The sequence below is a fragment of the Elaeis guineensis genome, chromosome 1, assembly GCF_000442705.2.
Source record: "Elaeis guineensis isolate ETL-2024a chromosome 1, EG11, whole genome shotgun sequence".
NCBI classification, from domain to species: Eukaryota; Viridiplantae; Streptophyta; class Magnoliopsida; order Arecales; family Arecaceae; genus Elaeis; species Elaeis guineensis.
Window position 1 is genome coordinate 115,524,833 of NC_025993.2, and position 60,948 is coordinate 115,585,780.

Here is a 60,948-nt window from a genome sequence, read left to right on the forward strand (position 1 = left end):
AACTTGAAGTCAATTTTATGATGAACAGTCTCAATAGGACAATAGCCGCAATCACATTTACGAAAGAAAAGTAAGTTATACTTGTCGATCTTACACATGAAGCAACAATAAATAAAAAAATAATTAAATAATTACTGAAAATAGATCTGCAAACTGCTCAGATATGATACTCAGTATGATCAAAAAATCTGAAAATATATTTCTGTACACATTGTTCTCCAACAACTTTTTTTTCCTTCATAGAGCATGAAACGTATATGTCGAGCAAAAATAAAAGCAATCGATATCTCTTACGATTGCTGGTACAAAGCATGTTACAACTGCAGATCCGCGATCAAAATATATAACGATAATTTTTGGTACAATCAATGCAACAAAAATAAGTAACCTCCTGTACCATGGTAAACAAATGAAACTTTCTTCTGGATTATTTAAAAATTTTGTAGAAAATCATATAATTTATTCTTCTTCCAAATAAATCTACTTTCCTGCTATTTAAATTTTTAAGGTACAAATTGAATGCGATAGTTGAGGATGATACTGCTGATACCAACTTCATTATATTTAGAAAATTGACACAATAATTGATTGGTATACTAGCATTTAATCTTGCCACCGACCCAAAATTGAATAAATTTATTCTTTCAAATATTATAGAAAAAATATTTGGCAGCTTCTACACCTTTCAAATTATGCCTGATCTGCAGTATGGTGAAAATGCTGATCATAATTTTTGAGTGATAAAAATTTTTTAGGATAACAATCTTCTAATTAACAGCACACATGAAGCTTTCCGTACCGAATCTTCTTCGCAGTAATTTTTGGAAGAAGTAATAATTTTTACTTCTGAAAAATGCTTATATTCGAAAATCTTTCAACAGATCACTCCTCAAAAAATATCTTCTCTTGTAATTAGATAATAAACTTTCTTGGCATTCATGGAAGAAATTTTTTTCGTATAAATTTTTTTTCTTTTACAAACAACTAGCAACACCATAACCTGAGAAAAACTCCGCATCGGGTAATATAATATCATCCGATTAATTTATTTTCTTTATATTTTTTGTTACATTTTACCATAATATAAGAAATTTTTTCAAAAATACTAATGAAGCATTTATATATTTTTGAATAGGATGGTTGAATAAAAAAATATGAAAGAACACTGATGTAATACCCTAACCCTTAATCGCACAAATCTCTAAGCAATAAAAAAGATCAAAAAAAAAGAGAAAGAAGGAAAACACGGGAAGAACCTGGAAGAGTTCCATTCTTTTTTCGATTCAAAGTCCTAAAATCACTAGGAAATAGAGTTTAAATCAAACTCAAAATCCTCTCCATTGAAACCCTATTTAAAGGCCCTAATCCCTCTGGTTTTTCTCACTGAAAAATCTTCAAAAATCATCATTTAACTCGTTGGTTCTCTTCCCTGATTTTGCCCTATTCATCGATAGAATAATCTCATTTTAGCTGCCAAAAATCAGATCAATCCTCTTTAAAGGCCAGGTACATTTCTATAATTATCTTTCCCTCAATCTTGTATAGGATTTAAGCTTGAGTTTGTATCAAATTATTTGCCAAAAAATCATTAAAATTGCTGATTTTCAGATCTCCTATTTTTCTATTTTTGTTTTGATTTTTTCCATCGTCGTGGGCCACCACTAGTCACCGGACCTGACCGACTGTCGCCATCGGGGACTATCCCTCTAGCCATGGGAGTCCTCGACTGGGAGGAGGACCTCCCAGCTTTGGGAACAAGGGAAGGAAGAGCCCCCTGTTCTGCTGAAGAAGAAAGGAGAAGGACATTAAATCCTCTGTTCCCATGAAAAAAAAAGGAAAAAGAAAAGAAAAAGGGAAAGGAAAGAAAAGAAAAAAAAATAACTAAAAAAATAAGAGAGAGTTTCTCTCTCTTCTCTCTTTCTTCAATCTGAACTCTTGCTTTCTTTTTCTAGAATGTTGGACTTTCTCTCTCTATTTTTTCTCTCTAAAATTTTCTCTCTCTTAATAGATTTTTCTTTCTCGAAGTTATCTTTCTAAGATTAGTCTAGTGAAAGGTTTTTTTTGATGATTTTAATCGAATTTAGTGAAGGATCCAATTCTAAGTAGAGTTTTGATTTGAAATTTATTTAGATTTAATTTTAAATTAAAATTAATACAAGAATATAATTTTGAATAATAGGCACTAAAGAATCTTCTAAAGGTTAATTGATCTGTTCGCTCAGTGGTCTATGAAATATAAGTAATAAATCTTTTTTTAAAATATTTTATATTTATTTTAAAAATAAATAATTATTTTTAAAATTATATATAATTTATAAAATTATATTTTGAATGAAAAGTGATTCTGAAATACTATGATTTATTGATTATGTATATGTTCAGTAAAATTATGATATGTTATGATATAAAAGTATTTTGATACAGATCAGATTTATACTCTTAGTCTAACTATATTTCAGTGGGCTCTGTTAATAAGGATTATACGTTGGTACTCAATAGACCTACCTGTGAGGATTGTGCGCTGGTATTAGTGGATCTTGTCAGTGAGGGTTGTATGCTAGTATTTAGTGGATCCCGCCAATAGGGGTTAAATGTTAGTCATAATCGAGGCTGTTGAGTTATGAGTATTTTGATTCGAATCAGATTTATGATTATATTGTATATAAATATTTAAAAAAATTAAATTTATATTGAATTAGTATGAAATATATTTTGATGTTTATTCACAGCATTGTTCTTAAATATTATATAATATCTAAAATATCTAGTTGAGATATTTGTTACTTACTGGGCTGTCTGGCTCATTATTTTTTTTTATTTTTTTCAGATTCAGATAATTAATTATGAATGTAGGTAATAATGTTGGGATAGAGCTTTTAAAGGCGAGATTTAGCATTGTCAACTTCATTGAACTTAGAACTATTATTTTATTTTTAGTAAAATTTATTGGATGTAAGATATTTGATTTAGTTATTTGAATTAAAGTTGAATAAAAATTATTTAAATTTTATTCTACTGTGATGCATTGATATCGAGATGAGATGCCTTGCATGGTTATGGAGAGGGTTCTTCGTAAGTATGCGGCGGTTGCCTTGACCCTCGCTTACGATCTTGGGTCGAGGGCATGATAATTTATATGGTATCAGAGCATAAGTGAGTAAATTATAACATCTAGAATCAGTTATGAGTGTATGTGGGTAGATGTTAGAGATAATGGGATGATAACTTATATTGATTGTGATAATTTAAAAATTTACATTTGACGCGAGTGCATTGATAAATTTGAATCAGAGTGCGTAGCGAAAGCATAATAGTTGAATTATTTTCCAACTGATCAGAATGGTAGCTTGAATTGAAAGATATTCTGATGAAAGATTTGATTTTGAAATTAAGAAATGATTATGATTTGAGGTAAAAGTAACCCTAAATTTTTGAAGACCTAAGTCAGAAAAAATTTCAAGGATGAAATTTTTCTTTAGAAGGAGAGAATGTAATACCGAACCCTTAATTGCACAAATCTCCAAGTAGTAAAAAAGATCAAAAAAGAAAAAGAAAGAAGGAAAACACAAGAAGAACCCTGGAAGCCATTCCTTCTCCGATTCAAAGTCCTAAAATCACTAGAAAATAGAGTTTAAATCAAACTCAAAATCCTCCGCATTGAAACCCTATTTAAAGGCCCTAATTCCTCTAGTTTTTCTCATCAAAAAATCTCCAAAAATCATTATTTAACTCGCTAGTTCTCTTCTCTGATTTTGCCCTGTTCACCGATGGAATAATCTCATTTTAGCCGCCAGAAGTCACATCAATTCTCTTCAAAGACTAGGTACATTTCTATAATTATCTTTCACTCAATCTTGTATAGGATTTAAGCTTGAGTTTGTGTCAAATTATTTGCCAAAAATCATTAAAATTGCTGATTTTTGGATCCCCTATTTTCTCCATTTTTGTTTTGGTTTTTTCTATTGTCGTGGGCCACCACCGGTTCCGGACCCAGCCGGCTGTTGCCGTCGGGGACTATCCTCTGGCCATGGGAGTCCTCGATTGGGAGGAGGACCTCCCAGCTTTGGGAACAAGGGGAGAAAGAGCCCCTTGTTCCGCTGAAGAAGAAAGGAGGAGGACATTAAGTCCTCTGTTCCATGAAAAAAAGAAAAAGAAAAGAAAAAGGAAAAGGAAAGAAAATAAAATAAAATAAATAACTAGAAAAATGAGAGAGAGTTTCTCTTTTTCTCTCTCTTCTTTCAGTCTAAACTGTTATTTTCTCTCTCTAGAATATTGATTTTCTCTCTCTAGATTGTTTCTCTCTCTTGATAGATTTTTCTTTCTCGAAGTTATCTTTCTAAGATTAGCCTAGTGAAAGGCTTCCTTTTGATAATTTTGATTGAGTTTAGTAAAAGATCCAATCCTAAGTAAATTTTGATTTGAGATTTGTTTAGATTTAATTTTAAATTAAAATTAATATAAAAATATAATTTTGAATAATAGCACTGAAGAATTTTTTAAAGGTTAATCGATCTATTTGCTCAGTGGTTTGTGAAAGATAAGTAATGAATCATCTTCTCGAGATATTTCATATTTATTTTGAAAGTAAATAATTATTTTTTAAAATTATGCATGATTTATGAAATTATGTTTTGAATGAAAAGTGATTCTGAAATACTATGATTTATTGATTATACATATGTTCAGTAAAATTATGATATTTATGATACAAAAATATTTTGATACAGATCGAATTTATGCTCTAGCTTAACTATGTTTCAGTAGGCCTCACCAATGGAGATTATATGTTGGTACTCAGTGGATCTTGCCAGTGGGGATTGTGCGTTGGTATTTAGTAGATCCCATCAATGAAAGTTAAATGTTGGTCATAGTCGAGGCGTTGAGTTATGAGTGTTTTGATTCAAATCAGATTTATAATTATATTGTATATAAATATTTGAAAAGATTGAATTATATTGAATTAGCATAAATATATTTTGATGTTTATTCACAGCATTGTTCTTGAATATTATATAATATCTAAAATATCTAGTTGAGATATTTTTACTTACTACGCTGTCTAGCTCATTACCTCTCTTTTTATTTTTTTTTAGATTCAAATAATTAATTGTGAGTGTGGGTAATAATGTTTAGACAGAATTTTAGAGGTAAGATTTAGCATTGTCAACTTTATTGAACTTAGAACTATTATTTTATTTTTAGTGAAACTTTATTGGATGTAAGACATTTGATTTAGTTATTTGAATTAAAGTTGGATAAAAATTATTTGAATTTTATTCTGCTGTGATGCATTGATATCGAGATGAGATGCCTTGCATGCTTATGGAGAGGGTTCTTCATAAGTATGCGGTAGTTGCCATGACCCTCGGCTCATGATCTCAGATCAGGGGTGTGACAACTGATCTCTTTATAACTTTCTTAATGAAGCTATATATTTTATCTTTTTCAATTGAGATTGTATTTTTCTGCTCTAACTAAAACTGTAATTTTTACTGAAATCCGCCATGTAGCGCGGGTCCCTTGCTAGTAGAGATTAAGGTAGGGAATATGATCTCTTGCCCGATCTTCCAACGATAGGGCCATATAATCATGGTTGTTGCGGACATTGTAAGCTGGTGCCAATGGCCACTGTTGAATCAAAACCATCCTCTCCCAATTCTCTTTATTTAACCCAACTCCCTTAATTGAATCCACCATCAAACCCCTCTCCACCTCCTCTCTCTTCGTTTCTCACCTCCGACAGCCACCGAGCCGCTGTTGCCAACCATTATACCACCCAAAACTCTCTTCTTCTTCGCCTGTACTCTGTTTTTACTCTTGATTTGTGATCTTTTTTGCCACCGGAATCCTTCACCCCTCTACTTTCCCTTCACTTCAATGAAATCTTTAGTTTAGCATAGGAAGAGAGGAAGAAAAAGAAGAAGAAAAGAAGAAAGAAATAAAAAGAAGAGAAAGAGAGAAGGAAACCTATCGAGCCATTGCCCCTGATTAAACCTAAACCAAGTGGATCAAGTCTAATTAACCTAATTAGCCTAGATCTAGTATCTTTCTCTTTTTTTTATTTCAGTTGATTGATCTGAATCAAGTTTAAATTTCTAATTTTTCTTTAATTTGTAGAATTAGATCTGACTTAAGGATTTTAATTTGATTGAGTGAAATATGCGGATTCGAATAGTGAGAAGGCGTGATCACGACCAAATCCTTTTCATATAGATAACCATGAACTCTATTTAAATACTTATATTAGATAATTATTAGATCTTAGGATTGGTCGAAATTTGTAGATATCAAACTAAATTCAATGATGTATATTAGAACATGAGATAAATCAAACTATTTACTGCTTATAAGTCTAATAGAGTATTTAATTATGTTAGATTCTTGTTAATATTCCTAGTTGATGAAGTTTCACGAAATTCTAAGACAAAATTGGTAAGTTACCTCTACCCCTAGTATATTTTATTATGCATGTGATTTGATTTAAAAATTTATCTATTGCTATGATAATTTGTTTAAATTGACTATATTATATGATCTACATGAAAATAATTTGTAAAATATTGGATCGAATATGCATGACGTACTTGGATATGAATTGTATTTTATTGCATCAAAAATGTGTTATGTATCGATGCCATTGCTCTCTAATCTAACTATGATCACATGGATTCAGGATTTAATCTCCTCCTTCCGAGCCTCTAATAGGGCGATCACTGGTGCATGACAGTAGAAATGTGTTATAGCCAAGAACTAGTACACATTGATGAAGCACTTTTTCTATATGATATCAAAACTAGTTTTCCTTTCGGGCCTCCAATGGGATGATCACTGGTACATTACTGACGGACGGCATGTTGTAGTCAAGAATGTAGGCTCTTTCAGGCTACGAGCTCATCGTGGCCATAGTCAAGGAGACTAAGAGAATGAGAGTAGATGGTTGACCCTTTTGTTTTAGAAATTTATTTTGACCAAATATATATTTTGGATCTATAATGAAAAATTATGAAAATTATTCAATCTAAAAATTTATATTTCATATATATAATATTTAATTAAATTAAAGTTCTAGTAATTTACTGGCTTATAAAGTTTATTATCTCATTTGTATTTTTTTTAAATGGAGCGAAATAATCAAAGCTTGAGTCGAGCCGTGAGGAGTCTAAGATATAGAAAAAATTAAATCAATTTTTTTAATAAATTATTTAGATATTTATATATAAAATTTTGAAATTATAAATTTTTTTAAATAATTATATTAAATCGATTATTACTCATCTACCATTATCTAATTTTGGAATGATGTAATTATATATAAATGAAAGGACAGGCTTTGCACATCTTATGAGATCAAATTCAAAGAACGAATGGCCGTCTGTCGTGCTGGGCCTTAGGATCGGAGCATGACACTTTCCCTTTGAAGCATGAATATATATCTTGATCATGTGAACATTGAATATCTATATCAGTTATTATTGAATGAAGTTGCTAAACACCTCCGTCGCATCTTATATTTCATGCTAGTACTCCTTGTGCTGTCAAGTTCTGAATCTCCTCAGCCATCCACACCTTGCTTCACCAAACTCAATCCCGTTCTGGCGACTTACCAATCGTTCAATCTTTTATTAAGAGAAAACGAGGAAGAAAATTACTAACAAAAAGAAAAACGTGTTTTTTGCGTGTCAGCTGATTCATTTTGCTTTTTTTTTTTTTTTTTCAAAAGAAATTTTTTGAATCAGAAAATTCATTCTATGTGAATACCCTCTCATCTTACATAAACTCTCCCATGTTGAAATTATTTTTCTAAAACGAAACATTTCTCCCATAGATATTTCTCTTAAGCATCCAGGTTCTATGCTACCCTGTCATATTAAATTCGAGCTTTAATACATCCACACTAGAAATACATTGTATAACTTCTCACATTACATGTTGCATGATAATGGTGGGAAAGAGGTTGATTAATTAAACCACTGAAGACTGAGGAATCCACAGTTTCCATCCAAAAAGCCAATATAGGTGGTCATGTTCTTTATCTTCATACTTCTAAATGCAGCTGAATTAGGTTAGACCCCATTCTTCCAAACAGCCCTCAAGACAGCTGGAAGGTGGAGGTTCACAACATTCTAAAGCTACGAAAACAATATTTCAGCAGGAAAAGGGAATTCTGGCCTTGCCCGTAGCTTCATCCATGCACAATTTAATCCTTCAATAGGCAAAGAACAGAGATAAGTGTGACAGCAAAATTCTAACAACCTGATCGGCCATTCTTAAGTATAGGGGGTCCATGGTGATAGCAAAGAATAAATCATCATGTGAATTAAATGCTTCCCAAATGAGGTAGATTCCAACTGCAATGATTTCTACACAGTAAAATCCAGATCATGAGACTCTTGCCATCCATCATGTACATCACAACCCACCAATTTATAGGAGATAACAGAATTTGCCAGAAGATTTTCAAAGTATTAGACAACTCTAATTACAAAGTCACTCTGGCTAGCTAAGAAGCAATTTAAAAGAACTATACCCCTATGTGGTGGCCTTCAATCTGACTGACAAGGAGTAACAACCAAAGTGGATTTCTAAACATAATATCTTTAATTATACAGAGCAAAACAAGACAGCTACAGCAAAAATGTTAGGTTGAAAACTTGATTAGCACCTGATAACATGTGAGAATCAACCAGATCCATTTGCTGGTGATGGCTTGTAAGCAAGCCTCACTGTGGTAAAGATTACGGAAGGTTCGGCCATTGCCCCATTTCCATAATCTCCACAAGCCAGCCTCTTTGTGATGGATGGAATCAAAGTTATACCAAGTTCGCTGATTGCTTCTAAATGACGCTTCGTTAAGGGGTTGTTCCACATGAAGGTGTTCATGGCAGGAGCAACATACAGAGGCTTGCTGTAATCCCAAGCTCGCACAATGCATGTTAGTAGGTTGTCACACAGTCCTCCTGCAATCTGCTTAAGGGAACAAGAATATGCATGAATGCCACATAAAACAATGTAACAAAGAATTGCTAGCAGATCAGTGTAGAAAGACATAATGAGCAACAGAAATGAATTGATAAATCCTTTTTTGCATCGTTTTACTCCATGGAATATGTGTTCAAACAATTGAAAATCCCCTTCAAGAGAGATTAATGCAGGTTGCTAGCAATTTCTTTTTTCATGGAGCCATAGGTCGAGAGCTGTAGTAGATTATACACATACCTTAGCTAGGGTATTTGCCGACAACGGGGCAATTACCATAATATCTGCCCATTTTCGTAGTTCAATGTGCAAAACTCGGTCTCCGATTTTCTTCCAACTAGACCATTCATCATCATCTGTGTAAAGAGTCACATCCCTTGGAAGTGATGCTTTATCTAAAAAATGCAAGGATGACTTTGTGGCTACTGCTCTGACTTCCGCCCACTCAGAAAAACTACGGCAAAGACTCTCAAATTTCATAGCAGCTACACTTCCACAAGCAGCCAGGAGAATCCGTGTCTTAACAGGCTCCTCGCTGTCATGCATCATATTTTCTGATGATGACTCCACCTTAGCCATCACCTCCTCTTAAGTGCAGGAAGCTGGGCTGAAGATAACCAGAAATAAGAGCAAGGCACTGCTTATTGAACAACTAATGATTCCATAGTTAATAAAAGTAAAGAGTGAGATATCATGCAGTAAGGACGATCTTTTTGAACTTTTGTGGAAAAATACATCAAACATGTGAAACTAATGCCTACTCTGCCAATCATCTCATTCAGATTTCAGAATATATGCGTAGTACCTTGCCAAATGACCTGCTTCAGTATATTTCATGGGCAGGTGACTGAAATAAAATTATTACAATCATACGTTATCATTAAAAAGCAATTATCCCAACATCTAAAGCTATCAAGATCAAGAAATTTTTCTTAATGTAAATTTTGGTCAACCTAAGTTGAATGTATAGAAGATAATATCGTTCATTTTACACCATCACAAAGAAAGAAATTCCCAAGTTAACACAATTGTCATCGAACTATTACAGAGAAGAAAATACAGAAACAATTGGACAAAGCAAGAGTATAGCATAGCTGTTATAGGAGTAAAAGTGGAAAGTGAAAGAGTACGAGAAACAATATTGCATCATGGTCTCAGAAGAATCCTATGTTGAAACAGCTATGACACATGAATTCTATTTTTACCTCTCCATGTGGACTCAATTTCCTGACCAAAAATAGTTCCCACCAGTTAAAACAGCAATCCTGCCACAGTTTATTCAAGCATGCGGATAACAAAGATTCTACTTGAAACAACAACTACAGATTATCTATGCTTATATACATAGAGGTGATGATATATGTGCAAGTGTACAGACCTCATTATTATTAAATGAAAATCCTTCACACTCAGGATCTGAACAAAGATGGAAATCGCCTTTCTTTTTCCGCCTGCAGTACTGGAGCGGGGGTGCGGGGGCGGGGGTGATGCTGCTTAAGAAAGAAACTAAAGCAATTTGGCAGACCAATTTGGAGATTTCCATAGCTGCTGACACAGGTGTAGTTTAAAAGGCACCATGATTGCAAAAAAACAGCTACACAGATGTTTCACCACCATCCCATAATTATTCTGAAGCGATCTCTAAGATAAGATATTTCCATATAAATATAAGTTACCAGTGAAACAGACAACAAATTAGCACAAGTGTGCCAGATATCCTACAGGTTCCACAACTTTATACTGTTAGCAAGTTTGTTTGCTCTTTCTTACTTGGCAAACAAGGTGAACATTTAAAAATATCTCTGCTATTACCGCATAAGCATAGTCGTCTACCAATCTAGATTAGTGGGCGCCATTTATGCAAATCATAAATGTATGTCATCTATCTTTGGTATTACCGCATAAGCATAGTAGTCTACCAATCTAGATTAGTGGCTCCATTTATGCAAATCATAAATGTATATCATCTTTATTTAAAGTTCTCTCCTAATGCTTTTTCTGGTTTTCTGCTTAACTCATCAGTTATGAAATGTAATTCTACATAGGAATCCTTTTCATCCTTCCACTTGGAACTTGGGACGCTAAAACTTAATGGCAGCAAGGTAGCAAATACAACATGGGATGAATTTGAACCAATGGGAGCTAAATTTAACAAATTACGGATTTTTAAGTGATTAGCTAATGGAGACTTTAACCGATGATATGACTGACATAAGTAAAGCATATGCAGAATAACCAGTAGAAAAGGCCAGATTCAGATGATAATTTCAGTATAAGATAATGCACCATTGCAAATTGAACATAAGGGAAAAAGAAATGAATTCATAAGCTGGAAAATTAATGTGCATCTTGGAGAAAAAAGTCACATGGTAGAGTATGTGGAGGACAAATTATCAGGGGTAATAACTGTGCCATTCCAGAATCATGCATGGCATTAAATGGCAATTCTGAGATGAACTGGCATGTAAATGTAAGGAGAACCACAAGGGAATTGAATACTCATGACTGAAGAACTGTTGTATAATAGAGGAAACTAAATTTGATAAGAAATAGTAAATAAAGGGCAAAGGCCTGGAAGTAACAATGCTACTGCAGATGTAATATTTGCATGTATATCTCTGCTGGTGTGGGGGATCAACATGCACTGAAATGGACCCATTTTGTCTGCCACAATGTCTGATAAGTGGCTAGGCAAATGACTGGAATGACATAGCACGATGCATACAATGTTAACATGTGACAGTCTCAGGCATGGAAAGTGATCCATCAATCCTTGTACAAAAGTGGATCATTAATTCACTGAAGTGGATATGAGGATAAAATCTCTTTGTATATCAAATCATATTGTTGGCAGTGTCACAATGCCCTTAGAAAAATACAACTAGATGAACATTAATCCAAACTTGGTTGATTTGTATAAACATTCAAGGTTGAAGGGAATGCTGAAAATTTCATGTTTATCATTTAATTTACTAATTTGATATAACTGGCATTTTTTGGACAATCTTAGTTGATCAACATTGTAGGTTGGCCAGTATTAAAGGCGAAAAATGCATCAGACGCAGCCTTGTTCATGTTGGCCACTGAGTCCAGGTAGCCAGATACTTTTAGGCCACATTAGTTTGCCCTTAATATGTACACAACAACACAAATCAATGACATACTTCACGGTCCCTCTTCCTCTCCTTCATTCTTTCTTGATTCATCTCTAATCTTCCAGTTTTTTCTTCTCAAATTCTTTTCTTTGTAACATTTCTATGGATGCAGTTTCTAGTGAGATAAAGATTTTATTGTTCTTTGGGTTCTATGCTATAGGTCTTGAATCTGAACTAATATACAAAGAGTTAAATTGGTGGCACATGGAAAGAATAATAAATGGGAATTAAGATAAAAAAGACAAGTATGTAGCATATTAGCAAGTATGCAGACTATTTATGGAAAGATTAGTAAGTACCAAGTGGCAATAAACCTTCAATAGAAGCTGGATCTTGGTCTTACCTTTTCATAGGTGTTACTAATGCACTAACTCTCACTGTTCAACTGAGGATCCATTCGTGTACTTACTTGTAGATGATATAGCAATAACCGATAAGACTAGAGAAGGCGTGAATGTCAACTTAGATTTACAATGGAAGTTTTACAGAACAAGGGCCAAATCAAAGATTCAGGTACCAGCGGGACATTGGGACGGGATACTATCCCATGTGTCAAGACAAGGCTGTCCAACTAGCGTACGTCCCAATCAAGACATCTTGGAACATCCTCTATCCCAAGTGTCGGGATGGGGCGGGACGGCGGTGCGTCCCATTCCATGAAAAAATCAGAACAACCTCGTCCTACGGGATTTAAAATTTTAGGCCAAATTTTAAATTGACCAAAATAGAGATCTTATTCTCATTTCAAATGATAACAAACAACACCAATGTTGTGACAGCAATTACAATTTCTCACCAAGAGGTAAAAAAATCAACTATTATTATTGACATCTTCATTCTATTATGGTAAGTAGAGATGAAAAAGACACCTGTATTAAAATAACACTGGCAATGAATTAAAATGCTGACCTTGAGCATTATATGATCACTGCATGCCCTTGAGGCCAAGTTTGATAAGGCAAAATACGAAAAACAATGTTGAATATGCCAGGAAAGTTTGATAAGGGAAAGTATGAAAACCAGTGTTGAATAAGCCAGCATTAAGCAATAAAGAACATTTGAAACATGAGAATATTAACATTAAAAAGAGTACATTGGGACAGAAATGTAGTAAACCAGCTAGGAAGAGTTAGTGATAAGAAAAATACCAGAACCTTAGTGGTTGAAAATGTGGAGGTTAAAATCAATCAAGATGGTGGGAGTATATGCAATGAAGACATAGGAAAGCCTGGTATGAAACAGATAGAAACTTGGGGCCGAGAAAGAGATTAAAAATACTTTGATATAACCTGAAAACAGGGGTTTGGAAAGTGAATATTAACAGAGGATTTGGACTTTGATGGAAACAAGTAGCAACGAGGGATTAGAAAACAAAGCTAAATATGATGGTGCTTACTGGTTATCATAGGTTATGTGATGCTGTTGTGAACAAGTTAAATGAAACTTTTAGTTCTGACTTGACAACATATGGTTAATCACTGATAAATGCGGTTCCAAGGCATCAGATTTTGTTAGCTCTTCTTGCAGATTGTTGTAAGTATAGCAAACAAAATTGTCAATGGAGCACCCTAACCTATTCCATACAGTTCTAGAGCTTAATTAGATGATTTGGTCACCAAATGGGTTATATAGATGCATGTAGGAAAAATATAGAGCAAATGCCATAGGTAACTGGAGTCGAATTGCAACAGATGAATAAAATGGCATCCCACCATTCTACAAGCAGACCTTGTCTCAGCTGAAAGGGGCAATTATATGGATTAAGGCATTATCAATCTAAGACTCGAAATGTTTCAAAATTGAAATTAAATGGTTTTGAAGTATGACAGTGGCAACACTAGACAAGAGAGGGACATGAATCTGAAACATAAAGCATAGTTAGCAGCAGGAAGACCAACCTTGTTGGTTACACAATTTAAACATGCCTCTAGAAAGCAACCATCAGAGAATCCCCCAGACTAGGAAAGAGTTTAAACAAGCAAAAGACAGGGTTTCACATAAGAAATCAAATTCATCCCGAAGGCAAGCCATAGAGATATTTCAAAACAAAATTCTCTGAAATGTCATCATCCAACATCCACTAGATCACTACTTTATATATTTCACACTAGTTGATGCAATAGAGTCTGCGTCATCTCTCTTCCCATATGTTGCTTGCTTAGTGGTTATTGCACAAAAGCAGCAAACCTGCTAGGTATCATAACCTTCCTTTCGAAACTGCATTTTACCCACCCAAGAGCAACCCTTCTCTTATTTATGCCAGACATTCCCTTTGAAACTTGGAACTAACCTGCACATGTGAACTTCTAGAAAAAGTGGCAAAATCACATATAAGGGCTGCTTGGGACCTAAGAAGCATGACTGAGGACCTAGATGCTAGAGCTGAAACGAATTAGGTAACTTATTACTGTATTTGCTCCAATTTCATACACATTTGGATTGTTTGTTGCTGTACCTGCTCCAATTTTATACACATTTGGACTGTGCAATGCTGGATCCACACTTAGCAAAGTTCAGTTTAGGTAACTATTCTTTTTCCAGAAACTAAAAAAGGAAATTCAATTTTTCAACAAATTATTATAGTCATAAATGCAGTATTTTAACAGAACAACATAAAGAAGTGTGTCTCTACACACTGGAAAACTTCAAAGGTTTCTTTTTCTTTTTTCTTTGGTGTAAGCTTAATTTTAGATATTTGCAAGTTCAAGAAGAAAACAAAAGGTGCCACCTTTTTATAATCGCTTGCCTTTCCATAAGTTAAGCAACCAGATTAATCATTTTTCCCAAGGAAAAAGTTTTTAATACACTTTTTCTCAATTTGCCCTAAAACTCAAGCATGACCCAATAAGTTTGAAGTCAGGTCTACAAACTCTTCTACAGTCAGTATTTCCCTCAAGTTTTATTCGCATTTTTTCCCACCAACCAACTCTTTCATGAGCTAAGGCAAATCAAAAGCCCCTCCCGAGCACAAGGTTGATGCTAAAGAAGAGTCCTTTGTCAAATTAATCTAATGATTAAAATTTCAAGCATGAACGGCGATAATGAACATGCACCACAAGTGCATACAATGGACTTAATGAGAATAAAACTGCTCTTACATCAAGCAAAGAGACGACGGGATGAAATAATCTCCCACTAGTACCAACATTCCTGGAGACTTGGCAAGAAAATTTATGAGATGAAGAACAGAGATTTAGGCTAAAGAATTGAAGGGGTTTGTGATGTCGTTAGGGATTGGGAAAAGTTCTTTGCGGATGATGTACAGATTGGAATAAAGGAAGGAAAAGGAAAGAATGTACCTGCTTTCGGGTCTGAAGGTCGGGGAGTGGGGGGGGAAGGCCGCGGCCCCCGCTTCTGCCGGCGGCGGCGCCGCGGTTGTTCTTTCCGATAAGGCGGAGTTGGGAAGTGAGAACAAGAGAAGGGAAGCGCCGAAGAAAGGGAGGAGCCGGCATTGGAAATTTATTTGAATTAAAAAGCGAAAATATATACATATTTTTTTGAACAACAGAGGGCCTTGTGGACGGGTAGGGGTTGTATCTTTTGCGCGAAAGAATAATTCACCTTTCTTCGCTCGAATCCACCGATGGATGCAAACGTAGCTTCGAGATCTGTGCTGGTGATGAATTAGAGAGTTTTGTGTGCTTTGATAGCCGGGAACGGTGTGATCCAACGGATGATGTCGCAAAAGAAGATCAATCATTCCTTCTCGCGAAAGATACAACCCGAACTCCTTATGGCCCCTCCATGTATGTCCACCCAATTCATGTAGTCCGGCTGGGCAAATCCGACAGGCAACCCTGACATGTTATTTTTCAGAACTTTTTTTATAAAACCACTAAAATTGTGTCTTCAAATGCTCGTTTATTAATTAAAATTAGTAGAAAAAAAAATTCTCAAAGTTATTATTATTATTGAACCTCTAACTATAGTTATAATAAGTAATCTAAATTTTTAGAACTTTTAGAGACCGTTTGGGATGAGGTGATCGTTCTAACATCAGAAATAATATGGATAAAGATAATAGAAATATTATATTGCATCATGATAATCCTACATGACAGCGATTCCAAATCTTTCATTTTCTAATTCACTGTCCAACCTAGTGATAGAAAATCCATCCATGAGATCACATATCCAAACTCACTCCAAGATTGTGATTTTGGACTAAAATTTGAAGATAAAAATATTTCTCAGTGCAGCAAAAAGTATTAGTATATCAATATATCATCAATATATTATATAATATTATATAAATTATATTATATTGATATTATATTTATTATATTATACTATATTATATTATTATTATATAATTATTTAATTATAATTTAAAATTATAATAGAGATATATTATTGTATTTTATGTTTTTATTACAAAATTATTTAATATATTACTTCTATTGCCTTATTTTTTTAATCAAAATAAATATTAGTATCAAAATAATAATATATTATAAGTATAAATGAATATATTAATTCTATAATAACAATTAATATATTTGTATAAGATTAATAAATTATTTTTATGAAATATATTAATAGATATATTATAAATTTATCATAATATATTTATATAATTAATAAATAAATTTTATGAAATATATTAGGAATATTTTTCTTATTATATGCTCTTAATCTTGGATTCTCAAGAAATGCCAAAGCTTACTTTTCGATAGCCGGGATCTTTAATCATCGAAACATAATGCACCAAACAAGGTGATCATAGACCATCGAGGATCAAATTATCCTGAAATAAAGATCACTAATAATCTAAGATTATCTTGCTGATCCCAACTGGATCAACAAATACTACTTTAGAAAATTTTGAATTGCACTATTTGTACCAAGATTGGTATTGTTGGCTAAATTTTCTAGTTTGACCTATAAATGATGAAATAAGGGTGGCAATGGATGAGATCGATCGATATCTGAATCCACTTGATAGAAAAAAAATCATACTCGTACCTGCCCCATACCTGTCTCGAGTCGGACTCCAAAGATGGATCGGATCGGATGTATCGAATCAATCTCCCCTTCTCCTTTCTCCATCTCCGCTACCACCCTACAACCACGGGCGGCCCCATTTAGCCATCCCCAAACTCCACAAAATATCATGTTTCCACCAAGATTAAGCTATCAAAACCCCAACCGAAACCTAACTTCAGGTGCTCTCCTTCCTCATATATCTCGAAAAAGAGAATTAAATGAAAAGAAAAAGAATTGAAAAGAAAAAAAAATTATCAATCTATGTGGGAAAAGGTCCTACCTATTAATTTTTTCCAGTTTTCCTGTGTTTTTCATTGATTTTTCGTATATGTCCTCTAGCTTCCATCCTCAGGAATCTCGATCGTGTAGGAGACTTGGAGCTACTAAATAGGGAGGCTTAGACGATGTCTGGAGTTCCGGTGGCCCGTATGTTTTCTTCCATTTTTTTCTGATTTGTATCCTTACAAGTCTCGATCGGGTGGGAGGCTTGGAGCAGCTGAATAAGGAAGCTTCGACGATGGCTAGGGTTCTAGCAGCTCAAATGTTTTTCTCCATTTTCTCCTGGTTTCTGTCTCACGAGTCTCAATCGAGTGGGATGATTTCTGTCTTCATGAGTCTTGATCGAGTGGGAGGCTTGGAGTGGCCGAATAGGGAAGCTTAGATGATGGCTAGGGTTCTGGCAGCCCAAATATTTTCCTCCATTTTCCTCTGGTTTCCATCTTCATGAGTCTCGATCGGGTGGGGGGCTTGGAGCGGCCGAATAGGGAAGCTTAGACAATGGCTAGGGTTCCGACAGCCCAAATGTTTTCCTCTGTTTTCCTCTGGTTTCCATCTTCACGAGTCTCGATCAGGTGGGAGTCTTGGAGCGACCGATAGGGAAGCTTAGATGATGGCTAGGGTTCCGACATCCTGCCGCCGTCGCCACCGCTAGGGGTGGGGACCCATTGGCCGTCGAGCGAGAGTGAGAGTGAGAGAGGGTGGGGGAGGGGGAGTGGGTGGGTGTGGGTTTGATGTAAATGAGATTGGGAGAGAGAGCCATGGGAGGTTTAAATTTAAATAAATCAAGAGCGGATGGAGATGGGCTATATAACCGATTCGAATCGTTTTGGATATTTTTTTTAAAATCCATATCTATCCCGTTTCTTAATCGAATAGAGTAAAATCCACCCCATTCGAGTCGGCTTGGATCGGATCAACTATCCACTGGATTGAAAAAAATTACCATTCTGTACATTAACTATAACCCTATCTTACATCTTTGGTAAATATTTGTGGCATGGATATTTTCTCTAGATAAATTTATTATACCATATTAGATATCATATCTGCTCCAGTAATCAATGAAAATAAAAATAAACAAATAATTGATCTTTTTGTATCTTGGACGTCAGTTTTTAGTTTTATTTTTTTATGATGAGAGAGGTAAATTGTTACCATAGATGCAGTGGATTACATCGTGGAGAAAAGCAAAAATCAAGATTTATGGAATGTAAAAATTTGTGGCAATACCATATTATGATTGTAATGGTTAGTGAAATAGCTATGAGGAGGAAGGATGCCATCTGGCTTTGAGTATTTTTTTCAATTTATTCAAATTTTTATATATCTATAATTTTATATAAAAATAGAAATTTAAATATTTTTTCATATAACTTGTCCTCAATATTTCTTACTTTTTATTTACTCTCATTGAAATTTTATTATTTACTTTTAAATTTAATATAGAAATATATATTACAAAAGAGATGCATACATAAAAGGATAAGAATCCAAATCGTACACAAAAATTTTCTTACAAATGAAGCACTTAACTTTGTTACATCAAAATAATGAAATTTGACAGAAGATAGTGTTGCTCTTATCATATTTCCTAAAAGAAAAACTTATGTCAATTCACTTTGTGGTGTAGCATGCAATATCTTATGTCTACAAAAGGTGCCTCCCTCTCTCTCTCCCTCCTCCTCTCTCCTCCCTCCCCTTCCCTCTCCGGCTTTCTCTGTTTCAGTGCACTCTAGAATAGTATGGTATGGACCCATACCACTCAGTGATGTAGAATTACCACTTTCCTTGAACTTCGATGGAGGGAAAGGTTTTTGGGTTTGGATGATTTAGTACGAGGGTTATAACTTCTTAAATAAGCTTTTTTAATTTTCCCTTCTTCCTTTGGTAAGTGTACCTTATTTTAAGGACACCAAATTAAACAAAAGAATGAGAATATAGGTTCATAATATAAGCATGCACATAAAATGGATTATAAAAAGACCTACCTAGGCTGTCAAAGTTACCTGGAATCTAATTGAACCACCTAGGTGTCCAACTTTTACAATGATGGGTCCTGTTTCAATTATCATTAGACATCACATGCATCCACTATTCTATTAATGCAACTACTGAAATACTAGAAACATGAACTCTGAATGCATGCCTTTAGTCAGTTCTGAATGCACAGAGAAGAAAATATTCATACCTTAAAAATGTAAAATAAAAGAAAGCCTTATTCTGTGCTTGCCCATCTCCATTTAAAGCTTGTGGCAATGTTCATTACCATATCAAGCCTTTTCAAGTACCGATTCAAAACTACGTATAACTATAAAACCATAACTAGCAAGACTAATCATTAGCTGTTTGTCCCTATCAAATTTTAATTTTTCTTACAAATTAAACCATCTCTGTTCTTTCTTCTGGCCTTCCTATCCCACCACATTTCTTAGTCCTTCCCAAAACTAGTGCCAATGGTCATTGTCCCTATGCTTGTAGGGCCGGTATTAGTTCATCCATACTTTTTAAGTCATCAGATTTGTAAAACTAAACTGCAACACAGTAATATTGATTTATCATTCCAATACTAACCTGAAAGCTGTTTGAAGTATTTATAGTGGAGATCCTGAACTTACATATGCATATATGCAGGGGCCAATTGGAAAGAACTCAATAATACCCATCTCCACTGCTGTGCATGTGAGAACAATGCGGAGGGGGTCGACCGGCCACATTGTTCTTAGCATTGATTCTGGGTCAGATTGATTAATTGCTGCCCAGGAAACTGATGACAAAGGTTTGATATTGTCAGCCTCAATCTTAAACTAGTTCTAGCTGCTCATGGAATACCAATTTGTTTCTTGGCAGGTCACATTTTCAAATCTCTGAACACATCTGGTCTCATTCCAAAGCAAGGAAAGTTGATTGCACATAGAGTTGATGGTATCTGGTAAGATATTAAATTTGGCATCGCTTTTTACTTGTTTTTAGGCTAAATCTAATGGTTCAGATAACATGATTCCCACTATGATGGGGAATGCCTTACATATAGGTGATCAGGCATCAAAACAGGCCCCTAGTTTATTGCTAAAGATAATAGCTTGTCTAAATTTAAGCAGATGAAGTCATTCTAATCTGTACTTGGTTCTTTTGCAGGGTTTCTGGAGGTCGGATATTGATGAACCGCCCAGGAGCAAGGCTAGGTCTCGTGGCATATTGGATCTTCTTGCATCTATGGCTATCAAGCACCATTTTATAACATTGCAGAGTTGCAGCTCCCATTTATAGCTGCAAATCGTACCATAAAATGTATAATTATGGTTTTTTTATTCTATATTACTTTTTTTTTTTTACATGTTGTCTTTAGGTCATTCATTCATTTTTCTCTCATCCACTTAAATCTGAGTTCAATCATTCATTTGATATCAGATTCAATATCATTCTTGAGTAGATTCGAGTTGGGAGGCAATGCTTTGGTGACATGTAATGGTGATTTACTCATGGTTCTGGCAACCACTCTATATCTGATGCTGAAGTCAAACGTCTGGACTCCGATGTTGGCTTGGAAAAATATCAGGTAGGCAACATGGGTGAGACAAGGCCTCTCAGTCATAGAGGTCCTGACCAGGTCTTTAGCTTAACCATGTCAGGCAAATGGACTGCATCTCCATGCAAACATGTATAACTCCATAAGGGTTTGAAACAGTTCTGTGGTTTGTCTACCAATCTGATTCCCCTGAGTGAATCGGATGGACTTGTCTCGTATCGCAAACCTGACAGCAAAAATAAACTAGTCCAGTCCAAACCTTCTGAAACCCTACTAAAACTAGAACTCAGTTAAAGGGACAAAGAACACCCTTAATCATTTTAAATATTGTGTACCAATCTTACGTATAACGGCTAGTTGATGATTGTCTACACGTTATAAACGACACAAAAGTAATCCAATTCAATCTACGGGTTTCCTACGGGTTTTTGTTCAAGCTATACCAGAAGGGATTTGTCTCTTTGGAATCCTCCGGAATGATTGAGCCTCCCATTGGAGAGCATCTATCTTCAAGAAGCTCTGGTTCATGGATCCAATGATATAAATACCTTCGGCCAATGTTGATATGTAAACATAATGATGTAGATTTCCATCAAACTAGAATCGATGCTTTAGTTAATGGATGCTTCGGCTTCGTAAAACATTTACAAACGCATATCTTGCTCTGGAGTTTCGACTTTGCCTATTGGTGCCAGATAAAGTTGTTGCAGTTATCAATGACCAGTTTCTGATGAACAAGATCCTTCCACTGCAAACACGACTCTTTCCAATATTATTCTGCTTTCTGTGCAAAGCATCAATGCCCTGCATTTCAATCTCACAAATTCAACCTGCCTGCTTGGCCCCACTTTTGAGAAATTGCCACTGGAAGCACAGCTCCAGAAGAACAAATCTGCTCACGGTATTGCCTTTGCTTTTTTCAATATACAACTAGAATAAAAACATCCCCACCATATGACAGAATAATGGCTCATATCATGTCAAAATAAAGATGGCAGGTAATGTAGCACATCCTACATATTAGAGGGTCTCATATCTTAGTTGGCAACTATAGATGCTGTCTTTGAAGCTGTTTGTGGGACTCCATAGCCACATCAGGAGTGTCACATTTGAATGACATATCTCAGAGTTCAGTTAGGAAAAGCAGTGTTCAGTTGTAATTAGGACACTTTAAATATTGGTAACTAAAAAAAAAAAAAATCGTACGCAATAAGCAGCATCATGCAAGTCAAATGTGACAGCAATTCCACAGAAGGAAATCTACCGCATTATAGCTCTCAAATAAGTTGTAGCTACAAAAAAGGACAAGCCTAAAGAGGCTAGTGCGGTATGTTTCGAAAGGACTGTAGTGTGATGTCCAAATGCCATGACAAATCTGGCATCCTATCTCAAATTCACCTTCTCCCGAGGAGCGTCAGCTAGCATTAGGTTCTGATGTTTCTGGTGAAAGCTCGAGTGAAACAGGGCAGTGGTCACTTCCGTAAAAACCTGCAGCAAAAAGAAGAAAAAAGAAATGCTGGCTTATATCATTAGATCAGTACATCAAATCAAATAGCTATGTAGAAAACCTGTAAAATGCATACAATATCGACCAAAAGTTTGTTATGTGGTGCAGGTCAGATAGAAAACAAATAAAAATAATTTCTGGGAAATGGATAGATAGAATGTTGCAAAAAATTAGAGGCCAAGGATATTGACAGGTGATAGATTAAATGCTTGTAAAGGAAGCAGCAGTTGTGGACATGAAACGTACATAATGAATATCAATTAACGGAAGATTTGATACAAAGCTTGCGAAGGCTCAAGTGGTAGCATGGCAAAAACATATAAAAAAAACATGATGAGCACTTGGTGACTGATCCAATGTGACTTGAGTACATATATGCATATAACTTATAGAAGAAGAAACAAGAGATGAACAAGCAAACATAAGAAAGTGATACCAACGAACATTGACCTAGTTGCTGTACTGAGCTGTACCGTCCAGTAAGGTGCATACTGTAATGTACAGGTAAGGTATCGGTACAGGATGGGGGCTCGATTTGGGACTACACCAGCACATGCTACAGCTCTTATCTCACCTCCGGCAGCATACCATAAGTCTGCACACCCCCTTGATGTATCAACCTCTACCATACCAGTAAGCTACTGGTACAATTGTCAACAAATGTCTATTATATCTAGGTGCAAGGTTCAAACATTCTTGATTTCTGTTTCGGTTTTGGCTTGATGCAACGAGTTAGTAGTTTTGGTAGCAGCACTTGCAATAGTTTTGACCAAAAGAGGGGCAAAAAGAACAAAGTAGTGGATTAAATCTTAAAAATAAATAAACAAATTAGATATCATTTAAAGTTTAAGTTTCTTTGGGACCCCTGGCCTCGAAAAAATATGGTAGTTTTGACGGTTTTAGATTGAAACAACTAAAATATTGTCTTTTGGAAGCTATTAAATGAAAGAAACATGTTTCACCATCATTTGATTGTCATATATAATTTTAAATTTACTATATACCACATGACAACCATAATAACTCAGAATTAAGTTGAATCTCTAATAAGTCATTTAAGATTGTCAGAAGAATCCGATAATTAAGATAGGATGATATGGAGAAAACATAGGGATTTAAAGTGAATCAATTACATTGAAGATGTAGAAGAATATGATTTTGGTGATCATGCACATCATAAGAGAACTAGATTGTAAAAGTTATTGTAACATTTGAAGTTCCCGATGGACATTATCTGTATCTATTCCACTGCTTATGCATAAGTCATGTAAGACGGAAATTTTGCGAAATGAAGTTATTGAAAAAGGATTTTACCAAAAAATTAAACCTGACATAAGGAGGATTTATTTGAAACATTGGTATACAGATAAATGTGATAGAGAGCATCAAAAAGTATTGGCAAGAAGAGATTGAAGGATTTACAATCAGATTAAATGTGAACAAGTGTTCCAAGAATCATAAAATTTGGTTAATTAACTATTTATAAAAATATTAAGAATTAAATAACTTCTAATGAGTGAGAAGAAAAATCATAAAATTGCATCGTTGGTCAAATAAACTTATGGGTTACCCATGATGGCAAAACTTACAAGGATCCCCAGACCAAGTTCTATTTACGTTAGCACAAACATGGGACTATTTTTTTCCCTGAAGGAACTGACATAGACAGAAGAGAAAGAATGGTCACATGGTTTCTATTAAACTCTTAGAAAATTCCCAATGAAGAAAACTATGTTAAATGGGTAAGACTAAAATTGTCATCATGTTCGAAGGGGGAGCTATGAGCGTAAGAAATAATTATGGTGAGGTTGGATGTTAAATTTGATTATGGTCAAAAGCTTTAAAGGAAACAATTTATAAGGAAGACTTGAAAGAGAAATTTGAAGTGCAAGGAGATAAGAGCAATATGACAACCAACCAAAGATGATGGTCAGGAACACCCTACCATGAATTTAAAATCCGGTAGGTTGGCATGGTCAGCATCATACAAATCCAACACAAAACAGGCACCGCTATGGGTTGAGATGCCAAAACCATCAATACTAGTATGGACCACTCCATACTGATCTATACTGGGGCGCACCCAGTATTGTACTGACTGTACCAGCTGGTATCAAGGTTTTTCATTCTTCTTGATGCCGTCGGTTCAATACATACCATTTTAAAACCTTGTACCCCACTAATGATAATTTTACGATTTCTGACACACACACACACACACACACATATATATATATATATGTCTATAAAATACATAGGCAATAAGACAAAGATGAAGACTTATGAAATAGCATTGACTATTGAGCATGGTGGATTAACCATACATACTATCAATAAGAAGGTGCTATGATGTATGCTTCTTGCAGATGATTGTGTTTTTTTTTAAAATGATGCTAAGGCTCAATGCTGGACTTAAAATACAGACAAAAATTTTGATGGATACCAATTAACAAAATAAGCAGAATTTAAGCAAATATCAGAAAAACAATTTACTGGAAACAAAAATGAGAAACCAACAAAATTGATCACCAAGCATACCCTAATATGAACATTTTCAATATTAGCTGGTCTATAATCTGTAGGCAAATGTGCGTGTGTGTGTGTGTCAGAGAGAGAGAGAGAGAGAGAGAGAGAGATCACATAGCATTAAGCAGGTCAAACAAACAAGAGGAGTGCCATCCGTGTTCTGTATTTAAAAGGGATCTTCAGATCATGTGATGCAAATGCACACATTCATATTTGGGATGTTAAATGGAGAAAGGGATCTTCAGATCATGTGTTGCAAATGTGCAAATTCATATTGGGGACGTTAAACTCTGATCATATAATACAAACATGATAGAGATGAGAATGTCATGGATGATGTGGTGAAATCAAAGAGCATATGATAAAAACAAGTCTAACATTAAGTTTAAAAATTGCATATGATAACAAAAATAGAAAACCGCCTGAGATGGTGCGTGCTTTTGCAAGAGAAGAGCTACTAGAGAGAGAGACTCAGATGAAAGGGGCAGTAATGATTTGAGAATAGCATGGACAAAAACTGCACTAAATAATAGAAAAAGTATGCATTCACAGAGGATGTATAGTTTAACAGAAGAAATCTTAGTACTGGGAGCTGCATGAGGTCTAGAATATTGTACTTTTGGACAACTTGACTCCTGGTCATTTGTTTTCACTGACATTTTACCATTCATCATTTACCACATTTCATCTGATGTGTGGTCCCAGACAGACAGTGAGGCCTGTTTCTATGCGCAGTTATGCATGTTTTTTACACAATGCACGGGATGGGAACCAGCTAAATGACCATTGAGACAGAGTCCAGGAATAAAATGCCCAGTCAACAGGGCCTAAATGTTAAATGGCACTCCAAGGGCCTAAGTTACCCGAAAATTTTGAAGTGCAGGTCCTGCAGGATATTGTTATTTTACCTTCTAGTTCAATTCCATGCCCATGCAAATCGCATGCAACAATCCTGTCCTTAAGCTGTTCTGAAACCACAAAATAATCAATCCGCATTCTCTTGCCTCGGTACCTAAAACACAAAATAACCAAATATTTTTCAAGAATATAAGGAAAAATTTGTAAGTTTAACATTTAAACAAAGAGAAAGATTGTGGACAACTTTAGACACTAGATGATATTTACTTAGTCAGCCACATTATAAAGTTGCTTCAAGGAAATGGCATAAAGACCCCTTAAAAAAAAAAACAAACAAAAGAACAAAGAAACAGTCACAATTGTCTTGTGGCATTGTCCAATGCTTGCAAAAAACTCTAATTTCTTAGATCTGAATCAGAAGTTCACTACACAAAGCCCTATGATGCAACCTCAGCACCAGAAATATGAAAACACCTGCTGCAACCAACAGACATATTGATAAATGCAATCAAAAAATGAATAAAATAGAAAGGATGCAGACCATCTTACTTGCCAATGGGGTTACCAGACCAGGAAAAGCCACGTTCCATGTCCTTTTCCTTGTGAAGAAATCTGTAAGCATCTATCAGCTTTCCTCTGTAAGGCATTTTATTGTAGCACTCAGATATCCGTAGGGGCCCAAAACTTGCAAAAGCTTAATGATACTAAACCATAAAACCTTAAAGTAAAATTACAATGCCATTTGTTGGGTAAAGTACATCAACTATGGACTTCTGCAAGCACAAAACAAGGACAAAATTAAGTTAACAACAGAAAAGGCTTTGTTTAGAATGTAAACCCATTAAGTGTGACCTATGATAGAAATGCTTTTCCACCCATAATTTTTCTGGAGAAATTCAAACCCTTAAGTTGTGCACAAATTTATGCAGAGAGCCAGTGTTCACTACGTCCAAAGAACCACAATGACCCAAGTGCCATCCACTGTGGGAAAAATTAACAATAACATTCAGTTATGTAATTTCTGTTGCTTAAAGGTTTCCCGTTTGTCCCAAATCAAGGACTATGGGATTTACAAGTAGCTTTTTTCTCTTTGGGGTGGATGATATGAATATAAATAGGTCTAGTGAGAAAACATACTTCTTTTTGGTGCTGAAGGTTCTTCAGACATGAATCAATAATTAATAAGTAAAAAGATTGATTATCCAATTCAATATAAGACATGTAAAATACTATCGGAGCACTAAAACAGATGAGCATAGTCTATCAATAATACAGGATCTGACATGAATTTTGAATTTTTAATTGAACAACAATAAAAGATTTTGTCATATTCACTCACTGGGACAGTATTTTGGAGAAACGGTCCCTCTCTGCTAAGGTAAACCCTGGCTGTCCACAGTCCTGCACCAGCATACGTACCTTTAGTTTCAAAGCTTCCATTGACTGGTTTACTGCGAAGTGGACAAGTATCAAAAAGAAAGGTAACATAAATTTAAAACCCCAAACATGTTGCTTAAATCTTAAAAAATACCAAATGGGGAGAGGAACTCATAGCTTTTGACTACCAAAACAGCCTTCAGCCAAGATTAAATAATCTTAGCCATCAAATTTATGCTATCATGAAATTTACAATTGAATCTCTTCTAAAAAAGTAAAATAAGTTTAAGACTTTAAGCAAAAAATGATTAGAGGAATAACTATTAATATCTTTATTATTTCTAAATGATGTTAGAATGTAAGTCAGTGCTATGATTTGGATACTTGTTTGTCATTACAATTTCATGATTGTAGCAGATGAAACTTTATCTAGTAGCTGTTATGGCACCTCACATCACAGAAAATACTGCGATATAAACACATGGAATGATGGCCTAAGGCATAAGTAAAAAATGTACATAAGAAAATCCAAATGGATTAAGGGAAAAGAAAAGAAGGATAATAAGAACAAATAAGTGAAAAAAAACTAAAAAATTTAAACAAGCAAATGATAAGGAAAGATAAAAAAAATAAGAGAGCAGAAAAAAAGGACCAAAAAACTACGGCAAGTCATTGAGAATAAGACAGCAGAATCAACTGATTCATACTACTGGAACTTGCAGGACTGAAAAAAGGCAAACATAAATCTTTCTTTGAGCTTAATACTTTTAATAGATGGTATATCAAGATAATATCAGACTTTTTGACCATATAAAGATACAAGATAATGTCATGTTTTTTTCGACCATATAAAGATACTTCATGGTTATTATTGATCAATAAATATAACGATCTATTTACAAACTCAATGATTCTTGTGCATTCTCACAATTTATTTATTTATTACTTGTTTGTTTATTTTTACATGCTCAAAACCATCACCCTTGGATGTAACAGGTGCAGCAATAATGCATAAAAGATGGACGTGAACTTTCCAGCTTGCATGTGAACAATAAAATTCTTACCCTTGCATCTGGAGGAGTGTACCCATTGAGCTTTGCATTGCTGAAAAAATCGGGATGGCTCACATCAATATCTTCATGGCTGCAAACAGTGACAAATATTGCAAGAAATGTGAATTTTAGAAGAGGAATGATGTCAAACTAGATGTATTGAATACCAAGTAAAAAAAAGGTAGGACAAACTTGGAAACATCAATTTTCTTTATAGATTAAGATCTACTAAAATTTTGAGCTAAAGACATACAAGCAGCTAATTCTGGTAAAAGGTAAGAGTTGTACCTTATTACCATGGCATTAAAACAATTAAGAGAAAGAACAATAAAATACTAGGTTGCAGGAGAAAAACAAAAAGCAAGTCAAACAAGAAAATGATCTAAAGCACCAACATGTAGATGTATATGAATTGCATTGAGAAAGGCCCTTGATTTGCTGGTGCTGCTCAAGGTACACACCTGTATAACAGATGAATGGGGAGTGTTCAGAGGGGAAGGCAGCAGGTCTTTGTGTAGGACTCCCACCATAAGAAGGTCAGAAACATCATGAGCCTGGTTATGGGCATGCATGTTTCTTTAATGTCCATTGATTTTGTACTTAGTGTTTATGAAAACAAATTGGGATGAGGGTGCAAAGAAACTGAAGATATAGATCAAAAGAAAAGAAAATGAGTGGGAAGATAAATGTCGATATTTTTCCATTGCAATGATGTAATCCATCTCACTGACAGTTGCTGTATCTACATTCTACCACACCATGATTAGTGATTGCAAAAGGGAAGAAGAGATGTAGAATTGCCCAAGCCAAATGAGATCATACACAGCAGACAAACCTCCCCTTCCTTGCCTCTCCCTTTAAGCACCTTCTTTAAGAGTCATGGACATGGTGATCCTCACATGTTGAGAAGAACGAAACATCATATATGTCTTGGCACCAAAATAGCAATACAACTGATAAATAAGCACGTGTACAGACTGAATATGGGTGGATATTTTATGGGTAGGGAGGTGAATGAATGAAACCCTGTTGGCAGTAAATCAGAAAATGTTTTGTAGAATGCCTTACTAGTTGTATTTTAAAACAGCTAAATGAGATCCCTACCAAAAAAAAAAAGCTATGACATTACCATAACTCTCTTTTATTTTTAAGGCAATACAATGGCACCCAAGAACGAAAGAACTCATGAATTATTTGTGATCCCACAAAGCATAACTACATGCAACTACTGCATAATGATTAAACCAAATTTCAGTTTTTTGATGATACTTATGGTTTTAAAGGCAAGTCATGTATATGGCCACCAAACCAAGTGATAAAAAAAAGAACCCAAGAAGTTTAGCCAAATGTTAGGTGTAACATAAACAGGAACACCAGAATTAAGATGCTAGGTTAAATAAGTTAGGTTCATTTCAAAAACCATGTATCATGGGCTAAAACAATAACATTGCACCTAAACATTATGTAAAACTACCATGAATAAAGATATGTTTGAAGGCTTAAAGCTCATAGAGCAAGGGTCGGGAAAATAGATGCAGGTGGAAACAGTAGGGAAAAAAATTAATAAAAAAGATGGTTCCTGTTGAGCATCCTGTTACCTAACATTGAGGTCTCCACACCAAATCAAAGGCTTCTCCAGCTGTAGAACAAAGTCAAGCATTCTTTGATCCCATTTTCTTCTTCTTTGAAATGAATTTTCATCATCCTTCCAACCATTGTTTGGTACATATGTATTTAGCAAGAAATATGACTCAAATTCAGCAATAATCACCCGACCATCTGGTTCATGCTTTGAAGCTGCCAATAAAGAAATATATATGAGTGATTTTCCCATCACACTGGGATGATAGACAAATAACTAGAAAAGGCATACATAGGAAAAGAGAACTCCATAGAATAAGAAATATTTATTTTCATGATAAGTTGATAAGATACAACAAAGAAATATTTGCTGACAAAATTCAATCTTCACATGCCGAAAATTCTTACAAGCAGCAGCACCAGGGGAACAATCCTTCTTATCATTAATCTTCTAACCAAGTTCCACTGGATACACAAAGAAATAATCAACATTTTGAATGTATAACCGCCACTATCACCCCAACTAGGAATATTTTATTACACCAAAACAAACTAGGAATATTTTTCTCCATACCACTTAGCATGGATTTTCATTTCCAGTGGTATGTCCAAACTTAGCATGGGTTTCATATTCACTGGTATGTCCAATGGAACTCGAGATATCTGTTGATTTACTTAGTGCACACCTATGTCCTAATTTATCATTTGAAAACATCAAATTGAACTGCCATATCTCCATAGAGTCTTCTAGCTTTTCAAGTAGCAACTTTGTCATATCCATATTGCAATTACCTAACTTGATATATGATAACACCCACGGCTTTAAATCCCGTGAAATGTGGGAGTCCCGGTTTCCACATCGAATGGGGCACCCCATGTCCCTCCCCATCCTGGTCGAGCATCTTGGTACTTTCTTGGGACATTGATTTTATATTCTTTTATTTTTTTTTCTTTTTCATACATATTTGAACTTCAAAAGTAACATGACTAAGATAAATTGGCCTATTTAGTATACTCTTAGGTCCAAAGCTCTGTAAATGGAAATATGATTATCTGAATATTTCCCAATAAACCATATTTCAAAATTATACAAAATGGATTCATGAGTTTAAGATGAACATATCAAACTCGCTACAAATCTCATGTGGGATGTCTAGGATGCTCATATGCATCTGGGTCCCATTCATAATTAGGTCCTTGAATATGATGTCGGCTTGAAAACTGAGCTCATCCCTGTTGCTCATCCTATGTCTCGTACTGTTCGGGATAACCCTCTTGCTAGTACATCAAGCAAGAGATTAGCCATCCCTGCTCATGGTAATGAGAGGAAGCACCATGCTGTACTTGGAATGTATCCGTATAAAGGTAGATATAGTTTGCACCTCTCAGAATATGACAATTGAAGGCATGCATTTGAATCATATGTAGAAGGGGAAGGGCCACAATATGCACTCTATCTGATATAGCAATGAATCCTGCTCTAATTGATGATGATGACAGCCTAACTTGCTCAAACTTCAGCTTGCACCTCTAAGCTTCTTGCTCCATCAATGCCATTAGCTCCAACTATTGCCGACATCAATGTTCCTCGGTCATCTATAAATCCTCAAAATGATCTAGAATATCAGCGGACTATTTGCCTCGTCCTACAACAATTCTTCCCCGCACACCCCCTGAGGGCCCCCCAACCTTTTCTCTTATAAGTTAGCAACCCTTCCTCACCTTGATATCTAGATCTCGGGTTTGGCTCCATGGTCTCAGTCCTATGTAGGATAGGTGAACTCTGCCTCCCAAGTAAATGGACTAACCCATCTGCCTTACCACCACCTCTACCCTAACCACCATGATCATCAAATCCATCATCACTCAAGCTTTCATTTCAAGGAAGTGACATTGATTATGATATACAGACTTGAGTCACTACCCTATTAGTAATGATGATGAGTAAATACTATTGAGGTGGAGAATACAACTTATTGGGTTACAAATTTAAAGATCAAGTGTATTGTAAGGTTATTATTAATTCTTTTTCTAAAATAATTATCATCAAAACACCATAAATTCTGGTAAAAATTATAATTAAAGAAAGATTTTTTTTTATCAAGCTGAAAGCAAGTTTCACAAAAGCAGAGCTGATATTAAAAACCTAAGGACATCAAATTCTCAAATGGCAGAAATTGAAAACACAAAGTCAACTCATGACTGTCTACCTGTTCGATTTAGGGAGAATGAAACCTTTTTTGGCTGAAATTGCTTTTTCACAAATAAAGCAGTCCCCCCATACTTGGAATCTGAAAGAGACCACCATACTTGATAAGTTTTGAAAGGAGGACTTGATAGAGCACGCATCAGCACCTATATAGATTTGGAAAAACAGCCATGTGTTAACAAGTTGTAGTTGGAATTATGAGAATTAGGACCCTGAATGCATGTGTGAAATAAACTAGTTTTCAATGCACCATAACAAATGCAAGATTAATTGTGTCTGAAGCAACTTTTGAAATGCTGATTGTACCACCTTATACCACATGTTGTTTCCACCTTGTATTGTGCATCATATTGACCCGTATCAAGCCATATCCAAACAAGGGCATCATCTGCGCTACCAAAGGATAAGTTGATATGGGTGCGTTCTGCACGCCATACCAGTAACCCACCAATATATTCCCAGAGCAGAAGACACTCCATCAATGCAAATGCACATCTGATAACATGACATGACAAAGATACCTACTAGTGGACCTACTCGCACACCTACACCCACACCCAAAAAACATTCATTGTATAAATTCCAAGCCCACATTTCTTTTGACCACCTATTTGCACCCATTTCCATATTCACCAATTCTTGCATCGATTCTTCCACAATATTAGATCCATGCAGACGCACATGTGCATGTAAGCATGCGCGCACACCCATCCAATACACACCTCACTCGCATCCTAACCTAGAACTGTTAGAAACCATATAGATTGCACCCACATAGATGGGATCATAAACCAACCCAACCCACCCAGCAACCCATCTTGGTAACTAACATGCCAGATTGCTTTTGGTCTCTCCTTTGCCACCCAGCACCTCTAGATATGGTGTTCTTGTGTTTGGCCCCCACATATATCATACCACCCATGCTAAAAGAAAAGCAAGATATCTTCTCATAACTACGTGATTTCTCCCTAAAAAAGAAAGCCCACATGCATTGGGTGAAAATGGTCTTTTGCATTCTGCATTGCACACCATGTCTGATTGCCCTTCATACACCAGCAATTTTACTAACATACTGCCAAAAAAGAAATAAGAGAAATCTGAAGCACCCTTCCACTATATAATCACCATAGCATATGTAAGACTCTAATCCTATCCCTTCAAACCCTATAATTCTATAGAACCACCGGTTGCCAATCCATCCTACTTCTCTCCCATTATATATAGGGCACTAGGCCCTAGCCAAAAATAAAAGAAGAAATTATGAAACTAGGGGAAGCTCTACCACTTTGGAGACCTAATACTAGCATAATAGCATTCTTCTCACCTACCTTCCAAATTCTTCATCCACCCTAGACTCAACCATTACATGAACCTTAAGTGCTTTCCAGTTTGATAAGTCATTTTTTTAACCATTTGTTATCAATAATCACTACTTTATACATCAAAACTTATTTTAAGATAATGTATATTTTCTTAGCTGCTAACATATTTCAGTCCACTAACACATGTAAAACCTATGGATTTGAGATCATTTAAAAATTTGATTTTTTTAACAACCAACCTTCCAATTATACTAATCTTACAGCAACCTAAAAAAAGAAAATGTAAAACTCCATGAATAATAGTTTTCAGGGGTTTTCAGGATTCACTAAAGTAGAAAATCATGAAAAGCTAATAAATTCTACTCAGTCCAGTGAAGTATAAAGCAACCAATTAAAGGTATTATCACCATCTAAAGGTTGAGTAATCCCATTCCCATTAATCAATCTATATGATCAAAGCCTCTCAAATACCATTATGACATCTTCTGACGATAAAAGTTGAAACAATTAGATGGATACTAGACAGACAGTCATACTTGTCTAATTCATGCACTCCAATATGCTGCTCGCCTATAGAGATAGGATGCCTGCACCCAACCATGGTCATTGACAATAATACATTAAGATTAACATTGCACACTAAATTCAGCAGGATTTTCAACTTTTTTCAATGACGTCATCTGCCCAATACTGCATGATCTAGTGCTCTTCTTGAGATTCTGAACTCAACAGACACCAACTTTGACGTTTGGTTGGACTATAACTTAAAACTAAAATGCACTAGATTGCTTTAAAAAACAAAAAAATCATGACACCAGGAAAGGATTTCTTAGATAAAAGGTTCTGTGGGCACCTTACCATTACATAAACAAAAGAACATTTGTCACTCCATATAATTGCCATTGCATTATCAAGACGACATAGGAAGAAACTTGCATGTTGTTTACCTATAGCCATTACAAAAGTAGCTAAAAATGAATAAGCCAAAGCAATGCTTACCTGTTTTTCCCCACGTGAAGAGCTTGTATCATCTTTCAATTCACCAGGATTTTTAGGTGCACCTTTGGACCCGGCAGCAGGCATTCGAACTTCCTACAAATGTCCATTTAGATGACATTAAAATCTAATCAAATCACTCGTCTAAAAATAAAGTCCGTGACCTGTGATACTGTGGCATACAACCCACCTAAGAATTGTATAGTAACAAAATGCTAGATTGACAAATAGATTGTGATGCTGTTCCAAACATCAGAAATCATCTTTCCCAGGCTTTGAAGTGTTAAAAGAATTTAACCGTGCTGATGTTTAAACCTTGCAACTTAAAAACATTCATCCATAGTTCCATAAATCTGGCAAGCATTATTAAATATATCCTCGTAAACATACCTTCTATATCTCATTTGGAAAAGAACTATTGAAAGATTCGTCCATGCAATATCCTCTTAAAGATACCTTCTATCTCACAATTGGAAAAGAACTATTTGAAAGGTTTGTCCTCACAATATGCATAGGATCTTGTGCCTTAGTTTACTTTTAATCAGCTATCATATGTCATTATAGAAACTGAATATGCAACCTACTTGGAAATGGTCATTCTCATGCTAATTTTGTTTTACAAATGCACACATGTTAAGGTTCATGTTTAATTTAAGTTCATTGCTACCAACATCAATCTTTAACAAACATGTCATGCATGACTTGTTTGGCTGATTGAAGCATGCTATTTACTGTTATAAAGGCTAAGGATCACTTGGCATGATATTCTTCTAAGAGAAGAAAGTTGTAATACCCACTCAAACAGCATTCCTTTTTCTAAAAGCATAAGATGTGGGGGTTTCTAAAAAGCAACAAAATGGGCTGAGAAGTTTGGTGGGAAAAAAGAGTCGGATGTTTCAAATTATTTTGACCTATTGGCAGGGTTGCAACTTGCAACAGTTGGAATCTTCAATTTGGTCATGTGGTGAGTGAAATTTTAGTTGGTAAAAATATTTCATCCTTCGACTTTGAAGTCAGAAATTTCAAGTGTTTTCCTTTTTCCTATTTTATGGGTAAGTCATCTATATATTTTTGGGCTAGATCTTGCCCTTCACAACTTCTTTCATGGAAGGTATACGATCTTTACCATGCCTTCTTTGAGTTAGGTCCATACTTTGTTAGGCTTTCATGTTAGGGGTAAGGTGGAAAGTCCTCCTTCAGATATAACACCTTAAACCATTTAATAGAACTGCAGTCAAAATAAGCATAGCTACATTTAGAACAAAATTAATCCATGCATCAAGACTTCATCTTCAATAAGAGGTAAGGCACAAAATCTGATTTTCACTCCTAAGTAAAAGCTAGAGATGAAGTCATTTAAGGAAAAGTAACAGATCAGGCAGCGTACAAATCTTAAATCTATTACCGGAATGAGCCAGCTGCTTACTGAAAGAAAAGAATACCTCCAACAACAAGACCACATTAAACATCCGAACTACAATGCAAGTTGACCAAAACATCAAATATCACAAGACTTTAACAAAATTGCTCTAGCCGCCAAAATTTCCTTGAAGCATCCTATCATCCTTGCCAGGCTAACCGACCCCAAAAAAATGCTAAGACCAACTTTCAACTCCTCCAAAAAAAAAAAATATATATATATATATATATTACGAGGCTCAGAGACTCCGTCCCATACCAAGACATCAGGCTAACAAGTAGGTCAGGTCTTTTAGAGCTCATTCATGAACACTTTGTCCGTTGCAAATCCACAAATTAGTTATTGGGCAACCAAAGCATAGCCAGTAACTCATTTCCCTCCAATGAAAATAAATAGACAATCCCTCACATCATATTCTTTGACTTCACACAAGTGCAGGATGTGAAATGCACATTATAAGATAGCTGGGCCTTCAAAGATTGAAAAATCATAAAGGCACACCCCTCTTTCTCCATCTTACCTCAAACTTTGTCTAATGAAATGCTCTTCTTGAGGACGTCTCATATTAAAGAGGGTGCACCTATTAAGATATATTCCAAATTGCCATCAGGGTCTGATGATGTGAGAGCACATCTGGAAAGGGATGACAAAATTGCCCTGGCAATAATGGAATTTGTGAATCACAAAGCACTCTGAGTTCGATATAAAATAAGTTTTAAACATATGAAATTATGAATTGTTTCTCTAACATTGATTCGAAGTATCCCGAGGCAACAAAGACAAAGCATTCAGACAAAACATAAGTACCCAAAAACCCATTCTGAAAATTTAAAAGAACTATGCCCAGAACCCTTACTCTTTGCTAAAAAAAGTAGGAAAAAAACTCTTAAACTTCGTAATTCAAATTAACAATAGAATCAAAAATTGGTCAAGGTTACCAATTTCCAGTAACAAAAGCCTCTCTAACATCACTTTGAAGTTATAAAAGAAGTAATAAAACACAAAGCCACAAAACAAGGCACAACATACACAAAAAAACCACTCTAAAGATCTCAATCTATATATAGAAGAACTATACCTAAAACCCTTATACTTTTCCTAAGATTTCAAGTCAGAGCAATTATTCAAACTGATCAAATGTTCCAATATCCAGTAATAAAAGATTCTCTAACATTGATTTGAAGTATCTTTAATCAATGTTTGAAACCAGAAACGCAAAGCATTAACAGACACAACACAATGTATACAAAAATCCACTGTAAAAGTTTAGGACTGTACCCAAAAACATTTCTATTTGTCTTTTTAAAAAAAAATGTGGGGCGGGGGATCTTAAACTAAGTATTCCACATCAACCTTAGAATCACAAATTAGTAGAGATTTCCAATTTCCAGTGACAAAAGCTTGTCTAACATCAATTAGAAGTTATAAAAGAAGCAACAAAGATAAATCCAACAAACAAAACACAAAAATAGACGAAAATCCTCCCTAAAAATCTAAATCCTTATGTACCCTAGCCCTTTCTTAAAAAAATTAAGGGAAAAGAAATATACATTAACATTATAACCAAAAATTTGTCTAGTTTTTCGATTTCCTAGTAACGAAAACTTCTGTAGCATTGATTTCAAGCTGCTTAAGTCAATAAAAGAAGAAACAAACACAAAGCCATGAAACAAAAAACGATGTACACAAAAAACCCACTCAGAAATCTAAACAAACTCTAACAACAAGACCAACATTAACATTACGTCAAAAATCGGTCAAGATTTCCAATTTCCAGTAACAAAAACCTCTCCACACAAATTCCTAGTCGTTTCAAGTCAATCAAAGAACCTACAACCACAAACCCATCAAAGAAAACACAATGTACACCAAACCCACCCTAAAATCCAAGAAAAAACTTAAAAAGAAAAACAAAACCCTTAAACCCACAGCAATCCACATTAACAATAGAGAGAAAGGGAGTTAGACGGTAGGGACCTGGATGCAGATGGCGTCGGGGTCGAGGAACTGGACGAATTTGGAGAACTCGGGCCAGTTGTTCTTGACGCGGAGAAGCAAACTGTTGGCATTCCACGTGAGGAACTTGAGCGGCTCCTTCTTCTCTGGTTTTCCTCCGGCTTCTCCCTCGCCCGCTGCTCCGGCGCTGCCTCCGTCGGCGGGAGCGGATGAAGAGGGAGCGGAGAGGGCGGGTTTCTTGAAGGAGCCCTCCTTCTCCACCGGCTTGAAGAACCGCTTCATGTTATGCCGAAGGCGAATGGGGAGGGAGGTTTTGGCTTCCGGAGAATTGCTGTCTCTCTTCGAAACTATGATCAGAAGTCGCGCTGTACTCGGAGGAAGCAGGGTTTGGAGGTTCGGAGCTCAAGGTTGGAGGTTGGAAAATATAACTCCTCTCTCTCGACCATTAAAGCTTTTGATTTCAATGATCCAGGCGTTAAAAAAAATAATAAAAGAAAAACATAGTGGTAAATTAGGAAAATATGATTAGCGAGTAAAGGTCAGTAATTCAGTATACTAGAAATTGAAATATCAGTTGAATATGATAAAGTAAACATATTCATCTTATTGATATTTTTATATTTTTTATTTAAAATTGGTGAAAGAAAGATTAGGAAACTTCAACTGAAATATAGATATGTTTTTAATCAAGATAATAAAAATTTTATATGTGTATAAATATATGAGCTTATTTATATAAATTATATATATATATATATATATATATATATATATATATATTTGATTTATATTTTTAAAAAATTAAATTGATAGATAAGCCCGTCTAGCTTGAGGCTTTTAATTTTATAGGATTCTAAAACTAAAATCTACGTATAGAAAACTTATTTATAGAATTTGTTTCGACGACCAACTATGCGGTGACTAGATGGTCGGCCTACTGCATGGTCACCAGCTCGTTTTCTTTGAAGTCTAATTTGATCTCTCATAGATAAAATTTTATTAAAATAGAAGATGTTGTATATATATATATAATATAAGATTAAAAAAATATTTTAAAATATTAAAATAATTAAATAAAAAATAAATTTTTATTTAAAAATTAATTATTTAAATTAATTTTTTAAAAAAATTTTCTTTGGAACAATGGCCACCTATGACTCTCCATCGTAACATAAAAAGGGGAGAACTGCCATGAAAGGTTTTTTTTTTTAAATAATATATATTTATTTTTTCATACCATATAGTTGAACACATGATTTTTTTTTTTTTTTGAAATAATTTTATCAATTTTGATGAATATATGAACATGTATATAATCATTTACATAACAAAATGTCAAGAGCTTTGTGGCGGTGGGGTGGGAAGTTGAAGTAGCCCTTAGGGTCTACGCATATTCATTCTATATGTGAAAGAGCATGTGCATAGAGTTATTAGGTGACCAAGTTGTACATCAATATGTATCTCTTATTTAGTTGAAATTTATATTGGTAAGTAATTACCTGATTAGAAAATGAGCAGAACATGGGGCCAAAATTTGAGTTCAAGATATAAATTTCCGTCAAGCTTGAGTTTTACTCAGCTTTCTTGCCTTTTGCTCCTCCAAGCTCAAGTTTAAATAAATTATTTACTATATAATATTAGCCATCTCATACCTATCATGGTCAGTATGCCTAATTAACTATCTCGTCACGTAAAGGAATATATGGCAAAACATATATGCTCCTTCAAATCCTTAAGATGTCATCATAAGTTTCAGGATTTATATGTTCAGCATGGGGACCAGACATCATCAAAAAGGTAGGCATTGGTGATGGCTGGGCTAATGAGACACCAGGGCTCAGGTAAGGGAACGGCCAATACCGAGTAGGACAACAAGCTCCATTACATGAAACTGGTGATCAAAGAGACTCAATCCAAGGATACAACCACTAGTCCCACTAATTCCAGTCATAATATTGCTAACATAATGGATATTCATGTTAAGAAGAAGATAACCAGTGTCCTCTTTGTCAGAGAATCAGATGGAATGATGTAGATTATTTATAAAACATTATATCGCAACATGTATTAAAAAATAACTTTAGAATCTCATTGATTTTTCTACAATGAGACCACTTTCTTCGTTAATCAATAAAAAATTCCATATTTCATGTTTGAACACTGATTGGCAGGTTTAAATATTCCATGGTGCTAAAGGTGGCGGCTTTGAGCTCATGTCTTCAAGCTGGAGGCCAAAATTTGGCCCTGCAACTGACCTTGAAGTTTGCTTCGAAGGGACCATCGCCTGATAGGTGAAATTAGCCTTGACCAGTGTATTCAAATCGTATCATCAGAGATAAAGATCTAGTGTTAAAGTTTACAGTTGCAAACCAAGAATAATGCTAAAAAGAATAAAGTTTTTCTTCTTGTATTAATGTAGTTTAGAGGATCTGATATTAAGATATCAATTTGAGGAATAGAACTCTGCAGTTGCCTACACTCTTAGTGCCAGCCCTGTTTTAAAAAGCTAATGCACCCATGCTTGGTTGGAGATAACAGCTCTACTAATAATCTGCAGAAATCCTGGTTGGAACAGAACTCACAATGAACTATTTTAAATTACTAGGTGCATCTGTCAACAGCATGACCTACACTCTCAAAGGAGAATCCAATACTGTATACAAACACAGGATATCGAGTTTTCTGAAGAACCTGAATAAATCGCACAAAGAACAATAAATGAATGCACAAAGGGCATATCAGCGTACTGATAGAAATTTGTTTAAGACAAAGTATGCAATCTATGTATGAACAACTATTTTCATGCCAAAGCATTAATATGATCAAAATTGGCAGATAAAGGAACACTTCATGTCAGTAGCTTTGACATTCTCCAACCTACATTTTACATGAAAAAGAGAAGGGAAGTCTCCAACTTTCATATAACAGAAAATACTCCATTTTCTAGTACATTAACCAACCGTAAATAACAAGTTGCTTCCAAGAACTCAATTCTCATGCTTTAAATTGCCACCCTCTGCGACACATGGGACATTGTGGCTGTTGCTGGGATGCCTGTGAGTTCTGTGAGTTCACCCACTTCAGTATGCAGTGAAGATGGAAAGAATGGTTACATGCACCCCAAACCAATGGGCAGTCATCACCAGGGAATTTGCAATCAGGGCAGCAGCCATCAAATGCCATTCTACAGATACTGCATGTTTCATCTTGAGCATCCCATGTCCAAGAAGCCACAGCATGCCATTGAAGTATTTTGACCTTCATGGTGCCATCTGAAGAAAAGATTTCTATTAGTAATTTCAGTTTTAGATAAATTTTTGAAGGCCCTTAAAAAAGTTTAAGCAAGCAAGTTCCCTTTTTTTCAACAATATCTTTGAATAGGTACATGGAACAATTTCAAAGCTGAGATAGTAAAATGAACATAATCACAGGAAGCAAACATGGCAAATAATCTTAGTGGAAAATCTTGTATGTTTTAATGAATAGTCTAATGGTATACGAAATAAATGATCCTAGAAAACCAAACAATAGTAACACTAAACCATGGATATACTGCAAAGAATAAGTTATAAACACAAATGTCCAAGAGAATCAACCAACTTGTTAGCATCCCAAATCTCATGGTTAACAAGTGAAGAATATCTCTCAGAGGTTCCACCATACTACCCACAAAACAATATTACTCAAATAGCCAATCACCATGAATTAAACTGTGAAAAAGTAATGGAATTTGTTTCCAAAATTCTGAAAAGAGCATTGGCATCAACTTCAAGTATATATTATATTCTTCCATCCTGTTGCGGCCAATCCCCTCGTCGCCTGGTCGCCGGGAACGAGCGCCTGCAAAAGAAAGTCCGCACTGACCGGAGGTGGTTCCGGCGGGGACCCTCCGATGGTCAAGTCCGAGAGGAGACTAGGCAACAGTGAAAAGAAAACAAGGAGCTCAACGAGAGAGGGTGAGAGAGAGAGAAAGAGAGAGTAAGCCCAAAAGTTTCGAAGGGACCTCTAGCACTGTTGCCTTCCCCGATATATATAGTGGAGCATGGTATGGCGCCGTCATTAATGGCGCGGACAATTGAAGAATTGTCAACTCACTGAGGACTGTCAGAATCGCCGTGAGGGTGTCAAATCGCCGTGGGGCTGTCAAATCGCTAGGATTGACCCATGCCTTAGGTGGGATAATGCCCCTAGGTGGCAGTACCGCATGCCGTTGTCAGAACTGACAGTTTCCGACAGCCGTACGGCATCTGGAGGAGCCGACCGACTATAGGTCGGTGGCTGGTTGAGGGACGGGTGGAAACTCGGAGCCCCTCCGACAGCCAGTCGGGCGCGTTGCCAGAGTCGGGCGTCGGACTTCATAGTGCAGCCGGTCGGGAGAGAGGAGAAGGTCTGTCCGACCAACGTATCCTCGGTCGGTCGGTAACGGCAGCCGTCGGTCGGTCGGCAGAGTCGGACGTTGGTCATATAGGCCCGACGATGAGTCGGCGTGAGTGGGGTCAGTCGGTATTCCCCAACAGTTGCCCCCCTCCACTCTGAGTCGGGTGGTGCGCTGGCCAATGTCTTTGTTTGGGCGGCAGCGTCGGGCGAAACGACTGGATTCTCACCGTATTAAGTTCTGATTCTGACGACCATACCGTGGGCTGATATGACGTTAGGCGCCTCATGAATGCCGAGCGATTCGCTGGCGTCAGATGTCCCTTGTCAAATATCCCATCGGTGTCCTGTCGGTGTCAGATGTCTCGTCCCATCGGGAAGGGAAACCATCGTTCCCATTGCCCCCTCGGGGATGCGAAACGTCACGGCCTCTTCGCCACGTGGCAGGTGGCCATTGGGACGGGTCTGTTGGAGCGGATGGAGGTGACGTGGCTCGATCTGAGGATGGGTGCGTCGAACCGTCGGGCCGACAGACGGCCCGGATGACGCCACGTGGTGCGATAAGGGAATCACTCATTGGTCGTGCCTCCATCTCGACCGTCGGAGGGTACTATATATACATGGTCGCCTGCATCCAGATTTCTACCCCCCATTTTGCCGTCGAGACTCTGCCCGCGTAGTCCCCTGTTCCAGGTACTCATCTCCATTTTCCTTCGTCTTAGGAGTTCTCTCTTTTTTTTTCTGAGGGCCTTCATCATCTTCATCGTCTTCTTCCTTGCCTTCTCACAGTACACTCTCTGCTCTCCCTTGCTCTTCTCATCTTCCGTTCTGGTTCATGGCTAGAACATCTCCAAGAGGAGGTCGGTCGGGGGATCCGACCGACGACCCTCGGTCGACCCCGGAGGTGGAGGCCTCTTCACTTTCGAGGCCGAACGTCGATCGGCTCCAGGAGCAATATTGCATCCTGGAGCAATTTCGGTTGTTCGCCCCTGGTGCCAATGGTCGGGTCAATAGCCCGCCTGAGGGCGAAGTGGCTTTCTACGTTGAGGACCTCCGGGCCGGTCTTCGCTTCCCGGTCCCGGAGTTCGTCCAGAACGTACTTGACTATTACGGGCTATGCCCGGCGCAACTCGCACCGAACTCGGTTCGGCTAATAGTCAGTTTTGCTCTGCTGTGTCGGCTTTTGCCGACTGACCCTCGGATTTCCCTCTTCCGAGCCTTCTTCGTCCTCCGACCCCACTCTAAAGCCCGAGGGTGGTGGTACTTTAATCCTCGGAAGGAGCTTTCTTTTATCACTGATCTTCCGTCGTCCATTCATGGATGAAAGAACCAGTTTTTTTTTGTATCTTCTTCTATTCCTTGGGGGTTCCCTGCCCGTTGGGGGGACCCCCGAACCCAACCGAACGAGAATAGTCGGGTGGAAGCCGAGGATCGGGAAGACTTCCACCGTCTGAAAGACATTTCGGTGCCGAAGCAGAGGGAACTCGTCACCGAGCAGGCCCTGTACGACGCCGGTCTCAACCCGGTCCCTCGCTTAGGTCGGTTTTCCGTCTTCCTTCCCCTTTCTTCTTTCCTTTCCTTTAGGTGCTGACCATCTGTCGTCGTTCGCAGATATGCCACCGAGGTCGAGACTGACGGCAGACGACGTACGGCAGTACACCGTACGGAAGAGGCCGGCACAAGGGGCCGGGCCGTCGCGGCCTCCCAAGAGGCCCCAAGTAGCTCCGCCGAGCGAGCCGACTGGGTCGGAGGTGGAGTCCGTCATCGCACTGTCGGCGCCGACGGTGCTCGTCGAAGTCCCGTCCGAGGGACCGTCGGGCGAGGGCGCAGCCTCGCCCGAGAGAAGGGCGACCGAGGAATCGGTCGACGGCGCGCCGGCTGCTCAGCCGGCAGAGGAGGATCGGGAGGAGGCGCGCGAGCCCGAGCAACCCGCGCCTGCTGCTGCCGTGCCTTTGGGGGATACTCGATCGGGCTTAAGCTTGCCGTCCTTCTCCGACATCAGGGCCTGGGTGTCCGACCGAGGGGAGGCCCCGATGGCGTCCGACGACGAAGGAAGGTCGGCCGGTGGTGGAGAGTCGACCGACTTCCTGCTTCCCGAAAGTGCGTCGGGCCTGGCCAACCATGACTTGGCCAGAAAGCTGTGCCAGACGCTCCTCCCGGCCGACATTGAGGCCATGAAGAATCAGCGGATCTCCGATATGCTGTCTTCATTCTACCCGATGATGATCCGGGTGAGCCTCTCTCTTCTTTGTTTTCATTATTATTTCTGTGAGTTCGGTCTTCTGACGGTCAATCTTGTTTTGTGCAGCTGATTTACAACATATCCGAGCTAGAGGCCGGATATCGAAAATTCGGTGATCTGCGTGCGGCTTGGAGAGACAAGGTCGCGGCCGCTGAAGCCGACAGGGTCATTCTGGTCGACCAGCTGCAGCAGTCGGTCGACTGGGAGGGCCGGCTTGAGGGGGAGGTCTCCCGACTCACAGGCGCCTTGGCGACTTCGAAGTCCGAGCTGCAGTCGACCCGGGACGACGCCAAGAAGAAGTCCCGAACCGTCCGTCGGCTTCGGCACGAAAGGGACAGCTTCGCTAGGGAGCTAAAGGCCGAACGCGAGCAGCTCCGAGTAAGCCTCGGGAACCTCGCTAAGGCCGAAGAAGATCTATCCATCGCCCAGGTCAACGCAGACATCGCGAAGGTGGAAACGGAGTTGGCGAAGGAGGCCATGGGTCGGGCCGTAGAAGACTTCCGCGACTTGGAAGAGTACCGGGAGGAACTTCTGGAGAGCGGCTTCCTCTCGTATCGAGTGGGGTACGAGGACGCTCGGGAAGCCGTTCGAAGCTTGTACCCGGAGCTTGACCTCGGCAGCATCGTTCCGCCAGAGTCGGAGGCCCCAACTACGGAGGAGACGGCCGACCCATCACCGGGAGGTCTCACCACCAGGGCGGAAGTCGAAGAAAATGCGGAGCAAGCCACCGAAGATCAAGCGGCCCCGACTCCTGAAGCTCGAGCGGGTTCGCCGACCGTCCCCAGCCGTCATCCAGTGGAAGAGGCCGACTCTGAGGACTAGTCAATTTTTCTTTTTTCCTTTACTTCTGCTTGTCATACTTGTATTCGGGCTTCGGCCCAGTTTTGTAAACTTGACCCGAACTTCAATGAAATCAAAGTCAAAGTCTTTTGGACTTGAACTTTTCTCCTTTGTATGTCTCTCTTCTTTCATGTGTCGTGGAATGCTTTTGAACACATAAGTCACTAGCCCGATAGATTAGTTAGGACGTTCGGTAATGCGTGCCGCCACGAAGGCAGAGCAAATCCCGACTTTGGATCAGCCCCCCGACGGTCGAGGGCTTAAGTCGGGCGTCCGTCGCTCGATTGTGAGTCGGGCGTGTCGAGTCGAAAGCCGACCGACCGCCGGGCAAGGCTCGATGGTCGGATCATTTCATGGGGTCCGACAGTCGGATATCTTTCGACGCGTTCAGTCGAATGGCATCCGGCGCATTTAGTCGGGGAAGCGATGATAAGTCGGATCCCGATACCCTTACGTCGGGTACTTCGTCGCGCCGCGTGATAGACGGTGGTGAGCCAAATATCCTTCGACCGGCCATAGCTCGGTCGGTGAGTCATGAACGTGACAGTGGTCGCATCGTGTGATAGACGGTGGTAAGCCGAATATCCTTCGACCGATCGTAGCCCGATCGATAAGTCGCGAACGCGACAGTGGTCGCGCCGGCATTTTGCCTTTCTTGGTCGGGGCTGAGTCGGCGAGTTAGCCGGTCGTTTGGCTCGAAAGTTCGACCGTAGAAGGAGTGTAACTCCCGTTGTCATGGATATTTCGACCTTTGTAAGCATCCGATGCGTCGTCGGCAATCGGGCCGTCGGTTTCCAGCGGGGCGCTGAGTCCGAGTCGGGACATAGGGGCTCGTACTCCTTGACGGGCGCCGACCAATAGTCGAAGAGTCAAGATTCCAGACTCCAAAATTTGAAACTGAATTTGTATTCCGAGTGAACAGGTACAAAGTTCATTGGTGATACAACTTCAGGTTGTCAGCATTCCAGGTCCGGGGAATGGGGTTCCCTTCCAGAGTTTCCAGTCGGTAAGCCCTCGGCCCGTAGGTGTTTGCTACCATGTAGGGCCCTTCCCAATTCGGAGCTAGCTTCCCTTGGTCTAAAGGCTTCGAGACTTCTGCCTTTCTTAGGACTAGGTCCCCAGGCCTGAAAAGCTTTGGCTTGACCTTGGCGTTGTAATATCGGGCTACTTTCTGTCGATAAGAAGCCATGCGAAGTTGAGCCTCGCTCCGAAGCTCGGGGAGGAGGTCTAGGTCGGCTCTCCGGCACTCAGAGTTGTTCGGCTCTTAATACTGCTCAACCCTAATTGATGGCAGCCCGATCTCGAGCGGTATCATTGCCTCCGTCCCATAGGCCAAACTGAAAAGTGACTCTCCGGTCGGAACACGAGGGGTTGTCCGGTAAGCCCACAGGACGGAGTTCAACTCCTCGACCCAGAGGCCTTTGGCTTCATTCAGTCGGGTTTTGAGCCCGTGTAGTATGGTCCGGTTGGTCACCTCGACTTCACCGTTGGACTGTGGGTGCCCGACCGAAGTTAGTCGGTGCGTGATGTGAAACCTCGCGCAGAAGTCTCTGAAGTCCTGGTTGTCGAATTGTCGCCTATTGTCGGTGATATTGTTCTAGACGAAGTCCTCCATCTTTTGCTCGGTAATCTGCACCAGAGGCTCGGCCTCCACCCATTTGGTGAAGTAGTCGATGGCGACGATTATAAACTTTCTTTGGCTAGATGCCGGAGGGAAGGGACCGAGAATGTCGACCCCCCACTGGGCGAAGGGCCATGGGGTAACAATAGGAGTGATTTGGCTGGCTGGTCGGTGTTGTATGTTGGCGTACTTCTAGCATGGTTCACACTTCCGAACCAACTCAGCCGCATCCTTCCTCATGGTGGGCCAGTAGTAACCCTGCCGCAGGACCTTGTAGGTCAAGGATTTGCCCCCCAAATGACTCCCGTAGATCTCTTCATGCACTTCTCTGAGTGCGTAGTCTGCGTCGGTCGGTCCCAAGCACCTGAGAAAGGGAAGGGAGAATGATCTTTTGTAGAGTCGGCCGTCCGTCATCACGTATTGGGAGGCCAACCATCGGAGCCGTTTGGACTCCGTGAGATCTTCGGGACCAATCCCGTCGGTCAGGTACCGAACAATCGGATCCATCCAGCTTGGTTCGGCCGTCAGTTATAGCACCTCCTCGACCTTGTCGATGCTCGACTGCTCGAGATTCTCCACGAACGTTCGGCCCAAAGTGTCGTAAGCCGAAGTCGCCAGCCTGGAGAGTGCGTCGGCCCGGACGTTCTTCGACCTGGGGATATGGGAGATCTTGAAATATCCGAGGCGCGCCACAAGATCCTTCACTTTCTGGAGATATTTTGCCATAGCTAGATCTCGCGCCTCGAATTCGCCTTTGACCTGCCCCACGATTAGCTGAGAATCGGAGAATACCCGAAGGCTGTCGATCCCAAGTTTCTTCGACATCCTCAAGCCGGCGAGGAGCGCTTCATACTCGGCTTGATTATTGGAGGCTTTGAAGTCGAATCGGAGGGCGTACTCGATGACTACCCCCTCCGAGTTGGTGAGCAGGAACCCGACCCCGCTCCCCTGAGCGTTTGAAGCTCCGTCGATGTGCAGTACCCAGGTGGACACCGGGTCAGGCTCGGAGACCGCAGCTCCTCCGGGGTTCTCGCCTTCCGATCCTTGGTCGGTCGTCGGGCATTCTGCGATGAAGTCAGCCAGGACCTGAGCCTTTAAGGCAGGTCGCAGTCGGTACTGTATGTCGAACTCGCTGAGCTTCATTGCCCACTTCGCCAGTCATCCCGATGTGTCGGGCCGGCACAATATCGCCCTCAGGGGCTGGTTGGTGAGGACCACGATGGCATGCACTTGGAAGTATGGGCGGAGTCATTGTGCGGAGACGGTCAGGGCGAAAATCATCTTTTCTGTCTCCAAGTATCGAGCTTCAGCACCGCGGAGCACTTTGCTGGTATAGTATATAGGTTGATGGATTCGGCTCTCGTTCTCTCGGACGAGCACCGAACTAACCACCTCGGGGGAAGTGGCCAAATAGAGATACAGCGTCTCTCCGACCTCTGGCTTCACAAGCAACGGCGGAGAAGCTAGGTACCCCTTCAGATCCTCGAAGGCCCGTCGGCACTCATCCGACCAAGAGAAGCCCTTCACCTGCCTCAGGGTCTTGAAGAACGAGAGGCATCTTTCGGCCGACCGAGAGATGAATCGGCTGAGAGCGATGACTTTCCCATTCAACTGCTGGACCTCCTTCTTGGTGTTCGGGTGCTGCATGTCGATGATTGCCTTTATTTTTTCAGGATTAGCCTCGATTCCATGCTGAGAAATGAGGAACCCGAGAAACTTCTTCGAGGTCACTCCAAAAGCGCACTTAGTCGGATTCAACTTCATTCGATGTTGTCGTAGAGTGCGAAACCGAACGTCGCATCCACCAGCTGGTCGATCTTCAGAAGTGGAAAGCTGTCCTTCGGGCAGGCCCGATTCAAGTCGGTGTAGTCGACGCAAATCCTCCACTTTCCGTTGACTTTCTTCACCATGACAACATTGGCAAGCCAATCGGGATATGTAGTTTCTCTGATGAAGCCTGCCTCGAGTAGCTTGTCCACTTCTTCGTCGATGGTCTTCTGTCTTTTAGGAGCAAAAGATTTTTTTTTCTGCCTCACCGGCCTCATCGTAGGGTCGATGTTGAGTCGGTGCGTTATTGTCTCCGGGGGGATGCCCGACATATCTGCTGCCGACCAAGCGAATATGTCGGCGTTGGCCTTCAGCAGCTTCGCCAACCGTCGTCGTTTTGGGTCGGGTAGTTGAGACCCGACCCATACCTTTCAGTCGGGATTCTCCGCTATCGAGATGGGAACGAGCTGTTCGGCCGGTTTACCCCATTCTTCCTCCTCCCGTTGGTCTAGCTTGTCGATCGTTAGGGAGCCCTTCAACTCCTCGCTTTGAGCGGAGATCTGGAAGCATCGGCGAGCGAGCTGTTGGTCTCCGCGCATCTCCCCGACTCCATTTTTGGTCGGAAATCGAATCAGGAGATGGTACGTTGAGACAATCGCCTTGAGGGCGTTTAGTCCGGGTCTTCTGAGTATGGCGTTGTAGGCCGAAGACACTTGGACGACCGCAAAAGTCAAATGGACTGTGCTTTGTCGTGGTTCGGTGCCAACCGTCACGGGCAAAGTAACTTCTCCTTCCATCGTGACAGCGTCCCCAGCGAAGCCTATCAAGGGCGTAGAGACCCTCTTGAGTCGGTCGGTCGATAGTCACATCCGGGAGAAGGTCGAGTAAAACAAAATATTCGTTGAACTTCCATTATCTACAAAGATTCTTTTTACATCATAGTTCGCTATTGTTGCCGAGACAACAACAATATCGTCATGGGGAGTTTGGATGCCCCGAACATCTTCTTCTGTAAAAGTAATTACGTCGTCCGGGCGCAGCTTCTTCGTCGGCTCCCCTCCAGCAGATGTCCCCGGGCCCAATCGTTTGGAAATCATATTGATGACCCCGGCCGTAGGCTGATTAGTCGTCGCTTCTTCAGTCGGCTGGGATCGTCGGTCGGCAATGGGTTGAGTCGGCGGGTTCCTCCGAAATTTACCGAGATATCCCCGGTGGATGAGAGCTTCGATCTCATCCTTAAGCTGGATGCATTGCTCGGTATTATGGCCGTGGCCCCGATGGAATCGGCAGTTCTTCCGTCGGTCGAGACCCTTTACCTTCAAAGGCGGAGGCCGTCGCAGGTGCTCTTCCCCTTCGATCTCCATCAAAATCTATGCACGAGGAGCAGAGAGAGGAGTGTAGGAGTCATACCTGGGGCGTGTTGGCCTTGGACTCCGCCGTCGAGGCGACCTCTGGTTTCGTCGCGGAGGCGAAACCCGACCGTCGGTCGAGGGTCTGCTGGGCCCGGCAGGGTCCCGACCCTTCCTCCGCTTCTCCTTCGGCCCTTGAACTCGATCAAGCGCCGATCGGAGGCTCCTTCGTCCGCGCGCATGTACTTGTGTGCGTGCTCCAATAGTTCGACATACGTCTGGGGGAGGATCTTGTCCAGGGAGTAAGTGAATCGGGATGCCCTTAGCCCCCGTTTCATGGTCGAGATGGCCATGTCTTCGTTGAGGTCTCGGACCTCAAGCGTGGCCGCATTGAATCACGTCACAGAGTGTCGGAGCGTCTCGTTTTCTCTCTGTTTGAGAGAAAAAAGATTGTCCGAGGTTTGTGGCGACTTCCGGCTGGTGCTGAAGTGGGCCATGAAAGAGTGCTCGAGCTGTCCGAAGGAGTGGATACTTCCCGATCGAAGACCGGAGTACCAGGCCCTGGCAGCTTTGCGGAGCGTGGCGGAAAAGCCGATGCATAAAAGAGCGTCGGTCGCCCCCTGAATCGTCATAAGAGCTTTATAGCTCTCCAAGTGGTCGATTGGGTCGGTGGAGCCGTCGTAGGGCTCCACGTGCGGCATCTTGAACCGACTGGGGATCGGTTCGTTGAGGATAAGTCGGGAGAGAGGTTGGGCGGTCTAGAAGTCGACGTCGTTCGAAGACTTCTGCCCGTCCACCTGCAGCTGGACAAGCCGACGGTCGATTTTCTCGAACCTGCGCTCGTAGTCGTCGATCCGTCGGTGCTGGGAGACCCCAGGAGTGGAGTCTCCGGAGGAGTCCAAGAGAGAGGCGGACGGCGTTCGCGGTCGCTTCTCCTTCCTTGCTCGTTCCAGCTGGGAGGGAGAAGGCCGTCGAGACCGATGGGTGTCGCACCGCGGCCGCCCTTCCTCCTCTCGATAGGAGCGCTGTGGCAGGTGCTCCTGCAGAGGCGACGGAGATCGATTTGAGCGTCGGCGGCTGCTCCTGGAGGGCATCAGATGTGCCGTCGGTTGCTCGACCGGTGAAGGCGGTAGTCGGATCGGTTGTTGCTGAAGGCTTTTGACCGCGTCTGTCAGCACGGTCATCTGCCGCACGATCGCTGCGATCTGCGCCTCCGTGGTCACCGCGGGGTGCGGAGAGCTAGGTTCCGCCATGGAGGGTGGAGGAGAGGCCTCTTCCCGGTGGGAAGAGCGCCTCGCCGATCCAGTGACCCTCGACCGCTGAGCTCTTGTCTTTGTCATCTTGGATCCCGTGGGGGTTACAATCCCTGGTGCTGTCAATGAAGCACTAACTTGTCACTGCCCCCCCTACCTGGCGCGCCAATCTGTTGCGGCCAATCACCTCGTCGCCTGGTCGCCGGGAACGAGCGCCTGCAAAAGAAAGTCCGCACTGACCGGAGGTGGCTCCGGTGGGGACCCTCCGATGGTCAAGTCAGAGAAGAGACTAGGCAACAGTGAAAAGAAAACAAAGAGCTCAACGAGAGAGGGTGAGAGAGAGAGAGATGGAGTAAGCCCAAAAGTTTCGAAGGGACCTCTAGCACTTTTGCCTTCCCCGATATATATAGTGGAGCATGGTATGGCGCCGTCATTAATGGCGCGGACAATTGAAGAATTGTCAACTCACTGAGGACTGACAGAGTCGCCGTGAGAGTGTCAAATCGTCGTGGGACTGTCAAATGCTAGGATTGACCCATGCCTTAGGTGGGATAATGCCCCTAGGCGGTAGTACCGCATGCCGTTGTCAGGACTGACAGTTTCCGGCAGCCGTACGGCATCTAGAGGAGCCGACCGACTATAGGTCGGTGGCTGGTTGAGGGACGTCGGGTGGAAACTCGGGGCCCCTCCGACAGCCAGTCGGACGCGTTGCCAGAGTCGGGCGTCGGACTTCATAGTGCAGCCGGTCGGGAGAGAGGAGAAGGTCTGCCCGACCGACGTATCCTCGGTCGGTCGGTAACGGCAGCCGTCGGTCGGTCGGCAGAGTCGGGTGTTGGTCATATAGGCCCGACGATGAGTGGCGTAAGTGGGGTCGGTCGGTATTCTCCAACACATCCTATCAACCAAATATCTAAATGGATGTCTTTGTTGTGATCCCTTCCACACAAAACACATGATGTCCAAGGAACTCCTATTAAAGTTGATCAAAAGCAAAGTTAAAGGAGGCCACTCAAATGAAAAAAGAATAAAATGTTAACAATTCCTTATAGTTTTCCCAGATTTGAATCTTGCTAGGGTAAAGATGCTCACCTATATTCGGAACCATAGAGACAGTCTAACAATGCTTTTAGTTTCCCCAACCCATCACTCCCTTCCTCCCTGAATTCTTTCCTACTTACCAACAGAAGAAGAACACCCCCAACCCTCACGCCGAGAGGGTGGCAACGGGTCGGGTCGACCGATACCCGTATCCACCCCGACACAAAAATATTATATCCGTACCCACCCCGTACCCGTCTCGGGTCGGGTCTCCACGAACTGATCTCCCCTTCTCCTTTCCCATCTCCGCCACGGCCCCACAACCGCCGGCGGCCCCATCCGGCCATCCCCGAACCCTACAAAATATCATGCTTCCACCAAGATTAAGCTCTAAAAAACTCAAGGGACCAACTCACACTCGCACAAAATCCTATATGGTCGAGAAATACCCCAACCGGAACCTAAAAACCCCTCCGATCTCCCTCGGGTGCTCTCCTTACCCGACCAACTCACACCGCCACAACTCAAGAAAAAACCCCAACCAGAACCTAAAGAACCCCACCGATCTCCCTCAGGTGCTCTCCTTCCCCACAGGTCTCGGAAAAAGAAAATGAAATGAAAAGAAAAAGAATTTTAAAGGAACAACAAATGATCAATATGTGCGAAAAGGTCTTACCCGTTAATTTTTTCCGTCTTTCTTTTATTTTTCCTTGATTTTTCGTCCTCAGGAGTCTCGATCGGGTGGGAGGCTTGGAGCGGCAGAATAGGGAAGCTAAGAAGATGGCTAAGTCCGACACCAGACCGCCACCGCTAAGGGTGGTGACCCGCCGGGCCACCGCTAGGGGTGGGGGGGAGTGAGGACCCGCTGGCCGCCGAGCGAGAGCGAGAGAGGGAGAGAGAGAGAGGGCGGGGAACCGAGGGGGTGAGGACCCGCCAGCCGCCGAGCGAGAGCGAGAGAGAGGGCGGGGGACCGGGGGGGTGAGGACCCGCCGGCCGCCGAGAGAGAGCGAGAGCGAGAGAGAGGGCAGGGGGCCGGGGGGGTGCGGTGCGGGTTTGATGTAAACGCGAGACGCCGAGAGAGAGAGAGAGGGGTGAGGGCGGGTTTGATGAGGGGGGGAGGTTTTAAATTTAAATAAAAGGTACGTCGGGTCGGATTCAGAACGAAATATATCAATTTATATTCTATCTGAATCTATTTTAAATATTTTTATTAAAAATTATATTCATCTTATTTTTTAATCAGATCAGATAAATTCTATCTAAATTAAATTAGATTGGATGCCCATGAAATTGAAAAAAATTATCATCTCAACTCATGCACTTATCGATGATTTCAAGCCCGATAAAATTTCCTTCTCCTCTTCCACTACCGACGCATCACATTCGAGAATCGGCTCAAATATTGGATCAGCACCGCGCTAGAAAGTTCGATGGCAAAAGAAAAAAATGATGCTGTCAAAGATACTGCTCAAAACGACGGCAGCAACAGCAAAGAAACTGCAGTGGAGGTGGAATTCAGTTTGAACGGATTAATAGGAGGTCGGTCAGAATGGGCTAATAAAATCGAGTACAAAAATAGCAATAGATCCTAAAGAAGAATAGAGATGAAAGAAAAAGAGAAAAGAGATCATGGTGCCTCAATGGAACCACAGTCGGTTCATGATAGGAGGCTTCCCTTCATCTTGCTTTGACCAGCGACCAATGATAAGGGACAAGCTTCAAGGATTCGAGAGATGGTGGAGGTGGAGAGATAAGAAGTCAACCCTAATAGATGACCAATGCTTTTGAACAGGAACAGGGGAAGAGCTCAGCGAACCCAACGGCCATAATTTTGAGCGTCCCTGCATAAGCTCAAATAATTTATCCAATACCAAAAGATCGAGGTCAAATGGCCAAACAACCTAAACTAAAGAGGCCATGACACCCGTCTCTGCCAGGCTAAATGGCCCAAAACACAGCAAAGGCCAATGCAATTGAGTACTTTTTTTATTTTTTATTTTTAAATTAAATTTAAAATTTTTAAATAAATTTTTAATTTTTTAATTTTTGAATTATTTTGGCTTCCTTACCGCCGCAGTGCTCCAGCCGGGGCTCAATGCAAAGATTCTAGATTTAAGAAACCAAACATGCTCCCGATGTGAGTCGTACAACAAAGATGTAATCCTTCCCTGAGAACATAATTCTCATAATAGGCTCATCTATTTTTTATTTCTTTGGTGCAGTGCAAAATGTGTATCCATACCCTTCTATTTCTATGCATTCTTGCTGGGGGTGGTAACAAATCGGATGCAAATTGGATCCAAAATGCATCAACCCAACCTAACTTACTTATTAAATAGATCAAAAATTTAAATTTAAATTTAATTTATTTATTAAATAGATAATCCAATTTAATTCATATAATTTATTTATTAAATATATTAAATCAGATCAAACAGGCTAAATAGATTAAGTGAATTTTTAATAGATTATAAGAATTTAAATAGATTAAACATATTAAACAGAACAGATTATACAGGACACAAACAGATTAAATAGAATTTAAATATTTTAAATATATTAAATAAATCAAATTATAATTTAATTAAATTATTAAATGAATTAAAATTAATTATATGGATCAAATATCTAAACAAGAACCTAATCTATTTAATAAATAGGTGCAGAAAGATTGATCTCCTTGTCATCCAAATCTATTTATGTAAGATCTATAATTGCTTAAAATAATTATTTATAAGTTGGATTGATGGGTTAGATCATAAATTATCATCCATAATTTTTATTAATAAATAATCTAAATGATTAAATATATAAATAAATAATATTTAAAATTAATATATAAATATATAAAAATTTTCCTGCCAAAATCATCCCTAAATCCAAATCATTAATTTCAGCTCAGCTACCTCAACTGCCCAACCCACCCCACAGTCCAGTTGTCGCCAAACCCCATCACTCCCTTGTGTTTTATAAACCGCCCACAGCCCATTTCCCTTCAGAAAGTTCAGATCCGAGACCCAGAGTGGAAACAGGGCAAAAAAATGGAGCTCTGCGCTTGCCTTGAGAGCCTCCGAGCCCAGCCGCCATGGGTTCTCCTCCTCGTTTCCCTCGGCCTCCTCTCCGCCGTCAAGTTCTCCTTCGCCGCCCTCCTCTGGCTCTACATCTCCTTCCTCCGCCCCGCCAAGAACCTCCGCGCCCGCTACGGTTCCTGGGCCGTCGTCACCGGCTCCACCGACGGCATCGGCAAGGCCTTCGCCTTCCAGCTCGCCCGCCGCGGCCTCCACCTCGTCCTCGTGGGCCGCAACCCCGACAAGCTCCGCGACGTCTCCGATGCCATCCGAACGAAGCACGGCGGCTGCCGGATCGAAACCGTGGTGATTGACTTCGCCGGAGACCAGGCCGAGGGCGTCGGCCGCCTTCGGGAGGTCATCGAGGGGCTCGACATCGGCTTGCTGGTGAACAGCGCTGGCGTGTCGTACCCCTATGCGAGGTTCTTCCACGAGGTGGATGAGGAGTTGATGAGGAATTTGATCAAGGTGAATGTCGAGGGGGTGACCAGGGTCACCCGAGCGGTGCTGCCGGGGATGCTTGAGAGGAAGCAGGGAGCCATCGTGAACATCGGGTCGGGAGCTGCCATTGTTATCCCCTCTGATCCTCTCTATGCTGTCTATGCCGCCACCAAAGCGTAAGTTTCGGCCTTTTTTTTTTTTTTCGTTTTTTTGTTTTCTTAAGTGAGTTTGCTGTTAGGTCGTTTTGTTTTAGTTGTTAGATTTGAATTTGGTATGAAAGATTTTGTCGGAAGGTTTAGTTGACTTAGTTTAGTGTGAGAAATGGATGATTCGAAGGAAGCGAAATGAGGATAATAACAGAAAGAACTTTTTTCCCAGAAAGGTCATTAGAAATCTGTAGATTGGTAATATATAATGATCCTTATTTAACAAGCAAGTCTTTTCTTTTTGTTATTATATATTTATGTTTTAGTTGTTATATTTGAATTTGTGATGGAAGATTTTGTTGGTGGGCTTAGATGTAGTTTGGTGTTAGAAATGGATGATTGGAAGAAAGAGAAGTGAAAGATCTGGATTAATTGGTTAGCAGATACGACTAAATAATGACAAAAATATATTAATTTACATTCTGCATGCATGGTGATCCCTATATGAAAAGAAAACCATATTGTTAGAAAGCCTTCATTCAAGGGTCATCAATTTGGCGTGATCCTTAAAGTCCCAGCAACAGGTGGTGTTTTAATTTAGAGTCTGTACAGGAAAAACTTGTTTCGCTTTCTTACACTAGTTCATACGTTTATCGTGTTTCTGGTTCCGGAGAATTGGATTACATAGCTGTTTTTTCAATGGAAATTTTTTTATCAGGCAAAAAAATCCTAAAAAAGGAAAAACACTAGCTTTCCAGTTCGCATCCATTAATCAAGATATGCAGATGATTTAGTTCATTTGAGCTATTGCTTAAATAAGATCTGTCATGATCATTTTGCCTTTCTTCTCTTTAAGGTTTTGGTTGGTAGGATGTGCTATGTGGAATTGAATGATGAGGGATGTGTTTCTGTTCTTTTCTTTGGTTGCTCTTAACAAGGTATTTTTGTTTGTTATCAGGTACATTGATCAATTCTCAAGATGCCTCTATGTTGAGTACAAGAACAAGGGGATAGATGTGCAATGCCAGGTAACTTTTTCTTTGTTTTTGCTTATGCATCCTTGACATGTACATCCATACTCAGATGGGATGATGTTTTCTTATGTGGATCTTGACTGATGTTTAGTCTGCTATTTTACTTTCTTTCTCACTCTGCCAGTTATCCTTCAGATAGGTATGAACCATTTGAGATTCTCTACATGTGAAGGACACCATCTAATTGCTTAACATAAGCTGATTTCTCCTTTTGGTGTTTTCCATTTTATCCTTGTAAAACTTCATGCTTAAATGGCATGAGATTTTAGTGTACAGATCTTGAGCTTTATTCTGCTATTTGCTTTCTTTCTGACTTTGTCGGTTATCCTTGAGATACATATGGACAGTGCAATATTGTCTAGAAGCAAAGCACACCATGTAAATGGCTAGCATAAGTTTTTGGTCCTTTTGGTGTTCCCATTTTAACTTTACACTCAGATGGCATGAGCTCTTCTTAGACGACACTCAACTGAGCTTTTTTCTTTGTTTTGCTTCCCATTTTAACTTTACATTCAGATGGCATGAGCTCTTCTTATACGACTCTCAACTGAGCTTTTTTCTTTGTTTTGCTTTCTTTCTTGCTCTGTTGGTTATCCTTGAAAAAGGTATGAAGCATGCAAGATTGACTACAAATAAAGCTTACCATCTAAATGGTTGACATAAGTTATTTGCTCCTTTTGTGCTACTTTTAGCCTTATTATACTTCATTATCTCATACTCGGATAGCATGAGGTTCTCTTATATGGCTTTTGGCTGTACTTTGTACTGCTATTTTACTTTCTCTCTGGTACTGCAAGCTATCCTTGGCATATATTTATTATATTCTTCTAATTTTGTTTCTGTTCATTGCTTTCATATATAGACGTAGTTGCCTTTGTCAGATTCATAAAATAAAATACCCAAATTCGCCTTTTCCTATCAACTACATTTATTTTTCTTTTATTTTTCTCTTCTTTGAATGCATCAAAATGTGGCATATATGGCATGACTAGGCAAACATTTTCAATGATTCTTTTTTTTTTCTTATTGATTTCTTCATTTTCCCCCTCTTTTAATAATGGGTTGATTCATACTGACACAAAGACTTGAGAAGTAAACTCAAGAGGGTGGTTAAATAGTAAGGCCATGTATCTGACTTTTGATATGCACTTAATAGAAAATCAAAATGGAAGGGAGATATCAATAAAATCAGGTGCAAAAAGAGTGGATATAATATGATCTTGGTTAAGAGAGTAATAATAAAATTATTACAGAAACTTCTTTAATGAGAACTTTACTAGAGTAGCAGACTAATAACCAGAATTAGAAATAAGGGATGTGCATCATTGTTCAATTTTGATAATTGAAGATAATTAAAAAGAGTGCACAGGATAAGATAATGTGTTCGTTGGATGAAATATTTATTTAGATAACTGAAGCCAACAAGCCTTGCTTCACCTATGTAGGTTTTCCTTTAAGGATCAAATCATCAAAGTATAGTCCAGCTATGTTCAAGACAACATTACAACCAGCTCTTTACTTGATGTTATCCTTATAATTTACTTTCCACTTCCTTCCATAGGCATCTCTGGACAAGATAGGGCATTGTTATGAACAATATATTGTCACTTGGCCAGAAAGAATCCAAACCTAATAGATTAGTAGCCTAAGCAAACCTCTTCAAGGCTTTTCTACACTTGAAAGGAGTCTAGATGAGACAGAAGAAGGTTGGGTATTCTATGGGAACCACATTCATCTTTGTAAGCAGAAGCCGCTAGGCAAAAATCAAATTTAATAACAGCGCAGCACAAAGGATGTAAGACTTTTAGAAATAGAAAGTCATTCAAGAATCTGGTTGATCAGCTTGGTAGCTTATATGATGTCTACAATGCTAGAAATTTACTATATGATGGCAGAAAATATTATCAGCTTTCAATGACCCCCTTATGTTCTCCTCAACTTGATCAGGAAGTCATTTAAAAGCCTGGGTGCCTTCTTTCTTTGCTATAACGGACAGCAGTCATCTTTAAAAATCAATTCCTGGTCCTTATTGAAAACAATGGAAATAAGCAAATTGCAAACAATCGGATTATAGCTGTGATGTCAAGGCAGGCAGTGACAATTACATATTGTTTTTCTAGAAGATTTATCGTGTTTAAGTTACATCTGAAGTGAAGGTAAGTCTGGTACAAATAATTAGAACGTTTTGCAGTGAAAGACCAAGGATATTCCTTAGCATATAAAGCACTACTGTCATTATAGCTGACAGCTTCCTTGCACTTCCTAGAAAAAAACCTTCTTATATATGTATATATATGTTCGATCTTATTCTAGAGAGGTTTCCAGAAAACATTCCTGTTGTAGTCCCAAAAAAAAAAAAAAATCCATGGTGTATCTTTCATGACTTCCTGAATATCAAAGTAGGTAGTCATCTTATTAAACTTGATTCCTCTTAAAGATCCCGTGGCTACAGCAGCTTTATATGCCTTTAAAAATTTTGGCTCTACTTTAGAAACAGTTGTTATTGATGTGTTAATCATACTCTTTACTAGTTGTTTATGCAACTGTGAAGTGGAAGATGTTCGAGGTGAATCGCTGACCGCAAAAGAAGAAGAAGAAGAAGAAGAGAGAGAGAGAGAGAGAGAGAGAGAGAGAAGGAAAAAAAAGAGGGAAAGACGTTCAACATATCAACTAGAGATCATATGACTGTATAATTACAACATAGAAAGTACTTGGCAAAACAGGATTTACGACTCTACTTGCTTTTTGTTAGTAAGAATTAGATCATATGCATCTTTTGTGCCTGGAAGATCTGACACACATTAGCCATAGACTGTTATATGATTTGAAATGTGGTGCTTTCAGTCATATATAGTTTTGACATGTCTTATGTTTTAAATGATGATGTCGTCAATCACTGAGAAGAATAACATGCCTATATATTATTCTGAAAAATTAAAGAAAAATTTCTCGATAACAATGAACTGGAATCAGTTCCTACCAAAAGCTTTGCAGAAACAGGAGGAACTAAATGCCAGCAGAATGTTCTGGAAATTCCACTTATGGGTCAACTTGCGTCTGGTGCCTATGTATCAGAAGGCATGCATGTACTATTTCCAGAAATTGTAACTGCTATCAGCAGCATTTGCTGACATTGTATTTCTTGGGGCGTCTTCCTTTGATGCCCTTTTAAGAAGTAAAATTTCTTGGGCTTTAGAGCTGTTGTTAGGTCTACCATCAGCATCACGGGAAAAAAATAAATGAAAATGGCAAACATCAACAAATTATATAGGCAGCATGCAAGTCCTCCTGTCGAACAAATCCACTTCAGCAAGTCATCTCTCTAGAATTGTAGTACTTGTGTTTGACTGCATATGGCTTCTTGTGTGCAGGTGCCCTTGTACGTGGCGACAAAGATGGCATCTATCAGAAGATCTTCCTTCTTCGTGCCATCAGCAGACACTTATGCTCGTGCTGCCTTACAGTCGATTGGCTATGAACCAAGATGTACACCCTACTGGCCGCATTCCCTTCTATGGTGTCTGCTTTCCATGCTGCCGGAGGCTGCTATCGACAAATGGCGCCTGGGCTTCTGCCTTGGCATCCGCAAAAGGGGACAGCTCAAGGATGCCAAAAAGAAAGAACAATAGTGTCCTATGCAAGAATCTAGATGACATCTCGCTGCAAAATATGTTTTATGCTTCAGTTTTCTGTTTGCTTTATTTGATGTTTCCATCATCACAAATAACTTTTGATGGTTTAACTTGTTCTTAGGAGTTGTAATTTGGGAGACTGATTGTATACTTAGATGGAAAGCTCAGTTTGAGTAGTAACTCATTTTTTTTTGGGCTGTGTTGTTCATCAAGTTATAGTGACGTTAACTTGCAGGAAAGTCACTCTCCCGGGGTTTTATAACTACAATTAGATCCTGCCGGTTGGGAGGTCGGGTTGGTGAGTTGTTGGTTGTTGCCCTTTAATGCAGAAATAATGCTACTGGTTGTACATGGGTATCAGAACAGATATCTATTGCATCATTTTAATTTACATGAGAGGGGGAATGGTGTGTGCAA

The 60,948-nt window shown here is 39.5% G+C and overlaps 4 protein-coding genes across 8 annotated transcripts; 1 reads left to right on the forward strand and 3 right to left on the reverse strand.

The window, feature by feature from the left end:
* Positions 1-8,405: 8,405 nt before the first annotated feature.
* On the reverse strand, positions 8,406-15,571 carry LOC105038731 (phosphopantothenoylcysteine decarboxylase). 3 transcript variants are annotated; one of them, XM_073260650.1, is made up of 3 exons: positions 15,431-15,571; positions 9,217-9,578; positions 8,406-8,967 (listed from the first exon to the last, which is right to left on the reverse strand). In XM_073260650.1, the coding sequence occupies exons 2-3, from the start codon at positions 9,553-9,555 to the stop codon at positions 8,680-8,682; spliced, it is 627 nt and encodes a 208-aa protein (XP_073116751.1). In that variant the 5' UTR covers positions 9,556-9,578; positions 15,431-15,571; the 3' UTR covers positions 8,406-8,679. The 3 variants fall into 3 exon arrangements, with proteins under 3 accessions (XP_073116751.1, XP_010912902.1, XP_073116750.1); XM_010914600.4 differs by having other exon boundaries at positions 8,406-8,964; positions 9,217-9,583; XM_073260649.1 differs by having other exon boundaries at positions 9,217-9,583.
* A 6,586-nt stretch (positions 15,572-22,157) lies between these two features.
* LOC105038732 (DNA-(apurinic or apyrimidinic site) endonuclease) lies at positions 22,158-38,166 on the reverse strand. 3 transcript variants are annotated; one of them, XM_010914601.4, is made up of 9 exons: positions 37,748-38,165; positions 34,354-34,446; positions 32,034-32,178; positions 29,841-30,039; positions 28,255-28,333; positions 27,153-27,214; positions 26,363-26,449; positions 25,864-25,967; positions 22,158-22,410 (listed from the first exon to the last, which is right to left on the reverse strand). In XM_010914601.4, exons 1-9 carry the CDS (start codon positions 38,006-38,008, stop codon positions 22,337-22,339), a joined length of 1,104 nt encoding a protein of 367 aa, XP_010912903.2. In that variant the 5' UTR covers positions 38,009-38,165; the 3' UTR covers positions 22,158-22,336. The 3 variants fall into 3 exon arrangements, with proteins under 3 accessions (XP_010912903.2, XP_029118462.2, XP_073116760.1); XM_029262629.2 differs by lacking the exon at positions 25,864-25,967 and having other exon boundaries at positions 37,748-38,166; XM_073260659.1 differs by lacking the exons at positions 22,158-22,410; positions 25,864-25,967 and adding an exon at positions 25,989-26,287 and having other exon boundaries at positions 37,748-38,166.
* A 2,373-nt stretch (positions 38,167-40,539) lies between these two features.
* LOC109505503 (anaphase-promoting complex subunit 11-like) lies at positions 40,540-53,296 on the reverse strand. Its single transcript, XM_073260666.1, has 2 exons — positions 52,887-53,296; positions 40,540-40,998 (listed from the first exon to the last, which is right to left on the reverse strand). The coding sequence occupies exon 2, from the start codon at positions 40,988-40,990 to the stop codon at positions 40,721-40,723; it is 270 nt and encodes an 89-aa protein (XP_073116767.1). The 5' UTR covers positions 40,991-40,998; positions 52,887-53,296; the 3' UTR covers positions 40,540-40,720.
* Positions 53,297-55,191: 1,895 nt separating this feature from the next.
* LOC105038734 (very-long-chain 3-oxoacyl-CoA reductase 1) lies at positions 55,192-60,711 on the forward strand. The gene is made up of 3 exons (XM_010914603.4): positions 55,192-55,895; positions 56,824-56,893; positions 60,271-60,711. Exons 1-3 carry the CDS (start codon positions 55,252-55,254, stop codon positions 60,526-60,528), a joined length of 972 nt encoding a protein of 323 aa, XP_010912905.2. The 5' UTR covers positions 55,192-55,251; the 3' UTR covers positions 60,529-60,711.
* Positions 60,712-60,948: the final 237 nt, after the last annotated feature.

Bases quoted from the DNA above. Each gene is read 5' to 3' on its own strand.
- LOC105038731 (XM_073260650.1), bottom strand. From the start codon at position 9,555: ATGGCTAAGGTGGAGTCATCATCAGAAAATATGATGCATGACAGCGAG. The intron at 8,968-9,216 runs GTATGTGTATAA...TGTTCCCTTAAG, and splicing joins CGGCAAATACCCTAGCTAAG to CAGATTGCAGGAGGACTGTG.
- LOC105038732 (XM_010914601.4), bottom strand. From the start codon at position 38,008: ATGAAGCGGTTCTTCAAGCCGGTGGAGAAGGAGGGCTCCTTCAAGAAA. The intron at 34,447-37,747 runs GTCCCTACCGTC...GGACATTTGTAG, and splicing joins CCGACGCCATCTGCATCCAG to GAAGTTCGAATGCCTGCTGC. The intron at 30,040-32,033 runs GTAGACAGTCAT...CTTTATTGGCAG, and splicing joins ATTCTCCCTAAATCGAACAG to CTTCAAAGCATGAACCAGAT.
- LOC109505503 (XM_073260666.1), bottom strand. From the start codon at position 40,990: ATGAAGGTCAAAATACTTCAATGGCATGCTGTGGCTTCTTGGACATGG.
- LOC105038734 (XM_010914603.4), top strand. From the start codon at position 55,252: ATGGAGCTCTGCGCTTGCCTTGAGAGCCTCCGAGCCCAGCCGCCATGG. The intron at 55,896-56,823 runs GTAAGTTTCGGC...GTTTGTTATCAG, and splicing joins GTCTATGCCGCCACCAAAGC to GTACATTGATCAATTCTCAA. The intron at 56,894-60,270 runs GTAACTTTTTCT...TCTTGTGTGCAG, and splicing joins GGATAGATGTGCAATGCCAG to GTGCCCTTGTACGTGGCGAC.